At 42.6% G+C, this 72089-nt stretch overlaps 1 protein-coding gene across 1 annotated transcript; it reads right to left on the reverse strand.

Annotated features, from left to right (window-relative positions):
* Window positions 1-1033: 1033 nt before the first annotated feature.
* RFT1 (RFT1 homolog) lies at window positions 1034-39454 on the reverse strand. Its single transcript, XM_044301432.1, has 13 exons — window positions 39313-39454; window positions 38094-38179; window positions 37662-37778; window positions 35660-35849; window positions 35136-35237; window positions 25683-25817; window positions 24191-24269; window positions 23737-23787; window positions 21058-21188; window positions 20803-20947; window positions 18461-18566; window positions 13654-13903; window positions 1034-2092 (listed from the first exon to the last, which is right to left on the reverse strand). The coding sequence occupies exons 1-13, from the start codon at window positions 39376-39378 to the stop codon at window positions 1928-1930; spliced, it is 1623 nt and encodes a 540-aa protein (XP_044157367.1). The 5' UTR covers window positions 39379-39454; the 3' UTR covers window positions 1034-1927.
* Between the last annotated feature and the right edge of the window lie 32635 nt (window positions 39455-72089).

Raw genomic sequence — 72089 nt, forward strand, 5'->3', positions numbered from 1 at the left:
ATTTCCCATCAGGGGGGAGAAGTGGGGAGACATTTCTACTTTATATTGTAAGTCAATATACCAAAAAAGTTAAAGAAAAAAAGATTTTATTTCAAAAATAAAATTTATTAACCGTCTGTCACATGACAATTAATATGCATAGATTCAGTATCCCCATAACTTTAACAATCCATATTCATGATAAAAACAAACAAAAATAGTCCATGATATATAGTATATAAAATGGTAACATACAGTTACAGTTGCCCCAATAGAAAATTAAAAATCACTTTTTATGGGAGTAGTCAAAATAGCTACTTTCAGCTACTTTCCAAAGTCCAAGAGAAGTGGATGGAGAGAGATGTGCAACTCTCCATTTACACCATCATTATCGACAAAGAAGCAGGTCCCAGAGGTGAGTCCCGTGCCTATAGATTTCTACCCATGACACTGGCTGACCTGTTAGATGTGCGCTTGGCAGCTGAAGGCATCTGTGTTGGTCCCACGTTCATTTGTGCCCACAGAAAAATGATGTTTTAATATATGCAAATGAGCCTCTGGGAGCAACGGGGGCGTTACTGTTACACCTACAGACTCAGCTCTCTATGCAACTGCTGCTCTCCCCTCTCCGTGATCAAGTTCACATTGCCTGCACACATTTTTGTCTCAGCCTTAGGCCTCTTTCACACTACCATTTTTTTTTTCCGTTTTGCGGTCCGTTTTTTGCGTTCCGTATACGGTCCGTATACGGAACCATTCATTTCAATGGTTCCGCAAAAAAAACGGAATGTGTTCCGTATGCATTCCGTTTCCGTATTTCCGTTTTTCCGTTCCGTTGAAAAGATAGAACATGTCCTACATTTGGCTGCAAATCACGGTCCGTGGCTCCATTCAAGTCAATGGGTCCGCAAAAAAAACGGAACACATACGGAAATGCATCCGTATGTCTTCCGTATCCGTTCCGTTTTTTGCGGAACCATCTATTGAAAATGTTATGCTCAGCCCAATTTTTTCTATGTAATTACTGTATACTGTATATGCCATACGGAAAAACGGAACGGAACGGAACGGAACGGAAACGGAACCACAACGGAAGCAAAAAAACGGAACAACGGATCCGTGAAAAACGGAACGCAAAACACTGAATTCAACATACTGTAGTGTGAAAGAGGCCTTAAATAGCATTTAAAAAGTGTCATGCTTGTCAAGCATTTTATATATTTTTTTTTAATTTTGTACATGAGTTTTACCTGGTGTTTTGGAAGTGCAATAGAGAAGATTATGGAGAAAAAGCCCAGAGCATACTGCATTTTGCTGAAAAACGCCACTCACCCTAAAAGCACTATGACAATGGAGCCTGTTCACTATTCTGCTATAGACTTTAAAGTTGATAGACACCTTTTGCACAGAAAAAAAACCTATTTTTAAATGTGTTAGTGATTACCTTGAGTAAAAGAAAGTTGCAGGCTTCAGTCTTCATTCCTTCAATCATTTTCAGACCATCTGATAATCAGTTTACAACCTTCTCCTAGGTTCAGACATTTCTCATGTGGTCATGTCCCTCCCAGTAATACAAGCTGGATCTGTGTGTCTAGGATGCTGCTGCCTTCCCCCTGCATACTGCCTTGTGTGCGCTTTCCACCCTTAATACAGTCTGTGTGTTGGATCATACATCTTCAGCATGGATCATACATTCATACATTCTTCAGCATGCTATTTTATGTATGCATATATGTAAGGCAGAAATTTTATGTCATATATGTGCCCTATGAACAGCAGTCAGCCCTGAGGTTCAGTGACATATGACATAACACAGAGGCATTATTATTCATATATTCCACCACCTTGGGATCACCTCATTCATTGCAGGGTGGTACGCAGACAGAAGAGGGCACTTTATACCTCAGTCGTATATGGATTGTTTGGAAGCAGCTCAGTTCTGCCCCCCTTATACTTTCTTTTTTGACTTTTTGGACAGGAAGTGACTACGTATAAAGTGAGTCAGTTTTTCTTCAGACAGGACTATGGCAGCCAACGTCACAGACAGACAGAGAGCTCCAACTAGGACGTGTGCCAGACGGGATGGCAAGCCCATGTCACAGCATAAGGTTACCTGTCAAAAGAGGAATTTTCACGGATTAAAGCCAGAAGCAACATAAAACTTCTCATAGGTGAGAGCTGGTCCAAACTTACCAGGCAAAAGCTTAGAAACTGCAATATTCATTCTTAAAGGGCATCTGTCAGCAGATTTGTACCTATGACACTGGCTGACCCATTGCATGTGCACTTGGCAGCTTAAGGCATCTGTGTTGGTCCCATGTTCATATGTGCCCGCATTACTTAAAAAGATGATGTTTTATATATGCAAATGGGTCTCTTGGTGCAATGAAGGCGTTGCCATTACACCTAAAGGCTTTGCTCTCTATGGAACAGCTGTGCCCTCTGCACTCTGATAGGGCCAAGCAGGTATGATTACGCTTTTAGTGTAGATGCAAAACTGCAAAACAGATGCCTTCAGCTGCCAAACACACATGCAACAGGTCGGCCAGGTTTAGATCTACAAATCTGCTGAATGATGCCTTTTAAAGGGGTTCTCTGGCTTTTTAGGAAATCAGCCCTTTCTTCTGTCCTGTGAAAGACAGAAAGCTTAAAATTACTTACCCCTCCACCAGCTCACATAGGCTGCGGGCTCTTGACCGGATGTGTGCCCTTGTCTTACGGATCAGCTGCATTTACTATCATGCAGCTGAACAGTAAGAGAAGCGTACACATCTGGTCAAGACCCAAGCGGAAGAGCCGGTAACTTGTGCGACTGCAGCGGAGACGGCAGCGTTGGGGGCACGATGGAGTGATAAGTAATTACTAAACTTTCTTCCTACACGGCTGATTTCCTAAAAAGCCTGGTGAAACCCTTTAAAATATATCTCTGAAGATTATGTATACCATGTATAAAATGCTTGGTATAAGTGAAATACTTATCTGAATAATGTACTTTTTGAGCTTTGCTAGTTTGCTTCTTATATTCCATATTAAGCAAGCTTTTACAATGCTGCAGTAGAATACTGGCTTAAAGGGGTTGTCCAGGAATAAAAGAAAGGGCCTGCTTCTTTTTAGTGGCCCGCCAGTCCGCGAGTTGCGTCTGGTATTGAGGGCCAGGTCCGATCACTTGATTGGGGATGAGATGCAATACCAGACACAACATACATACAGATGTAGCGCAATATATAAACGAACCGCAGACCCTGTTTTTTTTTTGCATGGACAACCCCTTTAAGCCTCTGTGTTTGGCGTGCATGTTTGAACTACAGTATGTCACTGAACATATGTAACTATCTGTGCGTACAGGTGAATACATTTACTGCATATGTCTGCCAAGGACTCCCATTGAAACTACAATGTATGCTGTGGGTGGTTGTCCTTTAGGGGACCAGGTTGTATTGAATAGTGAAGCTGACCAAAAGATATGGGCAAGTGGTTTTACAGGGAGAACTTCCGGATGTATCCACCTGTCGTAAAGAAAAAAAGTACATAAAAAACCCATTATATGGGCAGTTCCTTCTGGAAGGCAACATGTTCTCTGGGCAAGCAAGTCTTCCTTTTCAGTAGGAACATGGGCAGGAAGCACAAGAGAGGCCGACTGGACGGCTGCTGAATCTGGACGAGATCTTACGTTTGCTTGCTAGAAGGATCCAACATGCTGCGTGTCCTAGCATATGACCACTCCACATTGTTGAAAAGTCAAATTTATCTATACAGGGCATGTATATGGCTGGGTAATTAATAAAACTAATTTGATTAATTTGCCCTTTTTTGTGTTTAAAAAAAAATTGTCAAATCAAATTTTTATGTTCCGAGAGGGGCATCAGTGCAGCCTGTGTAGAGTCTGTTCAGTCCCTGGTGCCCATGCCCGTAGTCCTGGTGAGGACGGCAGGGACTAAACAGACCCCCATACAGTCTGCACTGATACACCGAGCCGGATCCTAGAGTGAACTCAGCACTAACTGAAGCCGGGCTCTCTCTGTAACAGCTGGGATCAGAGATAATTCCCATCCTGGCCACTTAACCTCCCAGATGCCATGGTTAATAGTGACCACAGCGTCTAGGCCAGTGTTTTTCAACCTTTTTTGTGCAAAGGCACACTTTTTTCATGAAAAAAATCACGAGGCACACCACCATTAGAAAATGTAAAAAAAAATTAAACTCTGTGCCTATATTGACTATATATAAAGTAATTCTCTTGAATAGGAATCAAATAAACACAAAGAAAGTATTTTATAATTGTATCAGAAAAGGAAAAATAATGGAGGGCACTCAAATGGCTGGGTATATAGATAGTTGTAATTACAACTATATTAGCGATTTATTGGATAGATGTATAATCACATAAGATGCTGGATCTGTCGATTTCAGGCAGATTTGAGGTATATATAAATAACAAGTAGTTTTATTTAACTCACTAAAAATAGTCTTTTGGACTATATGTTGACCTGCTTGTACAGGTGATCAGTCTGTACAGAGGTATTCCTTAAAAATAAAATAAAATAAAATAAAATTGTGCACATTAAAACTGCTGGTGTTGTCAGTATTTTTGTTCAGTTCCAGAGTTAAGTCTCTACGGCCGTATATACTGAGAAAGAGTCTTACCCCGTCAGTAGCAAGTCTCCGGGGAGATTCTGTGTGTGTAGTGTCCCAATAAGCAGGCGATGGTCCGGTCCTGGATGGCGTTGGTGCGCACGTGGTATGATGCTCCCTCGGCGTCTCTCTCCGCTGCGGCGTCCTGGATCCCTGCTTCCGCTTCCTGTGCCTCACGTGATTCGGGGGGTGGTCTCTCACGTGATCGGAGAATCGACTTTGTTGTTCCGGTCGGCTCCGTGTGTATATAGTAAAATCCTTATGTAGGTTATCGGCTAGGAACTTTCTTTATACAGTCTTCTCAACTGACTCCGATATTCTAAGCCCGTATACTGTCTCTACCAAACGCGTTTCGGTGCTCACTTGCACCTTCATCAGTGGTGGACAGTATTGTTGGTCTCCCTCCTATTTATAAGGGAGGGGTCATTGGAATATGGTGGTAGCTGGTAAAATGTGGGCTGGATTCAATCCATATCTTTCGTGTATATGTATATATATCTATATAATATAGAGACTTATAATAAATGTCTGATTATTCAAGTCAGAGTGATAATGTTGCGACAGATATAGAATAATAAGAAATAGTAAAAATAGTAGAAAATGATGAAAATAGGAAGATAAAAATTATAAAATTGTCAACACTAAAATCGGCAATAAAGTGTACTTCATAATAGGGATTGATAGTGAATAATAATAAATAATTTATAGTGAAAATAATGATATTGTTAATCAGCAGAGGAAATGTATATTCAATGTGGTATCTCAGAATTCTTTATTTGAGTATCTCAAAATTTTCGGATTTATTATCACAGAATTTTTATCAATTTTAATATCACAGAATTTTTATATCTCAGGATTTTCATATCTCAAAATGTCTATATCTCAGGATTCTCGTATTTCAGAATTTGTATCTCAGAATTTTTGTATATCTCAGAGTTTTTATATCTCAGAGTTTTCATATTTCAAGGTTTCTATATCTCTGATTTTTTCACAATTTTTTCTAAATTTTTTATATAAATTTTTCTTCTCAATTTATTTTGTCTTTGACCTGTTCAAAAATCATAATTATATAATATTGATGTGTATGTAAGTGGGGAGGAGGGCCCGACGGGGAGAGACCGTCGAGATGCTGGTAAACAGCCTGATCTCGACTGTCCTTCCCCGGGGGGCACACCCCCCTATAGAAATCCGAACAGTTCTAACTCTGCATTCAAGCCGGCAGGAATGATGGTCTCAAACTCAAAGATCTTCCGGGATTCAGCCCTCGACATATTTGATATATGGTTACCCCCCCTCCACGGTTTCTGAATTTTTTCTAAGGCTATATAAATTAAGCCTGAGGGATCTTGGTTGTGATTATGCCACAACCAAGATTGACCTCAGATCTGTTCAAAGAACTTGAAAACTGTTACATCGTCAACTAAAACAGAAATGGGAGATCAAATCCCTAACCGATTATCTAGGGAGAGATATAATCCCGAAAGGTCTCTTAATAACTAAGGAATTAGCTAATGACCTATACAGCGACGATTTTAATATAGAATGGCAGACGTTCTTTAAGAATCAATCTAAAATACTAATACAAATGATTATACAAAGACGGATGAAAATACTGGAAGAAATTATGAGAGATATCATAAATCTTAAAGAAATAATTATTATATTGCCTAAAAATGATGATTACACTAAATGGCAAGAAAGGATATGTAGGAGTTTAGATGATTTGGAAAGGGATATAATAAAGAGAAAATCAAAGAAATTTAAATATAATAAAGATGATACAACAACAATAAAAAATACATACACTAGAGAGAAAACACCAATCGATCAACCGGACACTAGAGATAGAAATACACAGGAGAATAGAACACATAACCAATATAACATACCAACAACAAATCGATATGAAGCTTTATCTACCCCTAATTTTTTAGATCACACCCCACCACATCACAGAATAAGAACGCGACAATCACCTCCACAGTCTCAATACAGGAGACAAGAACATTTTCGTCACCAACAGCACGATTACAACTTACGACAGAGACACAACAATTATCAACAGAATGTAGATCACTACCCTCAAATGCGACAGAATCACGAACAAAGATACACGAAAGATTATCACAGGAAACGATCACCACCGAGAACACGATCTTACAAAGACACAAGAAGACACGAAGGGGACGCAGACAATATAAAAGACAGAGAATACAGGACACATGTATAGAACAGACTACAATTGTCAACCTCAGTCAGATAAATCTTTCTGACGCACAAACAAAACTGCTAAACAAAGGAATTAAATTTTCTCCTACAACTAATTTAGACAAATTCTCCACATTTATAGGCATAGAGAAGTTTGTTAGGAAATTATGCCTAAAAAGATATTACATGAAGAACCCTATGATTCAGACCAACATAGAGTCCAAATATGAACATACAAATCTGAAGTTAAAATCAAAGAAATTTCCTAGGCAAGAAGTCAGCCATGAAATCGCGGCATTTAGAAAGAACATGGAATCAGAGATTAGGAGAATAAACAATAAACCGACATATAATAATCTAACAAGATCTGAGATAAATGCCATTAAAGAACTACAAGCCACCAATAATATTATAATCAGACCAGCTGATAAGGGTGGGGCAATTGTTGTATTAGATACATCAGCATATCATTCAGAATGTCAGAAACAACTATTAGATACTAACACATATAAGAAATTAAAGTCTGATCCAACACATACTTTTTACAATGACTTGGTAAAATATTGCAATAAAGGTCACGTCAATGGCATACTACTAGAACAGGAATATAAATTTATTATCAATACCCCAAAACGGATACCAATTTTTTATTATTTACCAAAAATTCACAAAGACCCAATAACACCACCAGGCAGACCCATAATATCAGGAATAGGTTCCATAACATCTAACCTTTCACAATATTTAGACAAACTACTTCAACCCGCAGTCAAAAAGATTCCTTCATATATAAAGGACACAACGGATATCATTCAAACACTTGAACAATTGGAATTTCGAGAACATTGGCATCTAGGTACTATGGACGTGAGTTCATTATACACCGTCATAGACCATGAACAAGGTCTAGAAGCCCTCAAACACCAATTAGGAATCACCAAGACATTACAAACAGATCAGATAGAATATATAATGGAAGGAGTTAAACACATTTTAACACATAACTATTTTTATTATGAGTCCGATTTTTTCATTCAGGAGAGGGGTACAGCCATGGGCACCAGATTTGCCCCCAGCTACGCTAATCTATTCATGGCACATTGGGAACATGAGGCTATCACACCTCAGCTGGGGACAAGTCTGGTGCTCTGGCGTCGATATATCGACGATATTATTTTTATTTGGAAGGATACTGAGGAACATCTTAATGAATTTTTAACCCAAATTAATCAGAATAATAGGAATTTGAAATTTACCACAAAAATAAGTAATTCGGAAATTGAATTCCTCGATTTAAAGATCCAAATTAAAGACACTAAACTTTTATGTAGTACATATCATAAACCGGTGATGAAAAATGGATATATTTTATACACGAGTTGTCATCTTCCCCGTTGGCTATTTAATATTCCAACAAGCCAATTCAGAAGATTAAAGAGGAACTGTACTCTAGATGAAGAATTCGAAAGAGAAGCGATAAACCTAAAAGAACAATTCTTAACTAAACAATATCCAGTAGAAACTATAGATTCGGCCCTAACTAAAGTCCGGAATATGGAAAGAAAATCCTTTTTCGACAACAAAAAGAAACAAGAAACATTAGAGGACAAAATACGGATAATTCTTCCTTTCCATGGACAATACAAGAAAATTAATACCTTAATACGTAAACATTGGCACCACTTACAAAAAGACAAAATTATAGGTCCTTCCCTCCCAAATTATCCTCTAATTTCCTATACTAAAGCACCTAATTTAGGTCTGATGATTGCCCCCACTATAAAAAAACTAAAAAAAAGTACCAGCTCAAACTGGCTGAATCTAAAAGGTTTTTATAGATGCGGAAGTTGCAACAATTGCAAATTAACACAATTCCCCAAAAAAACCCTACAGGTCCAGTCTAGACAGAACTCTTTCAGCCACACAATCAAAGACAGCCTGTCTTGTAACTCCATGGACGTTATTTACATTCTGGAATGTCCGTGCCATAGACAATACGTGGGCCGTACGAAAAGACTATTTAAGAAAAGAATAGCCGAACATATTGGCAATATAAAAAAGGGTTATGAGAACCACACAGTGTCTCAACACTTTAAAACACATCACAACCAAGATCCCTCAGGCTTAATTTATATAGCCTTAGAAAAAATTCAGAAACCGTGGAGGGGGGGTAACCATATATCAAATATGTCGAGGGCTGAATCCCGGAAGATCTTTGAGTTTGAGACCATCATTCCTGCCGGCTTGAATGCAGAGTTAGAACTGTTCGGATTTCTATAGGGGGGTGTGCCCCCCGGGGAAGGACAGTCGAGATCAGGCTGTTTACCAGCATCTCGACGGTCTCTCCCCGTCGGGCCCTCCTCCCCACTTACATACACATCAATATTATATAATTATGATTTTTGAACAGGTCAAAGACAAAATAAATTGAGAAGAAAAATTTATATAAAAAATTTAGAAAAAATTGTGAAAAAATCAGAGATATAGAAACCTTGAAATATGAAAACTCTGAGATATAAAAACTCTGAGATATACAAAAATTCTGAGATACAAATTCTGAAATACGAGAATCCTGAGATATAGACATTTTGAGATATGAAAATCCTGAGATATAAAAATTCTGTGATATTAAAATTGATAAAAATTCTGTGATAATAAATCCGAAAATTTTGAGATACTCAAATAAAGAATTCTGAGATACCACATTGAATATACATTTCCTCTGCTGATTAACAATATCATTATTTTCACTATAAATTATTTATTATTATTCACTATCAATCCCTATTATGAAGTACACTTTATTGCCGATTTTAGTGTTGACAATTTTATAATTTTTATCTTCCTATTTTCATCATTTTCTACTATTTTTACTATTTCTTATTATTCTATATCTGTCGCAACATTATCACTCTGACTTGAATAATCAGACATTTATTATAAGTCTCTATATTATATAGATATATATACATATACACGAAAGATATGGATTGAATCCAGCCCACATTTTACCAGCTACCACCATATTCCAATGACCCCTCCCTTATAAATAGGAGGGAGACCAACAATACTGTCCACCACTGATGAAGGTGCAAGTGAGCACCGAAACGCGTTTGGTAGAGACAGTATACGGGCTTAGAATATCGGAGTCAGTTGAGAAGACTGTATAAAGAAAGTTCCTAGCCGATAACCTACATAAGGATTTTACTATATACACACGGAGCCGACCGGAACAACAAAGTCGATTCTCCGATCACGTGAGAGACCACCCCCCGAATCACGTGAGGCACAGGAAGCGGAAGCAGGGATCCAGGACGCCGCAGCGGAGAGAGACGCCGAGGGAGCATCATACCACGTGCGCACCAACGCCATCCAGGACCGGACCATCGCCTGCTTATTGGGACACTACACACACAGAATCTCCCCGGAGACTTGCTACTGACGGGGTAAGACTCTTTCTCAGTATATACGGCCGTAGAGACTTAACTCTGGAACTGAACAAAAATACTGACAACACCAGCAGTTTTAATGTGCACAATTTTATTTTATTTTATTTTTAAGGAATACCTCTGTACAGACTGATCACCTGTACAAGCAGGTCAACATATAGTCCAAAAGACTATTTTTAGTGAGTTAAATAAAACTACTTGTTATTTATATATACCTCAAATCTGCCTGAAATCGACAGATCCAGCATCTTATGTGATTATACATCTATCCAATAAATCGCTAATATAGTTGTAATTACAACTATCTATATACCCAGCCATTTGAGTGCCCTCCATTATTTTTCCTTTTCTGATACATATATATAACTGGCAATAGGTACTGCCATTTGGAGAGAGCACCAACCCGTGTATTGTGGACAGTCGAGCCTCTGTGACCTTTTATCTATTTTATAATTGTTCATATTTCTGTTTACTTAGTGCGAAACCTGGGCCTGTTTGGCTGAACACAAAGCTGATATTCTGGCAGGAATCGAAGAAAGACACACACGTAGCTCTTCGGCAACAGCTCTCCGTCTCTCTCTGTCTTTAGTTTTTATAGCAGTCAGGCTTGAAAAGCTCATCTCACACAGATATGTCGTGGAAAATTTCAAAATAGCTTTGTTTGCCAGAACGGGGAACTCCTTGGCAGTAGCCAACCAAAAACCGTCCAAAGGGAGATCAGCAAATCTTAGCTTGAAACCACGATTTTGTCTCAGTTCAGTTAGTTCCTCCTGCTCCTGTAAAGTCATGTCCTTTCCACCAACTGATGCCGAGCTATAAGGGTCCCTAACCCAGTCAAGGCATTCAGTGGAGACTGAAGAGAAATAAAATGACATCTTCTCCTCGAGAGTTTTTAAATGTTTAACTATTATCTCACACAGGGCAGCAGTGTGAACACCTTGCCATTGCTTGGCGAGTGTGAACATTTCAAGATTGCCACATGTTGAACGGAATCCATTTATTTTATCTGTACTTGTAAGCAGGTTTTCATTTTGGCCTTGCATTCGTGTGTTCAGTTCATTCAGATGATGAAAAATATCTGCCAGGTATGCCAGCCTGGCACACCACTCATCACTTGCAAGCAGCTTTGCGTAATCGGACCTCTCATTTGTCAGAAACACTTTACGTTCCTCCCGCAGCTCATACACACGAACCGAGACCTTGCCACGCGACAACCACCGGACCTCCGTATGAAACAGCAACGTTTTATGCTTCGCTCCCATCTCCTCACACAAAGCTGCAAATATGCGACTTTTCACGGGTCGTGACTTTACAAAGTTTACCATGCGCACAACATCATCCAACACAGGAACTAGGTCTGCTGGTAAAGTCTTGGCTACAATGGCCTCACGGTGTAAAAAACAATGCGTAACAATCACATCTGGATTCCTTTCCTTCACTCTGCTTACAAAGCCTTTGGTGCGCCCGACCATGGCTGCAGCTCCATCGGTGCAGACACTTGTGCAGTTTTCCCACTAAAGTCCTCCTTGTTCAAGGTATTCTGATGTGACCCGAAAAATTTCTTCTCCTGTTGTTTTTTCTGGCAATGCCTTGCAAAAAAAGAAGTTTTCTCTAATTGCATCACCATCCACAAAACTCACATTGGCCAAGAGTTGAGCATGTCCACTGATATCAGTAGACTCGTCAAGTTGCAATGCAAATTTCTCACTGATATGGATCTTTTCCAAAACCATACTTTCGATGTCTGCAGACATGTCATTAATACGTCTGGAAATTGTGTTGTCTGAGAGAGGGACTTTGGCTATTTCCTTAGCTGCTCCAGGTCTGAGCATCTCCTCTACAATAGCTTTGCAGGCGGGAAGTATTAATGTCTCTGCCACAGTGTGCGACTTAGCTATAAGTTCAGCAACTTGATAGCTAGCTTTAAGAGCTCTTTCATTTACCTTTGTGGGTTTTCTCATAAAAGTTGCCTGTTTCTCCGTGTTTTCAGGCAGGCGAGCAAAATAGTCTGCATTCTCGTTTTGAAGCGAAGGGTGTTTCGTTTGGAGATGGCGTTTAAGTTTACTTGGGACCATAGCACTGTTAGATAGCTTTTCACCACACACCAAGCACAGTGGAGTTGGTTTCTTTGCATCTCCGGTGAAAGTAAATCCAAATGAAATATAGCTTTCACTATATTGCCTTGTGCCAGAGAATTTTCTTGAGCTAACCGTCTTTTCTTTCTTTTGATCCCCACTCATACTTGGGCTCTCATCTGGCTCCGAATTTTGTTCAGGGTCCAGTTCTTTCCTTTTCAAAAACGTGTCCATCACTGTGCAGTATCTGCTCCTGCCTCACTGTCACTCAGTACTTACTGCGCATGTCTCCTCCAGATAGCCGCTGTCCGTCACACTCAGCGCTCTTCTGCGCATGTCTCCTCCAGATCCATCTCAGCGCTCATCTGCGCATGTCCCCTCCAGATCCATCACTCAGCGCTCTTCTGCGCTGCGTCCGCGATGTCGTCCTCCAGATCCATCGGCGCTCTTCTGCGCATCGGCGATCTACTGCGCATGTCTCCTCCTGTCAGTGTAACAGGACAGTGACACCGGAGCTATTTATAGTCCGTAACATGCAGTAATTCGGCTTCAGCTCACAAAGACCAATTATTAGATGAAATTGGATTATTTTCCACGGCACACCAGACAATATCCCACGGCACACCAGACAATATCTCATGGCACACTAGTGTGCCGCGGCACAGTGGTTGAAAAACACTGGTCTAGGCAGTTAGACAGAGAGAGCACTGCAGCCTCTTCGTACAGCTGATCGACAGGGGTCATGAAAATAGGACCCCTACCAATCTCATATTGATGACCTATCCGGATGATAGACCATCAATATGTAAGTTTTCCCCACCAATATCATATTGATAACTTATCCGGGGATAAGCCATCAGTATGTAAATCCTGGAAAACCCCTTTAAGAAGGTATGAGGGTGAGAAGGCTGCCCAGGTATGGTCACTATTGCTACCATGTGTAAAACAGCCTGAGGATAGTCATGTAACAGGTGTATGAACTGGCTGAGGCGTATGGCGTGGAATCGTCTGGTCTTGTGTTGTGACTGTGTGATGTGAGTGGTCAAAGGGACATATGGCTTTATTGTACTGTGCTATGTTTTCTGGTGTTGTGCACTGTAAATGTAGATGTTTGGTTAGAAAAAGCGAAAAAAAATAAAGCCTATACATTTTTTATCAAATACAATCAATTAAAAGAACAACTACATTGTGAGAGTCCATGATGTCTGTGTGCTCATGCTTTGACCTCTGTATTATATCAGCTCAAGTGGAAGAAAACATCCGCATTACAATACATCATATAGCAAACAATAAAAATACCTGTTGCTTACCTCTGAATACCCGGTCACTGCAGCGCTAACTGCAAGCGCACATATTACTGCTGGGCTTGGCGTAAGCCCAGAAAGTGGTCGGTAGGGGCTTCCCGTGTAATACTTCCAGATGTAATGTAGACTGTGAGCGATCCGCAAGCCCATATTAAAACAGTTTGCGAAGATGAATCCAACACTGCCGAGCCAAGTTGTCATGTAGTAGGAAAGGCATAGGAAACTTAACGAGAGACCCAACATGATGTAGTTAAACCTGATAAGGAGGAGGGGGGTGAAAAAGAAACAAAAATTTAGTACGTGCAGTATCTATATCCTTAAAGGGGTTGTCTCCCTTCAGCAAATGTAGAGAAAGTTAATACAAGGCACTTACTAATGTATTGTTATTATCCATATTGCCTCCTTTGCTGGCTGGATTCATTTCTCCATCACATTATACAAGGCTACTATCCAGGGGCTACGACCACCCTGCAATCCAGCACGCTATAGGAAAAGGCACCGGCCTATGCGCACTCCCATGGTCCCGGCCACCAGAGAGGCCAGCGCTGTTTCCTAGGGTGTGCAAGAACGACCACCCTTTTCTGGATCGAAGGGTGGTCTCAACCCCTGGATAGGAGCAGTGTATAATGTGATGGAAAAATGAATCCAGCCAGCAAAGGAAGCAATATGGACAATCACAATACATTAGCAAGTGCCCTGTATTAACTTTTTCTACATGATAAATGCCATTTGCTGAAATTAGACAACCCCTTTTAAATGTAGCAATTGTAACAATCGCCTTGAGTAAACTGCGCTTGAATATGCCATCTTCGGAGAACGTTATATCAGTATGAAGAGGCTGCGGCCACTTCTGTAGGAGAAACCAATAAGCCTCCTAGACGGCAACCAAGTACGGCTCTCCAGAACGTCTTATCCCACTACCTACTAGGAAAAACGTGTCCTAGACGGTAAAGTACTTGGTATGGAACAGTATAAACATGGTTAAAAGGGTTGTGCCATGAAACACATTCAACAATTTTAAAACCAGCACCTGGATCTGAATACTTTAGTAATTTCATGTAAAAAATTTTGGGGGTATAGCCACTGATGTATTCCATAAAATGTATCTGTATAGCGCCACCTGCTGTTTGTTCTTTTCTTTATTTCTTGTCCACCTCACTGAGCTGGTTGCACACACTCAGTTTAAATCTTAACTGTCACCAGCCATATCTGCTGTTAGAGGCTGTGACAGATACAGGGAAAGAGCTACAGCAGAAAGGACACGTCCCCTGAGAAAGGGCACAACCCCTGAGCTGCCGGCCTGAAATAAATCTAGCAGAAGACTTGGAGCAATGAAAGGGAAGATCTCTGGGCCCATATGAAGTATAGGGCTGGTTCTAAGTTTGTTAGAAAGAGGTTGTCATATACTATGTCCAATTTCCATTTTTTTATATGAATCCTGGCATAGCTGTACTATGTTTGCCTAAGGCCTGCGTCTGGTATGGCACCTTAAATGGGAATGACCGCAATACTATACGCAGCCCATGGACAGGTGCGGTGCTGCTTCTAGAAAGAAAAAAGCAGCTTCTTATCTAATCATGACAACCTCTGTACATCTTCTAAAACTAATACAGATAGAGAACACTGATGAAAGATATGGCAGAAGTATGAAATAAGGTTTATTACTTGTAGACGAGAGATGAATCTGCTGTAAGAAAGAATATTTGTGTTAGGAAAGTCAATTTCCTTCACCTATTCATCATAGTTATATCATATCTTCTGACTTATTCTGAACTAGTTCATGGGACTGATACTTTTCATTGCTGTACAAAATTTGCCCTCAGTGTAGGTAATAATAGCAGTAAAATTGCATTAAAGGGGTGGTCCCACAAAAAAATATTCTACAGTTTTCAAACCAGCACCTGGATCTGAATACTTTTATAACTGTAAAAACACAAAATGCAATCGCACTCTGCAACCAGCACTCTGCCCTGTCTCTTATGCTGGATGTTGAATAAGGCATTGGTGTACATTTTGGCCAAAGCGTAATAATCCACTCACCACGTCAAGGTCGCCTTCATGAGTGGTCCCTAACACTAGTTCCTACCTTTTATGGGCCATGACAGCCACATAAAGTCCAGGGAGCGCAGGTACAGCATGCACGCCAAGCACACTCTGCTTTTAACCCCGTCCGGTGCCATTACAGCTTTCATCGGATCCAGGGATGCAAGTACTCACATGCATGCTGAGCCCACTTTATACTTCTCCTGGAGCCTAATGGCTACTGGTAGGTGCTGTATAAGCAGACTCAGTTTTATACTGACTTTAAAACCAGCCTCCAGGGGGCAAATTAACTGGACAGGTGTGCTTGACTGCTTGGAGATTGCCACGCCTCCAATACGTACTACAAAGAGAAAAATATGGAAAATTTCAGCCCGCACAACCCCTAGCAGGTGCAGATTGCTATGGCGAAAGGCGACCTTGACGTGGTGAGTGGCTTATTACGCTTTGGCCAAAATGTACACCAATGCCTTATTCAACATCCAGCATAAAGGCAGGGCAGAGTGCTGGTTGCAGTGTGCGATTGCATTTTGTGTTTTTACATTTATATCTCTATTTCGCCATAGCAATCTGCACCTGCTAGGGGTTGTGCGGGCTGAAATTTTCCATACTTTTATAACTGTATGTATTTAAAAAATTTAGTGTAGACACTAAGTTATTCCATCAAATATATCTGTATAGCGCCACCTGCTGTTTGGTTGTTTTTTTCTTATTTCTTTGACCTGCTCACTGAGAAGGCCGCACATGCTCAGTCTTATCCTTCAACTGTCTCCTGAGCTGTGATAGGGAGAACTGAGACACGCCCCCTGAGCTGTGATAGGGAGAACTGAGACACGCCCCCTGAGCTGTGATAGGGAGAACTGAGACACGCCCCCTGAGCTGTGATAGGGAGAACTGAGACACGCCCCCTGAGCTGTGATAGGGAGAACTGAGACATGCCTCCTGAGCTGTGATAGGGAGAGCTGAGACACGCCCCCTTAGCTCCATCAGAGAAGACACTCCCCTTGAGCTGGCAGCTTGATATAAATCTAGCAGAGCAATGAATGGGGAGATCTCTGGATCCATGTGAGGTACAGGGCTGGTTCTAGCTTTGTTAGAAAGAGATTGTCATGTGTTATATGATGTCAGATTTTTTACATTAGTCATGAGATAATCCCTTTAATAGCATTGTCAGCAAAGTGTTTGCTTGCAACTATAGGTGTGGTGCCTGCACAAAGGCCCATGGGGGAAGATTTATCATCTCTACTCCGTGTACCATAACAGTGGCTTTAAAAAGTCACATGCTGTATGTTTGCGACTTTTTAAATGTGACTTAAAAAAAAAAAAAAAAATCGCAAGTGCCTTTTTTACGCCTTAACATTTTTCTAAAAGGGGTCTTGGCAAGTGTGGGAAAGGGGCCTGGCCAGCAGCCAAAACAAATTTAGGCTACTTTCACACTCACGTTATGTGCGAATCCGTCATGGACCGATCCGTTCAGATAATGCAGCCGTCTGCAGACGTTCAGAACGGATCTATTTGTATTATGTCTTCTATAGCCAAGACGGATCCATCTTGAACACCATTGAAAGTCAATGGATGACAGATCCGTTTTATATTGTGCCAGATTGTTTCAGTGAAAACGGATCCATCCCCATTAACTTACATTATGTGTCAGGACGGAATCCGTTTGGCTCAGTTTCATCAGACGGACACCAAAACGCGTCCGTCTCCAAAGCGGATTGGAGACTGAACTGATGCATTCTGAGCAGATCCTTTTCCATTCAGAATGCATTAAGCGCAAAACTGATCCGTTTTGGAGCGCTTGTGAGAGCCCTAAACGGATCTCACAAACGGAAAGCCAAAACGCGAGTGTGAAAGTAGACTTCTCTTCATCTATGCCAGTTTCCTGTTTATTCGCATGGACTGCAGGAGAACGTGCCTAATTTATGACCTGGCTCGCACCTTGTCATAAATGTGGTGCATCCTCTGGCGGTGCACAGGATATCAAGACCGATGCAGACAGCGCCTGTCTTGATAAGTCTCCTCCATGGTGTCCTTGGGGCTGGATTCTTTGGAGCCAGACACTCTGGATTCCAGGGTATGATGCCTTTGTATAGCACTATCTCCCCTGGGACCAATAAAGCCACTGCTGTAATAACCTAGAAATACTATCATCAAAGGGGTATTCCCATCTCAGCCATTCACAGCTGCGATAGTAATACCCACCACATGCAGTGGTTGGAGGTGGTCAGGATTAGGACCCATTCATTTCAAGGGGGTCCCAAAAAACGCAGACATCACACCATGTACTGTCCGCATCTGTATGTGTGTTCCGCCTCCCCCTCCAAAAAAATAAAATAAAAATATAGAACATATCCTATTCTTGTCCATTTGCGGACAGAAATAAAAATGAACAGAGCACGACATGTAGAACGGGAAAATGCGGAGCACACATGACCGGTATCCAAGCTGCGAATTGCGGACCACAAAATGGATACAGCCGTGTGCATGGTGCCTCATAGGAACAGCCAAGTGCGCTGTGCTATGTTGTAACTCCCATACAAGTGAAAAGAACCCATGGACACGGAATAGCACGGCGAGCTACACTGTATCCAAGTTACAGAAACAATGTGGCGCAGTCCGCCCTCCTGTTTCCATAATCCCGGCCACCTCTGATAGGGACCATGAATAGCTGAGATGGGAGTAGCCCTTTGTCACCAGTCTTTGTCTTAATGGGTGCTTGAATCTTGCCTTGGAATACCCATCAATTCTGAAGAGATCGGAATTCACTCACCTGTCTACCTCCTCTTTACTCATTGAAGCAAAGGTGAAACACTCGGTCACACCATTGATGGCCAGCAGGAGAACATAGAGACAGTAGACGCGCAAGAGAACAGGACCTGAAAGACACAGTACAGGACCTGAGAATGCAAGAAAGCCTAATGTGCACTTTCAATAGAAATTGGTTTTCGGGCCAATTATTTGGATTTGCTCAAGGGAAATCCACAGTGTTGTACAGTAGCAGAGAAGTGAATGAGCTTTTAAAACATGTCATCCACACGCTGCATACCATGTCTGCACCGGAGTCTGCACTTATCATGTGGTGAAGATTAGAAATCCGCAGCACGTCTACTAGTAATTAGCAGCAACACTAACTAGAGGCACTTCTGGGAATCTGTCACCATATGCCATTGTGCCATCTTAATCTGTGGCCCCTATTCAGAGAAATAACCCTTTTTTATGTTTATGCTAATGAGCCCTTTGGTGCACCCAGGGCATTGCTGTTGCACCCAGAGGCTCCGCTCCTTTTCCCAGTCGGCCATGCCCCCACCTCTTTGACGGATAGGGCCAGGCAGTGTAGATGTAATGGTGCCTGGTCCTGAAACCTTGTGGCAGTCCGCTTGGCGCAGTACAAGGCAGAATTCCGTCTGATCTCCAGCCCTGTACTGCGCGTGTGCCGAATGCACTGCTTCATAAAGTAAAAAAGGGTTATTTCTCTAAATAGGGGCCATGGATCAGGGTGGTACAGAGTCTACTGGAATCAGCGGAGAAGCACATATCTATACTGGGAGAAGGTTTAGTTGGAAGGCATGTGGTGACAGATTCCCCTTAAGAATCTTCAGACCATGTGGTAACCAGTATGACACCAACAATGTCACCTAAATCACATGGCTCCTCTACTGTATGCAAAACTAACGGATATAAAAAGTTGACCAACTTATATAAGTTGATCAATAGATGTTGCACTGCTTATCTTGTACTGACCTTGAGTTACTGTCTGCAAGTCTGGTGACTTCACAGCTGAAATCTCTGGTGATTTTTACTCCTGGGAAGCCTGGTCTTTTACGGTTGCCTTCACATCTCCATTTCAGAGATCCAGCTGCCTGATCCGGCGGAAATGCCGGCTATTGGATGGACAAATAAACGTTACATGCAACATTTTTTGTCCAGCCAAAAAACGGCATTCGTGCCAGAAATCGTCCGGATCACCGCCAGACTTAATTGCAGTCAATGGGGATCTGGCGGTGAAGTAGAGGATTTGGCAACGCTGTATCCTGTGAGATCCAACAGGCTGCTCTGTGTTGAAACAGCCTGTTGGATTTCATAATGGGGATGTGAACAAAGCCTACAGCAGATATTGTGTAATCTGCATTATAGAAGTATGGCTAAGCTTTCAGCAATTGGTCCACCTAGAAGCTTGTTGATTTCTAACAACCAGCAGAAGCATGAATGTAGCTCTGGAGTAACTGACAACTGAAATAACTCTCCCTACTAGATCTCCAAGTCTAAAGAGTGTATTAGAAAGGCATTATACACTGCTCGTATCCAGGGGTTATGGCCACAACTGATGGATACACACTATAGGAAAAAGTGCCAGCCTCTCTGGTGGCCAGGACTGTGGAAGCACACATAGGAGCGCATGCGCAGCAGCTCCCGTCTCGACCACCTCAGATTTGCATTGCAGCAGTAGCTGTAACCTCCGGATAGGAGCAGTGTATAATGTGATGGAAAAATGAATTAAGCCAGCAAAGGAAGCAATATGGACAATCACAATACATTAGTAAGTGCCTTGTATTAACTTTCTCTACATAATAATTGCCATTTGCCAAGTAGATACGTAGTTGCCAACAGAGGAATATCTTTACCAAATACTTCATATAATCGCTTTTTAATGTTGGTCCAACTCTATGGCAAGTCCACCAAATATGAAGTGTCATCCCTATTTCTTCGCACCCCCTAAATCACAATGGTGAGACAGAGACGGCCGGGTATATATTAAACAGTCTAGAAGGTACCATATTACACCCTATGCAGTATTGTCAAGGGTGACTCCATTAAAGTCACTCATTAGCTACCCTTACTAGTCCTAGTCCAGCAAAGTCTAAAGTTAATAGGTTATGCGTAACCCAAAATGGTGCCACTGAATAAACCAACTCATCATGCAAAAAAGAAGCCTTACGTAGCAATGTCAGTGAGAAAAGTTATGTCTTTTGGATGGGTGGGATGATATAAATTAAAGGACAAAACTGGCTGCAGCAGCTAGGAGTTATGTAGAAACCCATCTAAACCACAAGGGAAGTTGAAATTCAAACACCGGAGAATCATTTGATGGAGGAATTTAAATATTCCCCTTACCAGAGCCGGCACTTAGCAGGGATCCACCATAAATATCCAAGGCCAGCTGTGAATACGCATAGCCAAATGCAAGGATGACCAGCCCAATCAATGTCACCAGTTTCAGGAGTGACTCCAATACCTCAGAGGCAGCGGACATCTCCTCCTGAAATATAGAAAAAGACAAGTCAAAGCTAGTGCATCAGAGTAGTCCAATCGAAGCTAGTGCACTGGTCAGAGTAGTCCATTCCGATGTTTCACTATTACTTTACTTACCTTCCTCTGACTCTTGACATTTTTTCCTCTCTCCATCACCTTGGAAAAATAGACATAGAAGCTTTCTTCTAAAGGCAAGAAGATGAAGCGAGCCACCAGAGATCCCAGGTTATTTATGATATCATACACCCCTGCGGAAAAAAGTGAGATATCATTGCAGCTATAAAAAGTTGTATATGAAGGTTAAAGGGTTGTCCCAAAATGTAAACTTATCCCTTCCTCACAAAATACGTGATGTGTCTGATCCAGCGGCTGGAGCACCACCGATCATGAGAACAGGGGCCCAGGGTCTCCCAGAGGGTCGGTTAAGCATGCACAAGCTGCCTCTCCATTCAACTCTTTGAGACTGCCGGAGATAGCTGGGCGCTATCCTCTGCTTCCCTTTGGCTATGCCACAGACTTTGAAAGGAGCGGCAGAAGTCCTGGTGGTCAGATCCCCAGCGATCACACACTTATCACCTATTCTGTGAAAGGGGGAGAAGATTAAATCTTTGGAAAGTGCTTTAATTTGAAGGTTACGTGAAGTGTCTAGTATTCCCAAAGAATAAGAATATACCCTAAATGTATTAGCAATCAAACCATAGTACTAAGGCCATTAAAGGGGTGGTCTCGTTAGACTCTTTGGGTGCCTTCACACGCTGCAGATTATGTTGCAGGAATTTCCGCGACTAAAAATCAGTTCCATTCATTTGAATGGGACAGCAAGCACATCAACAATGGAACTGATTTTCAGTCACATAATTTGCATAACAAAATCCACAGTGTGTGAAGTCACCCTTTTCAAAATGTGGCAAACCGCCACCGATTTTGTGTGAGGAAGCCACGGCCATCAAATAATTTCCCCTGCAGCGACCACTGTAGGAAAAATGTAGTATTACAGAGCGGCCTTTCAGATGAACGGTTGTCCGCCAAGAAGGGACCCCTGTCTATGATGTCCATAGGCTCTATCAGCATATCTTCATGAGACAACCTCTTTAACATCTGGTACATGTAGATCGGTGGTTATAGAAGCCTCATGTATAACTCAAGTTAGCTACTGTAAATTTACATATGATATTATTGAGGACCACAGCTACTAGGCAAAATCTCTGTAGTCCTACCTCGTCCACATACGTGACGGGACAGAATGACTAATTTTGTAGACAGCGTAAACTTAGAAGACAGACTACAGTATCTCGACGTGCACCACATTTATCACAGTGGCGCATACTGGATGACAAATGCGGTGCAGGGATAGACACTTTATTTCTATTTCTATACCAACGATTGATTAGCTAAGTTTGCAATTTTGGTACAAAATGTTAAAAGTAAAGGTTTCGTTTCTTAACATTTATCTTTAAGCTACACCTCCTTCCTGATAAGCCATACCACCTTTGTCAGGCTAGGTACAGTCAGTTTCTCTAAAATTAGATTTTAGTGGGGGTGGAGTAGGGTTAAAGGATAACTGTCACATTTAGACCCTAATTTCAATTTTCATATATGTAGTTACTAATAACATGATATTCCAGAATCAGTTACTATTAGACTGACTTACCCCATATTTAATAAGATTCAGCCCTTAGCAACCCGTCTGCATAAAACCGCAATTTCACTATTCAGTTAAGATGGCCGCCACTGCCCTCACCCTGAGGCTAATCCTGCCTGCCCTCACTAGCCAGTAACAATAGCCCCCCAAAAAAGTCAGTAACCAGAAATCTCCCCCCTAAAGGGTTAATCTCCTGCAGCACAAAGGGGTCCTCTTACCACATGTTGCCTTCATTTATACACTGAGCAGACGGCAGATCTCCCTTCCCTGGTCTGCGCTGCACCAACTCTGCCTTCTCCAGCTCTGCTGAGTGAGGGAGCGTCTGCCAAGCGCAGGGACAGGGAGAAGTGCACACAGCCCAGGCACTGTTATCAGCTGCTGGGGAGGACCTGGCTTTAATCATTTACTTACAGTCCCTGGCTGTCAGTAATGTGACCTTGCACGCTGCGTGCTTCTGCTCCTCTGTCCTTCAACAGATAGACGGACCCTGCATAGCAACCCTATTTTAAGCACAGGTAAAAGCAGGCAGTACAGGGAACAAAAATGTGTAATTAAGGGGTAATTGAATACACAGTGAAAAGTTGAAATAGGGCCACCAAGGAGATATTAATCACCACAATCCAATACTCCCCCCCCCCCCAAAAAAAAAAAATACGACAGTTATCCTTTAAATAAGATGGGATTGATGTGATATTTTTGTCTCTTTTATGATATATTTGAAAATGGATAAACAAAGTAAAAAAAGAAAGAATATAAGCTAACAGAACATAATGTGCAAGAACTTTATGATCGTTATTAAAGGATTGGAAAATCCCTTGAAGGAACAGTTGTGGGACAATGCATGTCTACTGCAGGGTTCGAGGGTGTTCTTTTTGAATTTCTGTAACATGCAGCCCCTCATCACCCCCTGCACTAGGCATAACAAAGAATATTGATTTTGGCTGCTCCCTTTGGACAGTGAGAGGCTGGCCGTGTCCTATAGTCTTTTACATTACGCAGGGCATGCAGGAAGGTGCATGACACAAGCACCTAGCACCACAGAAAATGGCACCCAAGTCAGGCACATCATCTAAATGCATCTCTGAACGGTAAGGGCTGAGTAACTGGGTAGAGGGGAAACTTATAATATAGCAAAACTTACGTTTAAGACTTACCTTGATCTCCAAATGACAGCACATTCATAAAGGTCATGACGTAGCGCTCACCTGAGAAAAATATTACAATTTAATCAGGCTAAACCTTATTTTTTCCTTTTCCAAAAGTTCCTATACCCTGAAAACCCATAAAATGGCTAACAGTGCCCCCTCCTCAGAGGTAGACACACCATATAGCAGGGATGGCCAACCTGAGGCTCTTGAGCTGTTGCAAAACTACAACTCCCAGCATACCCAGACTGCCTACAGCAGGGCATGGTGGGAGTTTTAGTTTTACAACAGCTGGAGAGCCGCAGGTTGGCCATGCCTGCCATATAGCAACATCAAATTTCAGGGAATGCTATACAGATCTACAAATCATATCCTCAAAAAAGACTAGCAGGCACTTTCAATGACAGAGTCCTTAGCTCCTGAGGATCTCCTCAGTACTCATGTGAGGGGGGAGTACACAGACCTTCTGTCAGGATCTGTTTCAGAAATGATTGCTTGAAGAAGCTCCATGCTAGCCAGGCCTGCTTCCAATCCAAAAAGTCCTGTTAAAGAGATACAGTCAGAAAGACAAGTGATGACAACCGAGACATTAATTCTCCATCTTAAAGCCAAGCTAAGGTCTGTTTTAATATCTAGAAAAGAGTCTATAAACTATTACAGTCTCCAGAAAGAGATGGAGTTCTACCACTCCCCAGCCTTATCTGTGTGTATAGTGCTGTTATCTTGCTTTAGCTAGACCTCCTTTAGTACAATAAAGCTGACAATACTCTCTGATGATAACGAGAGGACTCTGCTGACCACGTAGCATTCTACACAGCAAAGATGAAAAGTCAACGGTGCCATTCATGTTGACATTAATAAATGTCATTATAATAGCAGAGGTAAGAAATAAATATCATAGTTTTCAGTGTTTTTCCAAGTTTTGTATTTCGAAGCTGCTAAATAAATTTAAGGGGCAGGGGCACAAAATTGCGGACACATTCATTTCTATGGGGCCGCACGATGTTCGGCCCGGCTCAGGAAATGCAGACCCGCACTTCCGGGTCCGCATATCCGTTACCGAAAAAAATAGAACATGTCCTACGGACAAGAATAGGCATATTCTATTAGTGCCGGCGGTGTGCGGTCCGCAAAATGCACATTTTACTGACGTGTGAATAGAGCCTAAGAGTAGGTGGTTTCCAGGGCTGGGCAACCTGTGGCTCTCCAGCTGTTGCAAAACTACAACTCCCAGCATGCCCAGACTGTCTACAACTATCAGCCTACAGAAGGGCATGGTGGGAATTGTAGTTTTACAACAGCTGGAGGGCCGCTGGTTGGCCAGCCCTGGTTTAGGCTGTCAACCTGACCGCTATTATGCAAAACTTCAGGGACTGATGGCAGCAGGAGACATTATGATACCACTGCCGTGGCCGCTAAGAGAGCTTACCACACCGCTGTATAAATTAGTCTAACCATTTCAATATTAAAGAAGACCTGTGACCTCTCCAGACATGTCTGTTTTAGTAACTACTTGCATCCCCCATATAATATCAATTCTGGAGCATCCATTCTTATTACTCTATGTTGCACTATTTCTCTATTATTCTAACTACTTTAGGAATTTATGAAATCATTGCCAGCAGTCTGCAATAAAAGTTCCATCAGGGCGGAGGTGTCCCTGCACAGTTTGATGCTGCCAGTGCATGTGCAGGGACACATCCCCAACTGGTAGCACCCATCTGGACCTTTATTGCAGACTGCTGGCAATTAATTCATAACTTCTATAAGGGATATGAGAGGGATGGCCCAACATAGACATAGGACAATAGATGCTCCAGAATTGTTATTAAATGGGGGAATGCAAGTAGTGACTAAAACAGACATGTCAGAGAGGCGACAGGTCCTCTTTACATTGATAATGAACTATCAAAATGACAATCATGATGTGATATACACGACATAAAATGTCCTACCTGAGATAAAGAGTACCGGGGGAAAAATTCCATCATACTGTGAAGAGGGAATGATTTCTTCTCTGCCTCCTGAGAGCCAACAAACTTTGCAAAGTAGAGAATATAACACAGAGAGAGTAGGCTGGTGTACAGGACCTACGAGAGGCAGAGCGAGAGGGAATGTATCATTACAAAATTACATATTAAATCAAGTTTTATGTTAACTATATATATTTTTTTTTTTTATTTAGAATTTTTTTCTATTTTCTATGTCCCTATCTATACTTACAAATAATCCTAAAATCATGCAATTTTCACAATGGCCACCAGGCTTAAAATATGTCAAGACTTTTTGCTTTTTGACAGCAGCCATAGACACAATGGACAGGAGCTGACCCCATTGACTAAAGAGGGAAAGTTTTCTAGGCATGCTCTGTGACCTGTGCTGCAATCAGAAGGTCGTAGATAAGCTGTGATATCAGCTATTGTGATTTAGGATTTAATTCGGCCTGTGGTGACATAGAGATGGCAACTGAAAAGCTAACTGTACATTACAGGTAGTCTCTGCATATTATCATGCCTAGCGGCCAGTGCGAAAACTGCAGGATTTTAGATATTTTTTAAATATAGATGGCAACGTGGAAAATGAAAACAAAACTCACCCAAAAAATAATTGCAATCAGCTCACATCTTTGCCAGTCCTTGGTGCACGGATCCTTAGGAGAAGCAAATCCACTGTAGAAACAAAGTAGTGGGTCCAGAACTCGGGTCTTGAATAAAACCATAAATGTTTTATTTTTAAATTTTTTTAAAGAAAGTCCAAAAAAGGCACACAGCAGGACATCTCCCCACACTAGTCAATGTGTTTCGGACACGCGGTTACTCGGTATGGTTTTATTCAAGGCCCACTACTTTGTTTCTACAGTGAATTTAAAACTCACCAAAAGTTCTATAAAATATGTTTAATATAAAAACATGATTTAAACCATAGGTCATTTTCTGATGACACAAGGACCTGTTACCTTCACTGACATGTTTGTACTTGGACTACCCACACAATAACAATTCTGAAACTTTTTATTTTTTTGTTGCTTCTGAAAATAGTCCAATCAATGCTGACAGAATCTGAATATATAGGGGCACTTCCCACTGACAAGGGGAATAGTAATCATGTATTCATACCTTTCCAGAAGTAACGAGAGGAATGGCAGAGGTCTAGGAAATGATGTTTCAGAATAGCATTTATCAAACAGACATGTCAGGAACGGTGACATACGTGTTCTTCTTTATTCCATAAGGAATAGCTGGTGTCCGAATAAACATGCCTTAGCTATTGAAGCTGTATGGCCACATTAACCCGTTAAGGATCCAGGACGTCCTAAATGGCCGATACTTTGTGCCCAGGACGAGCATTCTTGTCCTGTGGTCCTGCCCCCCTCCCTACCTGCGGTGCCGCAATCAGCGGCAGGGATCTGGTTGTTACTGACAGCCGGATCCCTGCTGCATTCACCAGCATCGATGATAACGCTGATGCCGGTGGATTAACCCTTCATATGCTGTGGTCAGCGCTGACCGTGACATAAGGGAGGTTTGCGCTCCCTCTCCTCATCCATCGGGTCCCCGCGCTGTTGTGGCGGGGACCCGAAGGTTGTCCATGGCAGCCCCAAGCCTTGGGGCCTGGCATTTACGGAGGCCTATGCTAGTCAATGCTGTACAATACAGATGTATTGTGCTGCATTGAAAAAGTGATCAGACCCTGTAATGTTGAAGTCCCATAGTGGGACAAAAATAAAAAAGTAAAAAGTGTTTTTAGCAATAAAAAATAATTAAAGTTTCCATTTAAAAAAAGCCCCTTTCTCATAAAAAAGAGAGACATATAAAATTGTAAAAAACTGAAAATAAAAAACAGACATATTAGGTATCACCGCGTGCGTAACAACCTGATCTATAAAAATATCACATGATCCACATTGTCTGGTCAACACCGTAAAAAAAAATAATATTAATAAAAACTGTGCTAAAACTTTAATATTGTGATTTTGTAGTAAAAAGATCACAGAGAGGCACGGGCATTATCAGTCATGTTAATGCTCCGTGTCTCTGCTGTCCAGTGCAGGGCTTCGCTGTCATTCACGCTGCAGATGACACGCATGGCATCCGCTTGTGTGACACAGCCCTAACTAAGACAATCGCCCAAAGAATAAAAAAAGATATGGCTTTTAGAAAATGGATACATAAAAACATCATTTTTTTGTTTCAAAAATGCTTTTATTGTTTTAAACCAAAATATATTAAAAAAAAACTGACATTTTAGGTATCACTGCATCAATAACAACCTGCTCTATAAAAATATCACATGACATAACCCGTCTGGTTAACACAATAATATTTTTTTTTATAAAAACTGTGCTAAAAAAAAGCCATTATGTGCCACCTTTCATCACAAAAAGTGTAATACCAAGTGATCAAAAATTCATATGTACCCAAAAATAATACCAAACAGTCATCTCATCCAGCAAAAAATTAGACCCTAAGACAATTGCCCCAAAAAAAAAAAAAAAAGATATGGCTTTTAGAATATAAGGACACTAAAACATGTTTAAAAAACAGACATGTTAGGTATCGCTGCATCTGTAACAACCTGCTCTATAAAAATATCACATGAGCTAATCCATTTGGTGAACACCGTAAAAAATAAAAAATAAAAACCGTGTTCCCAAAAAAAAAGAAAACACACCACAAAAAGTGTAATACCAAACAATCAAAAAGTAGTATGTACTCCAAAATAGTACCAATCAGTCACCTCATGCTGCAAAAATTGAGCCCCTACATAAGATAAATCACCCAAAAAATAGAGACACAAAAACATGATTTATTTTAAAAATGCTTTATTATGTAAAACAAACAAAATAAAACTAAAAGTAGACATATTTGGTATTGTCGTGTCCATAACAACCTGCTCTATAAAAATAGCACATGATCTAACCTGTCAGATGAACACCGTAAAAAAAAAAAAAAAAAAAAAAAAAAAAAAACTGTGCCAGAGCAGCCATCTTTTGGTTATCTTGCCTCACAAAAAGGGTAATATAGAGCAATCAAAAGTCATATATACCACAAAATAATACCAATAAAAGTGTCATCTTATCCTATAATTATCAAAATGGGGTCACTTTTTTGGAGTTTCTACTTTAGGGGTGCATCAGGGGGTCTTTAACCTGTCACTGGGATTTTGCGCATAGAGCTGAGGACATGGGTTGCTAGATGGCCGCTAGCACATCCGCAATACCCAGTCCCTATAGCTCTGTGTGCTTTTATTGTGTAAAAAAAACGATTTGATACATATGCAAATTAACCTGAGATGAGTCCTGTCCCTGACTCATCTCACCTACAGGACTCATTTCAGGTTAATTTGCATATGTATCAAATGTTTATTTTTTTTTACACAATAAAAGCACACAGAGCTATGGGGACTGGGTATTGCGGATGTACTAGCGGCCATCTAGTAACCCATGTCCTCAGCTCTATACACAAAATCCCGGCGACAGGTTCCCTTTAAATGTCATATGGCACTCCTTTCCTCCTGCGCCCTGCCGTGTGGCCATACTGCAGTTTACAACCACATGTGGGGTATTTCTGTAAACTGCAGAATCGGGGAAATAAATATTGAGTTTTATTTGGCTGCTTACCCTTGATGTGTTACAGAAAAAAAATGAATTAAAATAGAAAATCTGCCAAAAAAGTGAAATTTAAAAATTTCATCTCAATTTTCCTTTAATTCTTGTGGAACGCCTAATTCAAGTGTATCCTTCTCCTACTTACTTCTCCAGCTGCAGAAAGTATTCTCAGGTATTTTTAGAAGAGCGTGACCGTGCAGGAGTGTGATTTCCCATTATGGATACTGCTCCTGTGACATACGGTAAGCGCATAATGAAATATAATGCTGTGTGCCTCTGGCTGACCTCGGTAATGATTTATACTCACATAATGCCGTCAGTGCAGATCATTACAGCGGAGGTCGGGCAGAGACACACAGCATTATAAATCATTATACTGCCATGTCACAGGGGCAGTGTCCATAACAGGAAATGGCGCTCCCACACGGACACGCTTGTCTGAAATTAGCTTTAATGTGTTGAATCAAGGATGTGGTATATGTGCTGTTTTGTGTTAGAAACCTTTCTAACAAGTAGCGATTACCTGAAGCTGAGAAAGTTAAAGGGGTTTTCACACAAAAAAAATATTCTACTGTTTTTAAACCAGCACCTGGATCTGAATTCTTTTGTAATTTCATGTAATCAAAAATGTAGTATAACCGCTGAGTGATTCAATAAAATGTATCTGTATAACACCACCTGCTGCTTATTTCCTTGTCCTGCTCACTGAGATGGCCGCACATGCTCAGTTTTATCCTTCAACTGCCTCCTGAGCTGTGATAGGGAGAGCTGAGACACGCCTCCTGAGCTGTGATAGGGAGAGCTGAGACACGCCCCCTTAGCTGCAGCAGAAAAGACCCTCCCCTTCAGCTGTCAGCTTGATTTATTTATTTTTTTATATTGTAACAAGGATCCTGATCAGTCTGAAAAATGCCTGGTCAGAATAATGCATTGCAATAACGGATCTGTTTTTCCGGTGTCATCAGGCAAAACGGATCCGGTATTTATTTTTTTCTCATTTTTAAAAGGTCTGCACATGCGCAGGATGGAAGGACAGATCCGGCACTAAATCAGGCAAGTCTTCGTTTTTTTTTTGCCGGAGATAAAACCGTAGCATGCTGCGGTATTTTCTCCGGCCAAAAAACGTTTCGGTCCTGAACTGAAGACATCCTGATGCATCCTGAACGGATTTCTCTCCATTCAGAATGCATTAGGATATACCTGATCAGTTCTTTTCCGGTATAGAGCCCCGACGACGGAACTCTATGCTGGAAAAGAAAAACGCTAATGTGAAAGTAGCCTAAGCCTCCCAAGATCTTGGGAAGTTGCAGTTTAGCCAGTGATATTCTTTTTTTTTTTTTTTTTTTTTTTTTTCGGCCCATAGAAATCCCTAAAAGCGGTTTCTAACTTATTGATATCAGAGTGCTTGAGAAGGAGAGGGATAGTCTGCATGGAGTATAGGAGTTTTGTTATACAGATCATTTTTAGGAGTTGGGCTCTGCCCCCCCAATGACAATGGATAGTCCATCCATCTTTCTATATCTGTTAGGATCTTCTTTATTAGTGGTAAGTAGTTTAACACGTATAAGGAATCGGGTCTCTTCCCAATATGTATATCCAAATATTTTAAAGATTTAGAGGCTATTTGTATTGGCACCTCTAGGTGCTGATTACCATCGCTTATCGAGGTGCCTCTTAAAAGCAAGAGTTCAGATTTGTTTACATTAACCTTGAATCCTGACACACTACCAAATTCTTCCAAGAGTTGGAACAAATGCTTCAGGTCTCTATGGGGGTATTCTAGGAAGATCTTCACCTCATCCAAAACCGTCAGGACCCTACGAATATTTGTTACTGCCGTCCGTCCTTGTGCCGGAGATATTAGTTTTGGCAGAATGAGCGCCAGTCTATCCGCTAATATTTTAGAAGCTATTTTTTAATCTACATAGATCAGTGAAATCGGACGATATGAGGAAGCTATTGTTAGATCTTTGCCAGGCTTTGCAAAGACCTTTATATGTGCCATGTTTGTTTGAGTAGGTATACCTGATCCTTGCATATATCCTGTATATATTTGGGAGAGTATTGGCGCGATTTCCTGGGACACTATGCAGAAAAATTCTCCTGTATATCCATCAGGTCCAGGAGCTTTACCAAAAGTTAGATTTTTGATGGCCTTAGCAACTTCCTCCACGGTAACTGGGGCATTGAGTGCGTCTCTTTCTACTTCTGATATATTCGGTAATGATATATCCCCCAACCACTTTTCCATACTTTCTGATGATCGCACTGTGGCACTTTATAACTTATATCATAGAATTACTGCAGGATCTTATTTATTTCTTTTGGGTGAGAGCCTTCCACAGTCGTCTCTAAGGGTCAGTATATTATTTGAGGGTCTCTGTGACCTAGCTAACCTAGCCAGTAGGCTTCCCGCTTTATTCCCATATCTGAATAGATGTGCTTCCCACCTTGATTGAGTCAGGTTTTCCCATCTTTGAAGCCATTGCTCATATTCCCCCTTAGCCTGTTGCCATTTTTTCTGCAAGTGGGAGGATGGATTATTCTGAGAAACCGTATAAACAGTTCTCAGATTATCACTCAGTTGAATAACTTTGAGTTTGGCCGTGCGTTTCTTATTGTACATGTGGGCAATTATTCTTCCCCGGAGTACTGCCTTTCCCGCATCCCATAGTAAGTGAGGATCTGCTATCCCATCGTTATCATTTTTGTATTCTAACCACCAGCTACGTAGGAGGTCTCGAAAATCCTCATCGTTGGTCAAGTTGGAGGGAAATCTCCGAATTAAATCTTTACCTTTTGGCAGATATGTTCGCAATAAGATTGAAACTGGTGAATGATCCGAGATAAATATATCCTCGATCTTGGTCTCTAAAAGGCACCCTAAACTCCCTCTACTGGTTAGAATATAATCCATACGTGACCATAAACGATGTGCATGGGAGAAATGCGTAAATTCTCTATCCTCAGGGTTAAACACCCTCCATGAGTCAATTAAATCCGCATCCCTAATGAGATGGGGCAGTCTCATGTCTGTAGGGCCATATTTGTCCTCCCTCTTATCTTCTCTCCTTCTGTCCTCTGCATTTAGATCCCCACCTACAATTCTCAAGTCAAGAGGGTCTCGAGATATACGTTGTCCAAGCGTGGTGAAGAAGCCCGCATTTGACTCATTTGGTCCACAGATGTTATAAATACTGATATCACTATTTGGCGATGAGAGATGCAAGTGCGAGATCCTTCCCCCGTCATCATGACTATGTGATAATACTGAGTAAGGGAGACCCCGTTGGAACAGTGTGAGTACTCACGCTGTTTTCCCCACTGTTTCTGAGACTTCTCCAACCCAGAGGCGTTTCATTTGCACAAAGTCATTGTATGGTAGATTCGTCTCCTGTAGGAGGGCAATATTAGCCTTCAATCGCCTAAGGTTCCTTAGGACCATCATACGTTTATTCGGGGATCTTAGACCCTTTATATTTCAGGATATCACTTTTAAGGGGTTAGTCATTTTTTGATGTGACAAGTTAAACCTCTTTACCATAGCGACAAGAGCCCCTGTCCTTCCCCCTCCCCCTAACTTTAAACTTTAACTCTAGTGTGTTGCTAGGGTTAGAACTTTTCCCTGCAACCCTTTGAAGTAGAACAATTTCTACAGACCCTTTAAATCATATATGTCCAGATTAAATCATCTAAATATCCCCTGTAAGTAAGTAGCTCCCACAGAACCTCATATCATAAAAAGGTAACAGAACAATGATAAAAGAAAACCCTGAACATATGCTAGTGTAAGGCGCAGGACATAACGCATACACTTCACAACCTTTTCTTAACATATTAGCCATAGGCCAAAATAGCTGTGCAGCAAATAACTTTGAAATTGGATACCCATCTCCCTCGTGGACCCGTTGGTGTACAGTCAACCTGCTTCCTGGAGATCGGGAGTGCGTACTCCTTGATTTTGTGTAGACGTTTTTTGCCCCATACTTCTATTCACTCTGCCGCTTCTTAGTTGTTGCGGTGATGGGCGAGATGTGGAGGAATCTTCAGTGAAGGTAAGGGCTGAGAGTTGCTTGGATCACTGACGGGGTGGCACAGCGCACGGGATGCTTCTTCCGGATCACTGAAGGTTGATGTGGAAAATCTTCAGGATGGCGGGAAATAGCAATGAGAAGCGAACTGGCCTTTTAAATAGTGTGGAGCAAATAGGGACGTAGGCTCGCCTGCGCCGGTTTACTTCAGCGGAAAAGTCACCAAATATTACGATTTTGTGGTGTCTCACTGTTGCCAGTCCACCTCCCTGCTTGTAGGCTCGCAGTAAGGCCGCTTTATCTGAATAATCTAGGTATTTTACGATTACCTGATGCGGTCTGTTGCCTCGGGTTGGAAATGGAGGTTTATTTTGCCCATTAGTGATTGGCAGCGGTGTGCCCTGGCCCACTCTATGCGCTCGTTCTACCTTACAGTGGGTCGAGAGTCCAACCGCCTCTGGTATTTCAGATTCGCAGATGAAGATGAGATCTTTAACTGGAATATTCCCCGGGAGGCCGACAATGCGGAGATTACTTCGCCTTGAGCAGTTCTCGAGATCGTCAATTTTACCCCAAAGTCTTGTGTTTTCAGCCACGGCTTTAGTGAGATGGGCTTGGATGGTCTCATTTTCAGCTTCTGCCGCTTGCATTCTATTCTCTAGCTCCTCTAGCCTAGTGGTGTGTTGCGCCACCTCCGACTGCAGCGTCGCGAACGACTGTGTCACGGTCGAAGAAAGGGCTTCCTGGAGGTCTGGTAATATACGAGCTGCGACTTCCATGGCTAAGTGCCTGTAAGCTATATCCATCCTGTCTTTCTTCCCCTCCGGGGTAGGATTTTCTGGTTCTGAAGTGGACAGGAGTCGTGAATCTCCATCTTCCTCCGTTTGGGCTGCCATGCGGTTTTCTAGCGACACCCTGCTGGGCTTTGCAGGATTCTTTTTGGATTTGCGTCCAATAGATATTATATACCGGTCCATATACCGATGCCTTGGTTGCTTTACAAATTGTCCCGACTGCTGGTGGTATTTGGGCAGTCAGTTTGCAGGGAGAATAACGCCTGTGGTGCTACGGGGGACGGAGCTCCTAGCACATGCCGCCGTTCATGCTGGCGCCAGAATCGGAAGCCCCTGCCAGCTTGATATTAATCTAGCAGAGCAATGAATGGAGAGATCTCTGGACCCATGTGAGGTACAGGGCTGGTTCTAGCTTTAGAAAGAGTCTGTCATGTCCTATATGATGTCTGATTTTATTTTTTACATTAGTCATGGGATAACCCCTTTAAAGGGGTTGTGCAATGGCATTATATCCGCAGGATAGATAATTGATAACATATCGTCTGGGGTCCAACTCCCGGCACACCTGCTGATCAACTGTTTGAAGGGGTCGCACCTCTGGTGCAAGTGCTACGTTCCCTAACCCCTTCAATGTTTACCTGAATGGCATCTAGATTACAGAAGTGGCACAATGTAATTAGTTTCTCTCTCCCTTTCAAGTGAATGGGCAAGCATGGAGGACATACTGCTTGCATGAGTGCTGCAGTCCCTTCAATCAGAAGATTGGAGGTGGTCCTAGGAGTCGGACCCCTGCCGATCTCATATAGATGACTTATCCTGAAGATAGGTCATCAGTATTAAACACCCGGAAAACCCCTTTAATGTGCATCAATAACCTTCCATCTAAAAGACATCGCTATCACTTATTCCCTAAAAGCATGTCATTTTTAAATCTGCAAGATAAAACTGTACTTGCATGTCATAAAGATAACTTACCTGGGCGAAGGAAAAGATGAGGAGGCCCCAGTGAGGCCAGATAAGCACCAGAATGACTGTGACAGAACAACGGACAATTATTGCCAGACTCTCAGCAATCACCTAAAAGACATGTCATAACAATCAATATACCGTCCTAGGATGTACCCACGACAGATAGGTATGTACTAAAGAAATAGTGGAGTAAGGAAAACCGAGTGGTCTCCTGACTACTGGGGACACACACCACAGCTAAATTGCCATTTTATAATACTAGACATAATCCTTCAAACAATATTAACGACTGACTGATATTAAATAAGACTTATGGTCATTTTCCTTTTTATTTACTATAGAAAGTTGGTGTAAATTGCCCCTATAATGTCATAGGGCTATGCAGGAGAAGCCATGTGATGACAGTGACATATGTAGCAGAGCGGATTTTGTCAGTCAGCAGTCTATCATGCATGTTCTAAACCACCACAGTCCGCCATGTATTACTTTTACACAGATCCACAGAGAGGTATTAGAGGGGATGTACATACCTTTAGCCTGACAAAGAGATGAGCTTGTGCAAGGACCCAGAATGGTTCGGCTATGAGCTCAATAACGGCAGAAAATCCAAATGCCAGAACTCCAGGGCCATAATGTGGGATGACTGCTGGGTCTGGAACTTCCAATATATTCAGCCATATCCATCCTAATACTAAAGACCAGCAGATGCCTAGGGGTACTCTGCAAACACATGAGAACATGACATTCTTCTCTGCAGTAAAATTCTATCACACCGTATACAGACCACAAGTTATTTCTAATTGTCTATGGGACTCTTAATGGTGTCTTGGTAATCAAAGGGGTTGTCTCACTTCAGAAATGGCATTTATCATGTACAGAAAGTTAATACAAGGCACTTACTAATGTATTGTGATTGTCCATGTCGCCTCCTTTGCTGGCTTCATTAATTTTTCCATCACATTATACACTGCTCATATCCAGGGGTTTACGACCACCCTGAGGTTCAGCAGCGGTGGACGTGCTTGCACACTGTAGAAAAAAGCACTGGCCTTTCCGGTGGCCGGGACCGCACACAGGCAAACCCTTTAACATCTGCTCTCAGCTGGTGAAAACTGGCATATGTTCTCCGCACTATTGGCTGTGCAAATGGTACTTATTCATGGCACTGGAGTTTTCTATTTTGGACAACTTATCCCACTGTATAGGTCCCCCCCCCCCCCCCCCCAATTAATAGTTATTGGTAAGGAAACAACAGAGGAAATGATCATTATAATTAATCTCATCAGCCAATCGATTAGGTTTAGTGCATACATTTTGCTCTGGATGTCACTCTTGCCTCTAGCGAGGAAAATCAGTGACCCCTTACATGAGGACACCAGCTCATAATGACCCAATAGACCACCTTACGGACAAGAAACTGACTAAAGCAGGAGCTTTACTTACTGCTTCCCCGTAAATCTGGCAGTATACAATATTTTTCTAAAACCAGCATATATCCTGAGGTGCTACAGGGATTAGGGAATTATTATTCAAGCAATGGGCACCAGACATCCACTCTCAGGGAACATTTATCAACCCCTTTACAGCAGGAAACTTCAAAAAGTTTCAGAAAGTGTCAAAAAGTCACAAAGTTTGGTGACCACACCATTTGCACAAAATGTTGTGACTTTTCGGGTTTTTTAAAGGGGTATTCCAATCCCATATCGATAGGATTTGCCACAAATGTTATAAGTGCGGGTCCCTCTCCGATCTCCAGAAGTGAAGGAGAACAGACAGCGCATGTGCAGTGTCCTCTCCATTCACTGCTTGAGACTTCTGAATATAGCCATCAAGCTCGCTTGCCTATATCCGGCAGTCCCATAGTGGTAAGGGTACTTTCACACTAGCGTTTTTCTTTTCCGGCATAGAGTTCCGTCACAGGGGCATGCTACGGTTTTCTCTCCGGCGAAAAAAACTGAAGACATGCCTGAACACCGGATCCGACATTTTTTCCCATAGGAATGTATTAGCGCCGGATCCGGCATTCAGAATACCGGAATGCCGGATCCGTCGTTCCGGCATGCGCTGATCGGTAAAAAATTAGAAAAATGTACAAGACGGATCCGTCGGTCCGCATGACAAGCGGAAAGACGGATCCGTCCTTGCAATGCATTTGTGAGACGGATCCGCATCCGGATCCGTCTCACAAATGCTTTCAGTCGGCAGCAGATCGGCGGATCCGGCGGCCAGTTCCGACTACGGAACTGCCCGCCGGATCACACTGCCGCAAGTGTGAAAGTAGCCTTAACAGAGGCGGCCGTGCTTGCACAGCTTGCTCTCCATTTGCTTCTTTGGGATTTCTGACAATAGCCGAGTGCGCTTGCTGGTATACATTTTAGTTCTGGGGCACAGACCTGCACACATGCACCACAGGTAAGAGGCGAGTACTCTTAATAATTGCGGCGCATCTGATGGCAGAGGGGGCCATGTGTAAAACAAATGTCTCTACAAGACAGTAGAAGTCTCCTGATCCCTTCCGTCAGTAATACTTACGCCAGCCAGGTGAGGTGAATGGTGTGTCTCCAGCTTTGCTGTGCAGAATGGCTCAGGCATGCTTTTCGGAAAGCTTCTCGGGCCAGGAACACTATGGTGGTGTAAAGGAGGGTCAGGCTGGAAAGAAAGCGGAGATCAGTATATACGAAACATTTCATATAGAGAGCTGTGACATCTCAGTCACCATACAGCAGCCCGTCACATCCCTGTGTAAGTGACTAATGTGACCAGTGGGTCTAGAACAGGGATGGCCAACCTGAGGCTCTCCAGCTGTGGCAAAACTACAACTCCCAGCATGCCCAAACTACCTACAGCTATCAGTCTACAGTAGGGCATGATGGGAGTTGTAGTTTTACAACAGCTGGAGAGCCGCAGGTTGGCCATGCCTGGTCTAGAACATCACGTCACAATGGTGACTGTAAGGAAACTTACCGGACGTTTACAATACCAATGATCTCCTTCGAGACGTAGCGCAGCGTGAAGGCGTTAAGAGCAAACGTCAGGACACGGAAGACGACCTGTATAAACCAGAACATATAAAGGGTGGTAATAAACTCTGAGGGACCAGATATATATAAAGTGCTGGCTCTATCTAAAGTACAGATCAACCAACAGACTGGGAGTTCTGCTTGCAGAGGTTATCCAGCAGTATCGTATTTATTATATAGGGGGTTCAAAAAAATGAAAAGAAGCCTTACTCACTCTCACCAATCCCAGGTTGCTGCCTAGGCTCATCACACAGGAAATGCCAGGAAGGGCCCAGTCAGCCAATCACTGGCGGAGGCAGGACGCTGATATGGCCAGTAACGGCCGGGACCATGAAGTAGAGATCAGTGAGGAAGAGTATAGCTTCTTTTTATTTTTGACCAATTATGAGTCAAGTAAAAAAATTAAAATAAAAAAAAAGAAGAAAAATTATATATACAGCATATATATACACATACATACACACACACACACATTAGGGTTGAGCAAACTTCATATTTTGAAGTTCGTGTTCAGGTTGGGGTATGTGCTGAATTGCGTTATGGATTCAGTTATTCATTACGTCATAACAGAAGTCTATGGCCTGCATAACAGATCTGTCCCATTTCCGTTATGCTGGAGTCACTAAGGGGCACCTATCGGTGACAGAAGCCACCCAGTGTCATCTGTAGTCACTTATGTGCAGGTTTGACAGTGTGAAAACAAAGCCTGGAGATATGGCAGGTAAGCCCACCAGTTCCCAGGCTAATAACCCTGGCTCTAGATCAATGTTCTGTGTGGTGCTCCAGTTGTTGGAAAACTACAACTCCCACAGGTGTCATGGCATGCTGGGAGTTGTAGTTCAATAACAGAGACCCACAGGCGTCCAGTTGGTGCTTGTAATATAATACACAGGTGCTCCTTGCTCAGATATTAGAACAGAGGTGCTTGTCCTGCAGTATTGACACCTTGCAGATAAAGTTGTCAGGAGGGTGCAGTCCTGTGGCCCCTGAACACCACTTCTGGCCCCTTTTATTGACAGCAGCCGCACCCACTGGCCAGGTCCTGGTGTCTGATCGTCACCTGAGATGGAGCTCATCAATACTGACTCTTCCTACACAGGACGTTACAAAATACAGAAGGGATTTCCTGGAGGTGAGCAGAGGGGGCCACCACCACACTGTACCTGCAGGACCATGGTAGAAGATGCCAGCTTGGTGGTGTCCTTGAGGACATCGCGCTGAGCTGCCATCCTGCTGTCAACTATACAAGGAGGGCGGCGATCAGCTGATCTAGACCCTGAATGAATCCTGCCCGGTAAAGGACCTTTGGTGATGTCATCACCATGTGATCAGTCACGTGTGTGGGAGGAGTCAGGCTGCGCGGATGTGTGTATGGTGCTCCTGTGATTACGTGTCGTGTAGTTACTGTGCAGCAGAGCTGTGTGTGTAATGTGTGTGCTATAGAACTGTCAGTATAACAGCAGAGCTGTGTGTGTAATGTGTGTGCTGCAGAGCTGTCAGTATAACAGCAGAGCTGTGTGTGTAATGTGTGTGCTATAGAACTGTCAGTATAACAGCAGAGCTGTGTGTGTAATGTGTGTGCTATAGAGCTGTCAGAATAACAGCAGAGCTGTGTGTGTAATGTGTGTGCTATAGAGCTGTCAGTATAACAGCAGAGCTGTGTGTGTAATGTGTGTGCTATAGAACTGTCAGTATAACAGCAGAGCTGTGTGTGTAATGTGTGTGCTGCAGAGCTGTCAGTATAACAGCAGAGCTGTGTGTGTAATGTGTGTGCTATAGAACTGTCAGTATAACAGCAGAGCTGTGTGTGTAATGTGTGTGCTATAGAGCTGTCAGAATAACAGCAGAGCTGTGTGTGTAATGTGTGTGCTATAGAACTGTCAGTATAACAGCAGAGCTGTGTGTGTAATGTGTGTGCTGTAGAGCTGTCAGTATAACAGCAGAGCTGTGTGTGTAATGTGTGTGCTATAGAGCTGTCAGTATAACAGCAGAGCTGTGTGTGTAATGTGTCATATAGAGCTGTCAGTATAACAGCAGAGCTGTGTGTGTAATGTGTGTGCTATAGAACTGTCAGTATAACAGCAGAGCTGTGTGTGTAATGTGTGTGCTATAGAACTGTCAGTATAACAGCAGAGCTGTGTGTGTAATGTGTGTGCTGCAGAGCTGTCAGTATAACAGCAGAGCTGTGTGTGTAATGTGTGTGCTGTAGAGCTGTCAGTATAACAGCAGAGCTGTGTGTGTAATGTGTGTGCTATAGAGCTGTCAGTATAACAGCAGAGCTGTGTGTGTAATGTGTGTGCTGCAGAGCTGTCAGTATAACAGCAGAGCTGTGTGTGTAATGTGTGTGCTGTAGAGCTGTCAGTATAACAGCAGAGCTGTGTGTGTAATGTGTGTGCTATAGAACTGTCAGTATAACAGCAGAGCTGTGTGTGTAATGTGTGTGCTATAGAACTGTCAGTATAACAGCAGAGCTGTGTGTGTAATGTGTGTGCTATAGAGCTGTCAGAATAACAGCAGAGCTGTGTGTGTAATGTGTGTGCTGCAGAGCTGTCAGTATAACAGCAGAGCTGTGTGTGTAATGTGTGTGCTGTAGAGCTGTCAGTATAACAGCAGAGCTGTGTGTGTAATGTGTGTGCTATAGAGCTGTCAGTATAACAGCAGAGCTGTGTGTGTAATGTGTGTGCTATAGAACTGTCAGTATAACAGCAGAGCTGTGTGTGTAATGTGTGTGCTATAGAACTGTCATTAACAGCAGAGCTGTGTGTGTAATGTGTGTGCTATAGAGCTGTCAGTATAACAGCAGAGCTGTGTGTGTAATGTGTGTGCTATAGAACTGTCAGTATAACAGCAGAGCTGTGTGTGTAATGTGTGTGCTATAGAGCTGTCAGTATAACAGCAGAGCTGTGTGTGTAATGTGTGTGCTGTAGAGCTGTCAGTATAACAGCAGAGCTGTGTGTGTAATGTGTGTGCTATAGAGCTGTCAGTATAACAGCAGAGCTGTGTGTGTAATGTGTCATATAGAGCTGTCAGTATAACAGCAGAGCTGTGTGTGTAATGTGTGTGCTATAGAACTGTCAGTATAACAGCAGAGCTGTGTGTGTAATGTGTGCGCTATAGAACTGTCAGTATAACAGCAGAGCTGTGTGTGTAATGTGTGTGCTGCAGAGCTGTCAGTATAACAGCAGAGCTGTGTGTGTAATGTGTGTGCTGTAGAGCTGTCAGTATAACAGCAGAGCTGTGTGTGTAATGTGTGTGCTATAGAGCTGTCAGTATAACAGCAGAGCTGTGTGTGTAATGTGTGTGCTATAGAACTGTCAGTATAACAGCAGAGCTGTGTGTGTAATGTGTGTGCTATAGAACTGTCATTAACAGCAGAGCTGTGTGTGTAATGTGTGTGCTGCAGAGCTGTCAGTATAACAGCAGAGCTGTGTGTGTAATGTGTGTGCTGCAGAGCTGTCAGTATAACAGCAGAGCTGTGTGTGTAATGTGTGTGCTGCAGAGCTGTCAGTATAACAGCAGAGCTGTGTGTGTAATGTGTGTGCTATAGAGCTGTCAGTATAACAGCAGAGCTGTGTGTGTAATGTGTATGCTATAGAACTGTCAGTATAACAGCAGAGCTGTGTGTGTAATGTGTGTGCTGCAGAGCTGTCAGTATAACAGCAGAGCTGTGTGTGTAATGTGTGTGCTATAGAGCTGTCAGTATAACAGCAGAGCTGTGTGTGTAATGTGTGTGCTGTAGAGCTGTCAGTATAACAGCAGAGCTGTGTGTGTAATGTGTGTGCTGCAGAGCTGTCAGTATAACAGCAGAGCTGTGTGTGTAATGTGTGTGCTATAGAACTGTCAGTATAACAGCAGAGCTGTGTGTGTAATGTGTGTGCTGCAGAGCTGTCAGTATAACAGCAGAGCTGTGTGTGTAATGTGTGTGCTGCAGAGCTGTCAGTATAACAGCAGAGCTGTGTGTGTAATGTGTGTGCTATAGAACTGTCAGTATAACAGCAGAGCTGTGTGTAATGTGTGTGCTGCAGAGCTGTCAGTAACAGCAGAGCTGTGTGTGTAATGTGTGTGCTATAGAACTGTCAGTATAACAGCAGAGCTGTGTGTGTAATGTGTGTGCTATAGAGCTGTCAGTATAACAGCAGAGCTGTGTGTGTAATGTGTGTGCTGCAGAGCTGTCAGTATAACAGCAGAGCTGTGTGTGTAATGTGTGTGCTATAGAGCTGTCAGTATAACAGCAGAGCTGTGTGTGTAATGTGTGTGCTGCAGAGCTGTCAGTATAACAGCAGAGCTGTGTGTGTAATGTGTGTGCTATAGAACTGTCAGTATAACAGCAGAGCTGTGTGTGTAATGTGTGTGCTGCAGAGCTGTCAGTAACAGCAGAGCTGTGTGTGTAATGTGTGTGCTGCAGAGCTGTCAGTATAACAGCAGAGCTGTGTGTGTAATGTGTGTGCTATAGAACTGTCAGTATAACAGCAGAGCTGTGTGTGTAATGTGTGTGCTGTAGAGCTGTCAGTATAACAGCAGAGCTGTGTGTGTAATGTGTGTGCTGTAGAACTGTCAGTATAACAGCAGAGCTGTGTGTAATGTGTGTGCTGCAGAGCTGTCAGTAACAGCAGAGCTGTGTGTGTAATGTGTGTGCTATAGAACTGTCAGTATAACAGCAGAGCTGTGTGTGTAATGTGTGTGCTGCAGAGCTGTCAGTATAACAGCAGAGCGGTGTGTGTGTAATGTGTGTGCTATAGAACTGTCAGTATAACAGCAGAGCTGTGTGTGTAATGTGTGTGCTGTAGAGCTGTCAGTATAACAGCAGAGCTGTGTGTGTAATGTGTGTGCTATAGAACTGTCAGTATAACAGCAGAGCTGTGTGTGTAATGTGTATGCTATAGAACTGTCAGTATAACAGCAGGGCTGTGTGTGTAATGTGTGTGCTATAGAACTGTCAGTAACAGCAGAGCTGTGTGTGTAATGTGTGTGCTATAGAACTGTCAGTATAACAGCAGAGCTGTGTGTGTAATGTGTGTGCTATAGAGCTGTCAGTATAACAGCAGAGCTGTGTGTGTAATGTGTGTGCTGCAGAGCTGTCAGTATAACAGCAGAGCTGTGTGTGTAATGTGTGTGCTGCAGAGCTGTCAGTAACAGCAGAGCTGTGTGTGTAATGTGTGTGCTATAGAGCTGTCAGTATAACAGCAGAGCTGTGTGTGTAATGTGTGTGCTATAGAACTGTCAGTATAACAGCAGAGCTGTGTGTGTAATGTGTGTGCTGCAGAGCTGTCAGTATAACAGCAGAGCTGTGTGTGTAATGTGTGTGCTGCAGAGCTGTCAGTATAACAGCAGAGCTGTGTGTGTAATGTGTGTGCTGCAGAGCTGTCAGTATAACAGCAGAGCTGTGTGTGTAATGTGTGTGCTATAGAGCTGTCAGTATAACAGCAGAGCTGTGTGTGTAATGTGTGTGCTATAGAACTGTCAGTATAACAGCAGAGCTGTGTGTGTAATGTGTATGCTATAGAACTGTCAGTATAACAGCAGAGCTGTGTGTGTAATGTGTGTGCTGTAGAGCTGTCAGTATAACAGCAGAGCTGTGTGTGTAATGTGTGTGCTATAGAGCTGTCAGTATAACAGCAGAGCTGTGTGTGTAATGTGTGTGCTGCAGAGCTGTCAGTATAACAGCAGAGCTGTGTGTGTAATGTGTGTGCTGTAGAGCTGTCAGTATAACAGCAGAGCTGTGTGTGTAATGTGTGTGCTATAGAGCTGTCAGTATAACAGCAGAGCTGTGTGTGTAATGTGTGTGCTATAGAACTGTCAGTATAACAGCAGAGCTGTGTGTGTAATGTGTGTGCTATAGAACTGTCATTAACAGCAGAGCTGTGTGTGTAATGTGTGTGCTGTAGAGCTGTCAGTATAACAGCAGAGCTGTGTGTGTAACGTGTGTGCCGTAGAGCTGTCAGTATAACAGCAGAGCTGTGTGTGTAATGTGTGTGCTGCAGAGCTGTCAGTAACAGCAGAGCTGTGTGTGTAATGTGTGTGCTATAGAGCTGTCAGTATAACAGCAGAGCTGTGTGTGTAATGTGTGTGCTGCAGAGCTGTCAGTATAACAGCAGAGCTGTGTGTGTAATGTGTGTGCTGCAGAGCTGTCAGTATAACAGCAGAGCTGTGTGTGTAATGTGTGTGCTATAGAGCTGTCAGTATAACAGCAGAGCTGTGTGTGTAATGTGTGTGCTATAGAACTGTCAGTATAACAGCAGAGCTGTGTGTGTAATGTGTATGCTATAGAACTGTCAGTATAACAGCAGAGCTGTGTGTGTAATGTGTGTGCTGTAGAGCTGTCAGTATAACAGCAGAGCTGTGTGTGTAATGTGTGTGCTATAGAGCTGTCAGTATAACAGCAGAGCTGTGTGTGTAATGTGTGTGCTGCAGAGCTGTCAGTATAACAGCAGAGCTGTGTGTGTAATGTGTGTGCTGTAGAGCTGTCAGTATAACAGCAGAGCTGTGTGTGTAATGTGTGTGCTATAGAGCTGTCAGTATAACAGCAGAGCTGTGTGTGTAATGTGTGTGCTATAGAACTGTCAGTATAACAGCAGAGCTGTGTGTGTAATGTGTGTGCTATAGAACTGTCATTAACAGCAGAGCTGTGTGTGTAATGTGTGTGCTGTAGAGCTGTCAGTATAACAGCAGAGCTGTGTGTGTAACGTGTGTGCCGTAGAGCTGTCAGTATAACAGCAGAGCTGTGTGTGTAATGTGTGTGCTGTAAAACATGCATGCAGCAGTGCTGTGTGTGTACAGGAATAGTGCATAGTCTGTATGTTTAATGTACATGCAGCAGAGCTGTGTGTGTAAAACATCTGTACAACAAAGATGTATGTGCAGTTTGGGTGACCAGACCTGCATGTGTGCATCATGTACAGCACCGCTTTATGTATAAAAGATGCACGCAGCTCTGAGGCGTTATTCACACGGCACTGAAGAAAAAACTACCATTAACAGCAGTTAAAGGTCCATTTTTCACATCCACCTTCCTTAAAAATGGACCTTTTTTTACTTGTAAGGAGGCTTTTGGGCCATAAAATGGACAAAATAGGATTTCCTATTTTTTTACTGCCAGTATTCCCGGTCCATAAAAAAATGGAATGTGAATAAACCCCTAGCCCAGGGATCAGCAACCTTCGGCACTCCAGCTGTTGTGAAACTACAACTCCCAGCATGCTCCTTTCAATTCTGTGGGAGGTCAGAGAACAACCAAGCAAGTGTGCATGATGGGAGATGTAGTTTCACAACACCTGGAGTGCCCAGGTTGCTGATCCCTGCCCTACACTGTCACTGTTCTGAAATTGGCAATGTTGTTTTTCACTGTCATGTGAATAAGGCCTAATGGTTCACATGACCCGTTTTTAATAAAAAAATGTTTTTTTGTCGATTGCCTTTCTGATAAACTGCCTTATTGAATTTACTGGGGGCTGTCTATGAAAACGGACAAAATAGACACCCTGTTTTTTGACGGCCATTCTTTCATGTCCTGTTAAAAAACTGCCGTTTGAATGGAACCATCGGCTCCAGCAGTTAAAAAAAACAAAACCCGCTGTCACGCCACCGATTTTTCCCATGTCGTGTGAATGGGCCCTAAGGCCACTTGCAAACGTTGCGGATTACGCACAGTTTTTCCGCGTGGATTCCCATGCAGAAAAACCGCCGCGTATTGCAGGGCTGTGTGTAAGGCCTTATTCATATTTCTGTGTCCGTTTGACGTCCTTGAAAAAAATCAGTCCGTGTTTCATCCGTAAAGACGTCCCTGAAGGATCAATGTGAGGTCAGTGTGTATGTTTTTTCATCTTCGTGTGTCGTCCGTATTCCACAGACACTGATCGGGCATCTAGCAACGATCCGTGAAACAGTTGCGCAACCATCCGTGGTTTTTCATGGACCCAATGGTCGTGTTTGGTCTGCTTTGTGGACCACAGTAGTGCATGTCCACTGACCCAAATACTTATGTGTGAACAGATACCATAGTCTGAGAAGTTTCCCCCTGCGGCCGCCTTACTGGGTATCCTTTCCTTAGTTTACCCTTTTCCGCCCATTCTTTCATTCTTCATACATGTATATTTTTTTACTATATATTTTTTAAAATTTTTGTTACATTTTTCATTTCACCTTTCGTTTTCAGTTTTATTTTATTTTTCATTTCTAACCGTTTTGATTTCCATTATTCAATTCAACCTGATTCTTTATTCTCATTCTTTATTTTTTTATTCTTTATTTTTTTCATTTATTTATTTTTCATATATTTTCTTCATATATTATTTTTTTTCATATTTTTCCAAGTTTCTTCATATTTATTATATTTTGTTCTTGCTCTTACCCTTGTTCAGCTCTCTGTTATTCCCATTATTCCTTTTATATTGACTAAACCTCTGCATTTACTCTCTCTATGGTGCACTCCTGATAGATCGTGCCTCACCAATGGCTGTGCATTCCACACACAGCGGATTCCATATCGAGGCTTGGAACTCATCTTTCTGCACATGCGCAGGCCGGACACACGTCTCTGCACCCTTAGGCCCCTTTCACACGCGCGAGTAGCACCCGCACTGAATCCTGATTTATTTATTTCAATTGGTCTGTGTACATGAGCGTTTTTTTTTCATGCGTTGCGTTCTATATTCTGCGTTTTTCACGCAGCCCTGACCCCATAGGGCTGTTTCACATGAGCGGATGCCGTGCGTGGCATCCGCTCCGTGAATGACTGCCAAGACCCGCTGCGGACAGCAGAAGCACGGAGCAGTAACATGACTGATAATGCTCCGTGCCTCTCTGTGATCTCTTTACTACGAAATCACGGTGACGACTTTATCTCACTGTGATTTCGTAGTAAAGAGGTCATAGAGAGGCACGGAGCATTATCAGTCATGTTACTGCTCCGTGCTTCTGCTGTCCGCATCGGGTCTTGGCTGTCATTCACGGAGCGGATGTCACGCACGGCATCCGCTCGTGTGAAACAGCCCATAGAAGTGAATGGGGCTTCAGTGAAAAACGCATTGCATCCGGAAGCAAGTGCAGATACAATGCGTTTTTCACTGTTGGTTGCTAAGAGATGTTTGTAAACCTTCAGTTTTTTATCACGCGCATGAAAAACACATAAAAAACGCATCAACTTGCTTGCAAAATGGTGCGAGTTTCACTGAACGCATCCTGAACGCATCCGGACCTAATCCGTCACGCTCAGGTGAAAGAGGCCTTTAATAGAATGCTGCCCGTAGCCACACGTGGCTCGCGGCTACTTTCTCTTTACTGAGCCCGCATCCCTACCATCCCCTTTGGCACCAGGTAACCTCATTACCCTTGTATCCATCTTCTTCTACCCTACTTGGACGGCTCTCTCACACATTGGTCTCCTCTCACTTATATTAAGTCCTACTGGTTTTTTACATATATTATAACTGCCTGATCATTTACTTTGTTATTTGCTCTTTTATTTCATTTGACTTTGACCTTTTTTGTTCTCCATTTGATGTATGCTTGCACCTTAAAGGGAACCTGTCACCGGGATTTTGTGTATAGAGCTGAGGACATGGGTTGCTAGATCACCGCTAACACATCCGTAATACCCAGTCCCCATAGCTCTGTGTGCTTTTATTGTGTAAAAAAAAGATTTGATACATATGCAAATTAACCTGAGATGAGTCCTGTACATGAGATGAGTCAGGGACAGGACTCATCTCAGGTTAAGGCCTCTTTCACACTACCGTTTTTTTTTTCCGTTTTGCGGTCCGTTTTTTGCGTTCCGTATACGGTCCGTATACGGAACCATTCATTTCAATGGTTCCGCAAAAAAACGGAATGTGTTCCGTATGCATTCCGTTTCCGTATTTCCGTTTTTCCGTTCCGTGGAAAAGATAGAACATGTCCTATATTTGGCCGCAAATCATGGTCCGTGGCTCCATTCAAGTCAATGGGTCCGCAAAAAAAACGGAACACATACGGAAATGCATCCGTATGTCTTCCGTATCCGTTCCGTTTTTTGCGGAACCATCAATTGAAAATGTTATGCCCAGCCCAATTTTTTCTATGTAATTACTGTATACTGTATATGCCATACGGAAAAACGGAACGGAACAACGGAACGGAAACGGAACCACAACGGAAGCAAAAAACGGAACAACGGATCCGTGAAAAACGGAACGCAAAACACTGAATTCAACATACTGTAGTGTGAAAGAGGCCTAATTTGCATATGTATCAAATCGGGTTTTTTTACACAATAAAAGCACACAGAGCTATGGGGACTGGGTATTACGGATGTGTTAGCGGTGATCTAGCAACCTATGTCCTCAGCTCTATACACAAAATCCCGGTGACAGGTTCCCTTTAACGTGCAAGCATACATCAAATGGAGAACAAAAAAGGTCAAAGTCAAATGAAATAAAAGAGCAAATAACAAAGTAAATGATCAGGCAGTTATAATATATAATTCAACTGGATTAAGACAGCCTGTATTTGACAGGAATGTACCACCTATATAAATATCAACTCAGGAGAAATCAGTACAAAAATATCCCTTAAAATAAATTTTATTATTATTTAAATTACATAAAAAACGTACATACATAGAACAGTTAATTGCAGAGATTATACAGAGTGCCACACATTGCAGTCCATATCAATATCACTTATATTTACTGGTTATATATTGTATATATGATTATGCTGTTGGACGGCTGTACTAGAGCGCTCAGGTCAGCATGTAATATGAATTAGCTGGCTCTGGCGATTATCTACAGTCAACTCAGTTCACAGCACAATCAATATAGTAGTGGGAGAAATGGCGATTCTAGTGTGGCATTTTAAATGATGTCATCTGCTGTATTAGTCTAATCACAGAGGCCAATCACATTTTCTATTTGTATATCTCATTTCTTACCCTATTATTCAGCGTGGTAAAGATATGGGCTGGTCGGTGTGGCGTGCGCTCCTCGACGCGCGTTTCGCCTATTGCTTCATCAGGAGGGGCTTTTATGTAATTTAAATAATAATAAAATTTATTTTAAGAGTTATAATATATGTAAAAAACCAGTAGGACTTAATATAAGTGAGAGGAGACCAATGTGCGAGAGAGCCGTCCAAGTAGGGTAGAAGAAGATGTGCTAGCGGCCATCTAGCAGCCCATGTCCTCAGCTCTATACACAAAATCCCGGTGACAGGTTCCCTTTAACCTGTATTCAACGTGTGCAAATTCTGGCGTTTGGAGAGATCCACGTACCCTACGTGTGACAGTTAGGCCCCTTTCACACGAGCGAGTTTTCCGTGCGGGTGCAATGCGTGAGGTGAACGCATTGCACCCGCACTGAATCCGGACCCATTCATTTCTATGGGGCTGTGCATTTCTATGCAACACAGGCCCCATAGAAGTGAATGGGGCTGCGTGAAAATCGCAAGCATCTGCAAGCAAGTGTGGATGCGGTGCCATTTTCACGCACGGTTGCTAGGAGACGATCGGGATGGGGACCCGATCATTATTATTTTCCCTTATAACATGATTAATTTATCGCAGAGTGCCAACACGGCAATTTAACCTGAATACTACAGTCTGATATAGTGTATCTTTATCATTTAGCTATAATAGCTGCCTACATTCAGTGCGCTGCCTGCGCTGTTCATGGTGCGCCCTGCGCTGATGAATGGCAGGAAAAGTCTAAGGAATATTGGTACACCATAGCCTTTTTCCTGGGTGCGGGTGCCCACAGAGAGGGCTCCGAGTGCCGCCTCTGGCACCCGTGCCATAGGTTTATCAACACTGCCCTAGAATAACTCATCAATATCAGATTAGTGGGGGTCCATCTCCCGGCAGCCCACCAACTGTGCGCTTACATTTCCAGGCCGCTACAGCCATCCCTTCTTATTGTCTCCCGGTATGTGCAGAGTCTGCTTTGGCTTCTCAAATGTGGGCCGGGGAACCTTGGTTTCCTTACAGATTGGAGTTCCAGAGGTGGGTCTCCCACCTAGAAGATATGCTGCAAATTATTGAAGTAGAAGCCCCACCTTTAGGGCCCTTGCACCCGACCGTATGCCCTTCGAGACATACGGTCCGTGAGCAGGCCATGTGCCCCGGAGCAGCATACATTGTGCGCACGGGAACACACAGCATCATAGATTACAATAATGCTGTGCACCGTCGGGCCGTCTGCAAGACTATTGTCCCGCATTCATAAGATCATATGAGTGCGGGCCAATAGTCCTGCGGGCGGCCCGATGTGCACAGCATCATTGTAATCTATGATGCTGTGCGCTCCCGTGCTCATGATCAATGCCGCTCCGGGACATATGGCCCTCTCACGGACCGTATATCTCAAAGGGCATACGGTCGTGTGCAAGGGCCCTTAGGCCTCTTTCACACTACCGGGTTTATTTCCATTTTGCGGGCCGTTTTTTGCGTTCTGTATACGGTCCGTATACGGAACCATTCATTTCAATGGGTCCGCAAAAAAAATGGAATGTACTCCGTAATTACATAGAACAAATTGGGCTGGGCATAACATTTTCAGTAGCTGGTTCTGCAAAAAACGGAACTGATACGGAAGACATACGGATGCATTTCCGTATGCATTCCGTTTTTTTTTTTGCGGACCTATTGACTTTAATGGAGCCACGGAACGTGATTTGCGGCCAAATATAGGACATGTTCTATCTTTGCACGGAACGGACATACGGAAACACGGAATGTGGTAAGTGTGTGAGTGGCGCTGTGACCCCATTCATTCCTATGGCAGCCCTACTACACTGCGATACTTGGGTGCGAGACTTGATGTGCCTAAAATTGCTGTGTAGCCGTACCCTGAGGGCCATTACATGTGTTTGTTTGTTTTTTGCCACCTACGTTTTTTTGCTGTGTTTTTTGCAACTTTTTTCAGGGTTTTATTATTTTTTATTTTTTTTGCAAATAGTGTGCCTTACCAGTAGGGGTTTTTTGCACTTAATTTTTCCTCTATAGAAAAGTTGATGCATAAGTAATGTAAAAAAAAAAAAGGAACAGTTGATGCATAAGCGGCTATAAAAGTGCCATGAGCAAGACGGAGAATGACCTCCTAATTATCAAAAACGCTAGGAGCAAAAAAAAACACACTTGTCTCTCCTGTCTTTCATATTTCCCATAGACCAGGGTTCAGCAATCTAGCTGTTGTGAAACTACAACTCCCAGCATGCACACTTGCTCGGCTGTATTTGAAACTCCTGTAAAAGTGAATGCAGCCTGCTGGGAATTGTAGTTTAACAACAGCTGAAGGGCCGGAGGGTGCTGACCCAGCCATAGACCTTCAGCTAACATCTGGAGTGGGGGAGGGGGGGGGGACACGAAAAAGTTCAGAACAATAGTATCTAAAACCTAAGTGTGAAAGCCTAAAGGAATGTTTTTTGGGGGGAGTTTAATACTGATGATAGGCCTTCAGTATCTGATTGGAGGGGGTCTGACATCCCGCACCCCGCCTATCAGCTGTTTCAGAGTAGCTCTGGTGCCTGAAGTTGGCATTGGAGGAACACTTTACAAGATGTATTACATTGCACAGCAAATAGGTCAGTTAAGCCTGTCACATTGCCTTTAAACTGCTTTCCTATTCCCATCTCATCCTAAATACCATCATAAGGTCAAAGTCAGATGGATTTTTCCATTACTGAAAAAAATGTCTAGTACAGTTTTAATATTAAGTAATTCCACTTTGCGCCACTAGATGTCCCTGCAGCACACATTTTGAAATTTATAGGCCTACTTTCACACTAGCATTTTAGTTTTTCGGTATTAACCACTTAAGGACCACAGGTTTATACCCCCCTAGTGACCAGGCCCTTTTTTACAAATCGGCACTCCACAACTTTAGCGGTTTATTGCTCGGTCATGCAACTTACCACCCAAATTAATTTTACCTCCTTTTCTTCTCACTAATAGAGCTTTCATTTGGTGGTATTTCATTGCTGCTGACATTTTTACTTTTTTTGTTATTAATCGAAATTTAACGATTTTTTTGCAAAAAAATGACATTTTTCACTTTCAGTTGTAAAATTTTGCAAAAAAAACGACATCCATATATAAATTTTTCGCTAAATTTATTGTTCTACATGTCTTTGATTAAAAAAATGGTTTGGGTAAAAAAAAAATGGTTTGGGTAAAAGTTATAGCGTTTACAAACTATGGTACAAAAATGTGAATTTCCGCTTTTTGAAGCAGCTCTGACTTTCTGAGCACCTGTCATGTTTCCTGAGGTTCTACAATGCCCAAACAGTGCAAACACCCCACAAATGACCCCATTTCGGAAAGTAGACACTCTAAGGTATTCACTGATGGGCATAGTGAGTTCATAGAACTTTTTATTTTTTGTCACAAGTTAGCGGAAAATGATGATTTATTATTTATTTTATTTTTTTCTTACAAAGTCTCATATTCCACTAACTTGTGACAAAAAATAAAAACTTCCATGAACTCACTATGCCCATCACGAAATACCTTGGAGTGTCTTCTTTCCAAAATGGGGTCACTTGTGGGGTAGTTATACTGCCCTGGCATTCTAGGGGCCCATATGTGTGGTTAGTAGTTTGAAATCAAAATGTGTAAAAAATGGCCTGTGAAATCCGAAAGGTGCTCTTTGGAATGTGTGCCCCTTTGCCCACCTAGGCGGCAAAAAAGTGACACACATCTGGTATCGCCGTACTCAGGAGAAGTTGGGGAATGTGTTTTGGGGTGTCATTTTACATATACCCATGCTGGGTGAGAGAAATATCTTGGCAAAAGACAACTTTTCCCATTTTTTTATACACAGTTGGCATTTGACCAAGATATTTATATCACCCAGCATGGGTATATGTAAAATGACACCCCAAAACACATTGCCCAACTTCTCCTGAGTACGGCGATACCACATGTGTGACACTTTTTTGCAGCCTAGATGCGCAAAGCGGCCCAAATTCCTTTTATTGATTTTTTTTGTATTTTTTTTGTATTTTTTTTGTATTTTCTCACAAAGTCTCCCTTTCCGCTAACTTGGGACAAAAATTTCAATCTTTCATGGACTCAATATGCCCCTCATGGAATACCTTGGGGTGTCTTCGTTCTGGAATGGGGTCACATGTGGGGTACTTATACTGCCCTGGCATTTTAGGGGCCCTACAGCGTCAGAAGAAGTCTGGAATATAAATGTCTAAAAAAATTTACGCATTTGGATTCCGTGAGGGGTATGGTGAGTTCATGTGAGATTTTATTTTTTGACACAAGTTAGTGGAATATGAGACTTTGTAAGAAAAAACAAAAACAAACAAAAAATTTCCGCTAACTTGTGCCCAAAAAAATGTCTAAATGGAGCCTTACAGGGGGTGATCAATGACAGGGGGGTGATCAGGGAATCTATATGGGGTGATCACCCCCCTGTCATTGATCACACCCCTGTCATTGATCACCCCCCTGTAAGGCTCCATTCAGACGTCCGTATGATTTTTTACGGATCCACGGATACATGGATCGGATCCGCAAAACACATGCGGACGTCTGAATGGAGCCTTACAGGGGGGTGATCAATGACAGAGGGGTGATCACCCATATAGACTCCCTGATCACCTTCGTCATTGATCACCCCCCTGTAAGGCTCCATTCAGACGTCCGTATGATTTTTTACGGATCCACGGATACATGGATCGGATCCGCAAAACACATGCGGACGTCTGAATGGAGCCTTACAGGGGGGTGATCAATGACAGAGGGGTGATCACCCATATAGACTCCCTGATCACCTTCGTCATTGATCACCCCCCTGTAAGGCTCCATTCAGACGTCCGCATGTGTTTTGCGGATCCGATCCATGTATCCGTGGATCCGTAAAAAATCATACGGACGTCTGAATGGAGCCTTACAGGGGGGTGATCAATGACAGGGGGTGATCAGGGAGTGTATATGGGGTGATCACCCCCCTGTCACTGATCACCCCCCTGTAAGGCTCCATTCAGACGTCCGTATGTGTTTTGCGGATCCGATCCATGTATCCGTGGATCCGTAAAAATCATACGGACGTCTGAATGGAGCCTTACAGGGGGGTGATCAATGACAGGGGGGTGATCAATGACAGGGGGTGATCAGGAAGTCTATATGGGTGATCACCCTTCTGTCATTGATCACCCCCCTGTAAGGCTCCATTCAGACGTCCGTATGTGTTTTGCGGATCCGATCCATGTATCCGTGGATCTGTAAAAATCATACGGACGTCTGAATGGAGCCTTACAGAGGGGTGATCAATGACGGAGGTGATCAGGGAGTCTATATGGGTGATCACTCCTCTGTCATTGATCACCCCCCTGTAAGGCTCCATTCAGACGTCCGCATGTGTTTTGCGGATCCGATCCATGTATCAGTGGATCCGTAAAAATCATACGGACGTCTGAATGGAGCCTTACAGGGGGGTGATCAATGACAGGGGGGTGATCAATGACAGGGGGGTGATCAGGGAGTCTATATGGGCTGATCAGTGGTTTATAAAGGGTTAATAAGTGACAGGGGGGGGTGTAGTGTAGTGTAGTGGTGTTTGGTGCTACTTTAGTGAGCTGCCTGAGTCCTCTGGTGGTCGATCCTAACAAAAGGGACCACCAGAGGACCAGGTAGCAGGTATATTAGACGCTGTTATCAAAACAGCGTCTAATATACCTGTTAGGGGTTAAAAAAATCACATCTCCAGCCTGCCAGCGAGCGATCGCTGCTGGCAGGCTGGAGATCCACTCGCTTACCTTCCGTTCCTGTGAGCGCGCGCGCCTGTGTGCGCGCGTTCACAGGAAATCTCGGCTCACGTGAGATGACGCCTATTGGCGTTAGCGTAGCCTGGGAGAGCCGCCGCAATGACGCCTTTCGGCGTTAGCGTGGCGGCAAGCGGTTAAGATCCATCAGAGGGGCTCAATACCGGAAAAAAACCGCTTCAGTTTTATCCCCATTCATTGTCAATGGGGATAAAACTGAACAGAACGGATTGCTCCAAAATGCATTCCGTTCCGTTTAGTTGCGTTCCCAGACCGGAGAGCAAACCGCAACATGTTGTAGTTTTCTTTCCGTCCTGGGATGCGGAGCAAGACGGATCCGACATGACCCCCAATGCAAGTCAATGGGGACAGATCCGTTTTCTCTGCCACAAAAGAAACCGGATCCGTCCTCCGTTGACTTTCAATGAAGTTCATGACAGATCTGCCTTGGCTATGTTACAGATAATACAACCGGATCTGTTCATAACGGATGCAGATGGTTGTATTATCAGTAACGGAAGCGTTTTTGCTGAACCCTGACGGATCCAGTAAAAACGCTTGTGTGAAAGTAACCTAAGGCCTCTTTCACACGAGCGTGTCCGCGCGAGTAGGTACGCAATTGCAGTCAGTTTTGACTGCGATTGCGTTCCGTTGTTCAGTTTTTATCAAGCGGGTGAAATGCGTTTTGCACGCGAGTGATAATAAACTGAATGTGGTACCCAGACCCGACATTCTTCACAGAAGTTCAGGTTTGGGTTCAAGGTTGTGTAGATTGTATTATTTCCGAAAATAATAGCATTCTGAATACAGAATGCTTAGTACAATAGGGCTGAAGGGGTTAAAAAAATAAAATAAATAATTTAACTCACCTTAATCCACTTGTTCGCGCAGCCGGCATCTCTTCTGTCTTCTTATTTGAGGAATTGGACCTTTGATGACCCCACTGCGCTCATCACATGGTCCATCACATGATCGTTTACCAGGGTGATGGATCATATGACGGACCATGTGATGAGCGTAGTGACGTCATCAAAGGTCCTATTCCTCAAAAAAGAAGACAGAAGAGATGCCGGCTGCGCGAACAAGTGGATTAAGGTGAGTTAAATTCTTTTTTTCTTTTTTTTAACCCCTCCAGCACTATTATACTAAGCATTCTGTATTCAGAATGCTATTATTTTCCCTTATAACCATGTTATAAGGGAAAATAATAAAGATCGGGTCCCCATCTCGATCTTCTCCTAGCAACCGTGTGTAAAAATCGCACCGCATCCGCACTTGCTTGCGATTTTCACGCAGCCCTATTCACTTCTATGGGTCCTGCGTTGCATGAAAAACGCACAATATAGAACATGCTGCGATTTTCACGGAACGCACAAGTGATGCGTGAAAATCACTGCTCATGTGCACAGCCCCATAGAAATGAATAGGACCTGATTCAGTGCGGGTGCAATGCATTCACCTCACGCATTGCACCCGCGTGGAAATCTCGTCTGTGTAAATGAGGCCTTATACATTTGTATACCCAAAAACAGTATTAAAACTTCTACCACGACTGATCCATTTACTGTATAGTTGGCATCCTGCTCTAACTGTATACATTTGTATTGCAGTTCGCACTGAAAAGAAAAAGAGGATGCCAATTCTGTGGCAAAAACATGGTGTGAATCCAGCCTAAGTGTAAAACCTAAAGCAGAAGTTGCCTTAGGGTTGATTCACATCATGTTTAGACGTCTGCTGGGGTATTGGGGGTATACGCGACTACACTATTCTGTCTGACAGAAAGGACCAAAATGAACTGAAAGTTTAATCCTTTTGGATTTAGTTTGCCTCATTATAGTAAATGGATCTGTGACAGTATATGTTTGAATACCATTTTTTTTAGTGACCCAGCGGAGGGCTAACTGTAGTGTGAACCGACCCTTATAGAGAAATACACTATTAATGTAAATAGGCCTGTCATGGTAAGCTGCCTGCTAAGGGAGAGTTCACATCACCGTTGTTTTTCCATTCTTCTGATCCGTCAGAAGAACAGAAAAAAAACGGAAAAAAAAACGGATCCTCTTTGAGCCATTTCCATCACAGATCCGTTTTTTACACCGAAAAAAGTACTGCATGCATTTTTTTTTTCTGTTTTAAAATAATGGATCTCAATTCGAACTGGTTCAAATGGATTTCAAAAGTTCATGACTGATGCACAGGATTCATTTTTTTTCTTTATTTTTATGTTTTCTTGATGGATCAGAAGAACCGAAAAATAATAGTGATGTGAACTCTTCCTTAGCTGTGCGCAAGGCACAGCTCAGCAGGGAGTGTGTCAGAATGCCATTCATCCTAAGGCCTCTTTCACACAGGCGACGCGTGTGAGGGCCGGATAGGATGGGGGTACGTCGCAGAAAAATGCGTGATTTTTCCACGCGAGTGTAAAGCGTTTTCATGCGTTTTGCACGCGCGTGAGAAAAATTGGCATGTTTGGTACCCAGACCCGAACCTGGACTTCTTCACAGAAGTTCGGGGTTTGGGATCGGTGTTGTGTAGATTTTATTATTTCCCTTATAACATGGTTATAAGGGAAAATAATAGCATTCTTAATACAGAATGCTAAGTAGTTTAGGGATGGAGGGGTTAAATTTATTTTAAATTAAACTCACCTCATCCACTTGTTTGCACAGCCCGGCTCGTCTTCTGTCTTCTTCTTGGATGACCTGGGAGGAAAAGGACCTTTGGTGACGTCACTGCACTCATCACATGGTTCATCACATGGTCCATCACATGATTAGGGATGGAGGGGTTAAATTTATTTTAAATTAAACTCACCTCATCCACTTGTTTGCACAGCCCGGCTCGTCTTCTGTCTTCTTCTTGGATGACCTGGGAGGAAAAGGACCTTTGGTGACGTCACTGCACTCATCACATGGTTCATCACATGGTCCATCACATGATTGTTGCATCACATGATCTATCACCATGGTGATAGATCATGTGATGGACCATGTGATGAGCGCAGTGACGTCACCAAAGGTCCTTTTCCTCCCAGGTCATCAAAGAAGAAGACAGAAGAGAAGCCGGGCAGCGCGAACAAGTGGATGAGGTGAGTTTAATTAATTAATTTATTTTTTTAACCCCTCCATCCCTAATTTACTTAGCATTCTGTATTAAGAATGCTATTATTTTCCCTTATAACCATGTTATAAGGGAAATTAATAATGATTGGATCCCCATCCCGATCGTCTTCTAGCAACCATGTGTGAAAATCGCACCGCATCCGCACTTGTTTGCGGATGCTTGCGATTTTCACGCAGCCCCATTCACTTCTATGGGTCCTGCGTGTGGTGAAAAACGCATAATATCGAACATGCTGCGATTTTCATGCAAAGCACAAGTGATGTGTTAAAAAACCAATGCTCATGTACACAGCCCCATAGAAATGAATGGGTACGGATTCTGTGCAGGCACAATGCGTTCGCATCCGCATTGCACCCGCGCGGAATACCCACTCATGTGAAAGGGGCCTTACATGCCCATGTTTTTTGCACATTTTCTTGAGGATTTGCTGTAAAGTACACCTTATGCATTACAAAGGGTTTATTCCTTTGGAGTAAATCTGCAGAAACAATTGACTTGCTGCAGATGTCAAATCTGCAACGAATGTCAATTTATGCGTGGATATTTTTCTGTAATTTGCTCCTGTAATACGGTCTGTATTTTCCAGTCTGAAAATTAAGACGGAAAATCTGCAGCACATCTGCTACGAGTGGACCTACCCTAAGGTCTCCCTACACTGATAGCGTGCTGGTATGACGCTTACAATGTTTACTTTAGTGTTAATTGTTTTATAAGATATTACCTTTATCTGTGGCTTTTCTTTCCCTTGCTGAGTCATGTGACAGATGTCATCACCGCCATCCTGTGTTGTGACACATGTCCATATGCCTGACACCACACTTTATTACAGTTATTCTCCAAGAACGCTACCTTGCCTTGTAAATTCAGGATTCCCAAACACCCCTTCCATTTTTCTTGTCCATGTATAAAGATATCACTAGATGTTCCCGATAATTGCCTGCTCGTCAGCGGAGATGAGGTTTGGGAACAAGCGATCAATACATCGATCGCTTGTCCACATAGAGAATCAACAACATCATCTGCAGCACTGAAGACTCAGCACAGGAACATATTTTCTTCCCGTGTCCGTTCCGTATTTTTTTTGCGGATTCAATTCAATGGGCCCGCAAAAAAATAATGGAAGTCTATAACTCCATATTGCAATCCAGATACAATATCCGGATTGCAATATGGAGATACATTGTTGCCTGAACGTTTGGGCTGCAACAAGTGTGGGCACAGACGTTAATCAATATGGCCGACGAATGCAAGAATCCATCTGCGCATACTCTGAAGTTCAGTATCATCACAATGACATGGATGATACGTATGCAATCCGGGGCATGCGCAATAAGATCTGTAGTACGCCAAGGTCGCCATTGCTGACTAAACATATATATATGAGTTCATATATAGATTGCCGGTTACCTAACCTCAGCGAATAATAATTAATAGCACTTTTTGGGTTTTTAACCCATTGTAAACTAATACGCATAAGCACTTGCACTTTTCAGATGCATTTTTATGATAACGTATCTCTATACAGTATTTGATGAATTGTGTATATATGGTATGTACATTATGAATAAGTTGTAACACTTGATCAATGGCACAGAGACACTTTATTCATTTTGCTGTAATCACGATATAATATTGATGTATCAAATAGTTAAAAGTTTTATGTATTGTAATGATCATGTGACACTTTGTTAATGATGTAGGGGTATATATTTTGTTCACTGAGTCCCTTTTATTGCTTGAGAAAGGCTCAATTGTGGAGCCGAAACGTCGCTACACCATGGGTGAATAAACTTTTGTTATTTATTTTATCCTGTGTTGGAGTGCTGCTCTTTTTTGGACATTATATATTTGGGTAAGCTTTATTCCCCAGAGCGTGCACCCGGCCATTTCCAATTTTGATCTGTGCTGCCTAGCATTTTTCCTTTATTATATATATATATTCGCCTACCTGCCACTTCCCTCTACAATCCCCCTTTTGTTGAGAAGACGACAAGCTTGAGGGAAGTGTTGGGATGTATTTGCCTCTTCAACCCCACTCACTGTTGATGACAGTTCAGGAAGGACTGAAGTATAGTTCGGCCCTTAGGTACCTAGACATCGCCCATCACGACTGACATCTCCGACCTGCCCTTCAACTCTACCAAACTTCTCCATCCACAGAATACACCGTCTTCTTCTCTCTGGATCTTTTTCTGGGCATCTCTGCTGTCAGTGTCGATCTTCAGGTCTCAGCCACTACCAATGTAGTACTCTAAATGGCTTCACCCTCACCGTCTCTAGGTCGATCCACGTAGCAACTGTGGACTGGCCTTCTTTCATTTCTGATGTCTGTCAGTGCCGATCTTCAGGTGTCAGCCACTCCCAATGTAGTCTTTCTGACTCTGGAATGGCTTCACAGTCTATAGGTCGATCCACGTAGCACCTCCTTCTTTCTAGGTACGGTCAACCGTGGGCTGGCCTCTTTTCAGCATAGGCACGACTTCCATCCGACACTTCTCCTTTCATCTTGATTGAAGAATCTATCATTGAGGAGGTTCTCCCATGGACAGATACGTAGGTCTTTACAAGGCAGGTCAGAATTTTTGAAGTAAGAGGCGATGTCATAGTACCTAAATTCTAACTGCGGGAAAGAACATCGCACTTACTGACATTCAGTCCCTCCCTTACAAACTTCACCGTTCTTGGGGTTAAAGTGGCAAATAACTTTGTAAAGGAGGGGGCCTGTCCCTAGGAGATCTACTCTCTTCCCCATTCACACAAAACAGATCACATCCCTCCCCCTCGCAACACCGCCAAATAAAATGTAGTGTGTGTATCCATAGAGACTCATGCAACCAGGCATATCTCTCTACACCTCCAAAGACACAGGTAGATCACTGACCCAGGTGTCAACGGGAAACGACTATAGGATGCAAATGTGTGTACAGCCATATTGTAACTCACCGAAGTACGTTGGGCGAGTTTCCCTGAGTATAGGCTGTCACATATTTGCTCCTAGAGTGTCTATTGGTACACAATTGACAAACATACAAATAATCAATATATGTACACAGTACTATGGGGTTTCAGGATGGCATAGATTATACATCCTGAACCCTTATAGGAAACAAAGTGTGTCCATAAGATCTCTGGCTTCAGGAGTTTGTTGGAGTTACATCCTGAGCCTCCTCCTCCGGTTAGCTCTGTAAAGTTCTGTCTGGATCTGGTGTGATTGGTCAGCAAGTCCCTTGACCCTCCAAAAAACCAGAACCAAGAGAAGTAACACCAGGTGTTCCATCTCTTGAAGATCTCTGAGCAGAAGTCTAACAAGGGTTGCTTGACTGCCAAAACCTAGTGGGATCCTCTGGAGTTTCATAAGAGTGTCAGGGCGGATACCAAGTCTCTTCTGTGGCGTCATCTGGGTTTTTCCTTCTGCTCCATAGTAAACATACCTAGGACAGAAGAAAATACAAGGCACTCCTTGGGGATTTCTCCCCTCACGGTGCAATTAATTGACAAATACAAGTACCAATACCTTTCACCCATGAGTAGAGAAAGGCATTGGGCTGACCTTTATCTAACAGGACCCCTCGTTATCCTAACACTGGTGTGTGAACACCCAACTATCAGAGGATCGTGTCCTTTGCTACACATCCCTTTGCACCAACAGATAAGGATGGCCATCCTAATAGGTTAAGATATCTGAGAGGAGCTGTGAATGAAGCACAATCTTTTTCTTGATGGGACGGTATCCCTGTCTTACTCATGTGTACTCTGGCTGATTTCCCCGTCATCCTGTCTTGTGGAGGCCAGTAGAATCCATGGTATAAATCATGCCTTGACTCTTCAGGACTCCACAACACAAACACAATCCACACTCTGCTGCCAATCATACTGCGTCCAATCCCAATCAGAGCGGTGTTACCTGATTGGACTAGAAAGTAAATGCGCAGTGCAACATCACTGATGTTGTCTGTCCACCCCAGTCCCCAGTATAACACAGCCCTACCGAAAACCTTGAGCAAAACAGTGTCACCCGTATCGATCAGAGACCTTGGTTGCACATTGTGACATCCTACTAAACCGTGTTCCAATGTCACCCGTTCCGCAAACCAACAGCGTTCTCAATCCACAGTATAACACAGTTCCACTCAAAGGGGACACAAGAATAAATAAAAAACAGCAGCTACTGGACACACAGCAGGGAATGTAAACTACAAAATCAGCAGGGTGAAACACATTTGTAAACGAGGACTACCACCATCAACATAAAAAACAACATACAAACATAAAACACATGACACAGACATACACCAGGAACAAACGGTGTAACAAATATTACAGGGGTGTCAAATATTTCCTAGCCTAGATTGGCCATTCTGACCCCTCAGCGCCTGGGGAGGCGTATGCTGCTGAGAGGTAACCCCTCTATGGCCAAGCTGACTACACCCCACTGCACGAGTCGTTACTTGGATCCCATTACTGGACACATTGCAATTACTTGCACAAGGGCGATTCCTTGCAATGTGTCCATTGTTCCCACACCTGAAGAACCTGACTTGGCTTCCTGTCCTGTGTGTTTTGTGTCTTGCTGATTCGCAGTGTTTCGCTATATGACCTAAGCCAGCACATGCAAACCATCTGATGTTTGCCCTGCATGGCTTAGGTCCGTCTACACTGCAGTCGTGTTCCCTTCTCCTGAACTGTTCCATCCTTAGGGACGTACTCTTTACAATATTTATTTTTCCCAAAGTCTGGGAACATTCTCTGTTAGTCTGGACAGGCTCGGATTTTGGGAGATTTGGCCTGTCACAGACTAATCTCCCCCCTTTTTACCCTGCACAGGGCAACATTTTTGGAGATTCTGGCCCTAACTTCAAGGAAAAAGAAAGGGCCAGCACCATTTAAAAAAAAAAAATGTATGACCTGTTGCATACCAGACATTAGCTGGGATCTTACAGCAACCTCATCCTTCATTTGGCTACCGTCACGTCAGTAGAGGCAATCCGTTCCTTGAAGGCCTTGATCTCAGCATAGGACTGAGTCAACTGAGCCTCAATCTCCTCCTTCTGCCTCTGCAGCTCTACCAACTGTGACTTTATACTAGCCACCTGCGTATCTCGGTAAACGGTAGACTGTACATTCTCTGCCAGCTGTGCCCGCAATGCCGAAACCTGGTTCGAATTACTGGCACAGCACTGGCAATGAATGGTTGGAGGAATTGTCTCTGTTGACCGAGACACCAGGGCAACATGCTTTGGTTTGCAGATGCTAACCTCAAATGTATGCACAAGTTTGGCTAGCATCTGAAGCCGTTTGGTTGCCTTATCTAATACCGTTCTTTTGTTAACACATAGTTTGTCATAACTACAAGCCTGTGTTAACAAATTGGACCACAGCATTTCTGCTGACCTGTAAGTGGTGGGGAGGATGGGGTTGAATGTACTATGTTCAGCTAGGTGTTGCAGTGTTGAGAAGTCCATACTTACGTTTTGTTGAGAGGCCATTGAGAGACCATTTTCTCTGGAGCTGACTTTTCCTTGTTGCTGCGTGGAGGAGGTCCTCTAGTACCAGGAGCGCCTTCTCCCGACCAGCCCGACCTCTTCTGACAAGCTCCAACGTTGATGGTTCTCTCACAGTGACGGTATGCGACGACTTCTTCAGTGATCGAGGTTCGTAAAAGGCAACGGAAAATCGTTAAAATCCAAAAATCTAAAGATTTTAGGTTCTCTCCTGTAGAGATTGCTCTGTGTTCAGCTATGTTTGAGAAAAAAACAAAAAACGCCTTACCTGTCCGAACTATAAGGCCCTGGATGCAAAGAAAACCACTGTCCGCGTCCCTATTGCCTGACTAGTTCACAGAGTAAGCGATTTTCTTCACCAAAGCCAAGCACAGACACGAATTCTTAGCAGTGGGCCTGGCTCGCCAATGTTAAAAGAAATATGAATTATTCATATTTTGGTCATATCAATAATTAATATTCATAAATAGACGTGAGTCGTCTATTGATGACACTGCCTATTTATACTATAAATACTAACTAGACTAACTAAACTAGTTACCTAACCAGCTATCTTCCTTGGTTGCACTTACACTTTCCCTGAACTACGTGCGTTCATTATGTTATATACTACGGCGCCTACCAAAAATACTATACACTGTATTATAAATAATAAAGTAATTTATTAAAACAATAACACGTTTACAGTCTAATTATTGCTATAACTATATATATTCATATCAATGGACATATAAATATATATACTTATATACGTATATTAACAACTCTACAATACACCTAAACTACGCTACACCCAGTACAATTTAATACACAATTCAACCCCAAACTCTACCTAAAAATACACTTACACTCACCCACACGTTATATCAGCAGCAGCCCACCCAACCTGGCTATGTACTGTCCCTACGAGTCATAAAGGGGTATTATGGCCAATGCAGGGGTAAATACACCAGGGGTTAAATTGCCAGAAAAGGGTACTGTGGGCAAGGAACCTCAGGGTTACACGGAATGCAGGGGGTATAGGTTGGGGTCTGTAAACCAAGTGTACACGGCAGCAATATGGTTGGGCAGGTATATTGATCTATAGAACAGTGGGTATTGCAGGGGTTAATGCAGAATATGATTGGGGCAAGGGTTAATGGTGGTATAGGAAGGTAATGCAGGGGATCAGTGAGGGGGTTGGGGTATAGGGTTACTCAGCCAGTCCAGGAATGCTGCACGGCTCAACCCTTCTTCCTTCATGGAGCTGCTCAGTCCATCTCTTTTGCTTCCACGTGTGTCTCTGTTTGTGGTCATGAAAGCCCCCCCCCCCCCCTAGTCTCAAATGCTGGACAATTTATCTGTCATAAATAGGGGGGAAGGTCTTTGGCCATGGGGCAGAGGTGTGGATAATTCATGCTATAAAAATAGGTTTAGCATGTCTTGTTTGGGGTCTTACTAGATCTCTGGTTAGGAAGCTCCCTGCTGACAAAAGTTGCCAGATAGTCTGCAATCTCTTCTCCTGAGGTGACCAGCAAACATGCCCATCCTCGTTAGCATCTCTGTGCTAAATACCCCAGGGAGCAGTTTGGCTGTTTCCCAGGTACTAGGCAGACAGCTCGACTCTCTTTGCAGCCTTAAATCAACTAAGCCCAACATGGTTGCTGGCCTTGCAACAGCGGTTATAAACCTAACAATGCAAGCCATGGCCTACAGGCCAAACATAGGCCTGTATCAACTAGTGGGATGAAGATACATATCCCACATGGCCATTCAGGGCCAATATACAGTACAGACCAAAAGTTTGGACACACCTTCTCATTCAAAGAGTTTTCTTTATTTTCATAACTATGAAAATTGTAGATTCACACTGAAGGCATCAAAACTATGAATTAACACATGTGGAATTATATACATAACAAAAACGTGTGAAACAACTGAAAATATGTCATATTCTAGGTTCTTCAAAGTAGCCACCTTTTGCTTTGATTACTGCTTTGCACACTCTTGGCATTCTCTTGATGAGCTTCAAGAGGTAGTCACCTGAATTGGTTTTCACTTCACAGGTGTGCCCTGTCAGGTTTAATAAGTGGGATTTCTTGCCTTATAAATGGGGTTGGGACCATCAGTTGCGTTGTGGAGAAGTCAGGTGGATACACAGCTGATAGTCCTACTGAATAGACTGTTAGAATTTGTATTATGGCAAGAAAAAAGCAACTAAGTAAAGAAAAACGAGTGGCCATCATTACTTTAAGAAATAAAGGTCAGTGAGTCTGAAAAATTGGGAAAACTTTGAAAGTGTCCCCAAGTGCAGTCACAAAAACCATCAAGCGCTACAAAGAAACTGGCTCACATGCGGACCGCCCCAGGAAAGGAAGACCAAGAGTCACCTCTGCTGCGGAGGATAAGTTCATCCGAGTCACCAGACTCAGAAATCGCAGGTGAACAGCAGCTCAGATTAGAGACCAGGTCAATGCCACACAGAGTTCTAGCAGCAGACACATCTCTAGAACAACTGTTAAGAGGAGACTGTGTGAATCAGGCCTTCATGGTAGAATATCTGCTAGGAAACCACTGCTAAGGACAGGCAACAAGCAGAGGAGACTTGTTTGGGCTAAAAAACACAAGGAGTGGACATTAGACCAGTGGAAATCTGTGCTTTGGTCTGATGAGTCCAAATTTGAGATCTTTGGTTCCAACCACTGTGTCTTTGTGCGACGCAGAAAAGGTGAACAGATGGACTCTACATGCCTAGTTCCCACCGTGAAGCATGGAGGAGGAGGTGTGATGGTGTGGGGGTGCTTTGCTGGTGACACTGTTGGGGATTTATTCAAAATTGAAGGCATACTGAACCAGCATGGCTACCACAGCATCTTGCAGCGGCATGCTATTCCATCCGGTTTGCGTTTAGTTGGACCATCATTTATTTTTCAACAGGACAATGACCCCAAACACACCTCCAGGCTGTGTAAGGGCTATTTGACCATGAAGGAGAGTGATGGGGTGCTGCGCCAGATGACCTGGCCTCCACAGTCACCGGACCTGAACCCAATCGAGATGGTTTGGGGTGAGCTGGACCGCAGAGTGAAGGCAAAAGGGACAACAAGTGCTAAGCATCTCTGGGAACTCCTTCAAGACTGTTGGAAGACCATTTCAGGTGACTACCTCTTGAAGCTCATCAAGAGAATGCCAAGAGTGTGCAAAGCAGTAATCAAAGCAAAAGGTGGCTACTTTGAAGAACCTAGAATATGACATATTTTCAGTTGTTTCACACTTTTTTGTTATGTATATAAAATTCCACATGTGTTAATTCCTAGTTTTGATGCCTTCAGTGTGAATCTACAATTTTCATAGTTATGAAAATAAAGAAAACTCTTTGAATGAGAAGGTGTGTTCAAACTTTTGGTCTGTACTGTATATACATATCAAACATATACAGTTGTGTTCAAAATAATAGCTGTGTGTTTAAAAAAGTGAATAAAGCTCAAAATCCTTCTAATAGCTTTTATTTCCATACACACAAATGCATTGGGAACACTACACATTCTATTCCAAATCAAAACATAAAGAAAAATATATCAAATTTGTGTTTTCCTCTAAAAAAAGAAGAAAAGTGAATATTAGACTGTTCAAAAAAATAGCAGTGTTTGTATTCTTCTTTGCAAACTAAAACATTCACTATTACAGTCCTGATCATAAGTTAAAGACCACTTGAAAAATGGCAAAAAATATCATATTTTACATTGTTGGATCTTAACAAGGTTCCAAGTAGAGCTTCAACATGCAACAAGAAGAAATGAGAGTGAGACAAAACATTTTTTGAGCATTCAATTAATTGAAAATAACGATTAAACTGAAACAGGCTGTTTTTCCGCTGATCCAAATTTTAGGACCACATGCCTTTAAAAGGCCAAATCTGTGCAAAGATGTGGATTCATTGTCATTTTCTGTCAGGTAGTCACACGTTGTGACGGCAAAGGCAAAAAAACCTCTCCCTTTTTTGAACGTGGTCGGGTTGTTGAACTGCATAAGCAGGGTCTCTCACAGCGCGCCATCGCTGCTGAGGTGGGACGCAGTAAGACAGTCATTTGGAATTTCTTAAATGATCCTGAGGGTTATGGAACAAAAAAGTAAAGTGGAAGACCCAAAAAAATTTCATCAGCACTGAGCCGGAGGATCCAATTGGCTGTCCATCAAGACACTGGACGATCCTCGACCCAAATTAAGGCACTTACTGGTGCTGACTGCAGCCCCATAACCATCAGACGGCATCTGAGACTGAAGGGCCTCAAAAACAAAAAACGTCTTTAAAGACCTCGTCTCCTTGAACGCCACAGAACTGCTCGTTTGGACTTTACAAGAGAGCACCAAACATGGGACATTCAAAGGTGGAAGAAAGTTTTATTCTCTGATGAGAAAAAATTTAACCTTGATGGTCCTGATGGTTTCCAACGTTACTGGCATGACAAGCAGATCCCACCTGAGATGTTTTCTATGCGCCACAGTGGAGGGGACGCCATTGGTCTGGGGTGCTTTTTTCTTCAATGGAACAATGGAGCTTCAGGAAGTGCAGGGGTGTCAAATGGCCGCTGGCTATGTCCAGATGTTGCAGAGAGCATTCCTCATGACTGAGGGCCCCTCGTTTGTGTGGTAACGACTGGGTTTTTCAACAGGACAACGCTGCAGTACACAATGCCCGCAGGACAAGGGACTTCTTCCAGGAGAATAACATAACTCTTTTGGCCCATCCGGCATGTTCTCCTGATCTAAATCCAATTGAGAACCTTTGGGGATGGATGGCAAGGGAACTTTACAAAAATGGACAACAGTTCCAGACAGTAGATGGCCTTCGTGCGGCCGTCTTCACCACTTAAAGAAATGTTCCCACTCACCTCAATGCCAAAACAAATTTTGGAAGTGATAAACAATAACGGCGGAAATACTCATTACTGCGTTTATGTTTGGAAGTTGGAGTTCTGTTTTGGGGGGTTTTAGGGGTTTATTGGAGGTATGGTCCTAAACTTTTGATCAGCTGAAAAACAGCCTGTTTCAGTTTATTAGTTGTTTTCATTAAATTGAATGCTCAAAAAATGTTTTGTCTCACTCCCATTTCTTCTTGTTGCATGTTGAAGCTCTACTTGGAACCTTGTTAAGATCCAGCTATGCTATATATGATTTTTTGCCATTTTTCAAGTGGTCTAAAAAATTTTGATCAGGACTGTATAAACCGAAAAATGTTTGAAGATTTTGCTTTCTTTTGAATCACTTTACAAATATTTAGTTGTATAACCACTGTTTCTGAGAACTGCTGTACATCTGTGTTGCATGGAGTCAACCAACTTCTGGCCCCTGTGAACAGGTATTCCACCCTAGGATGATTGGACTACATTCCACAGTTCTTCTCTATCTCTTGGTTTTGCCTCAGAAACTGCATTTTTGTTGTCACCCCACAAGTTTTCTATTGGATTAAGATCCGGGGATTAGGCTGGCCACTCCATAACGTCAATTTTGTTGGTCTGGAACCAAGATGTTGCACGTTTACTGATGTGTTTGGGGTCGCTGTCTTGTTGGAACACCAATTTCAAGGGCATTTCCTCTTCAGCATAAGGCAGCATGACCTCTTCAAGTATTCTGATGTATTCAAACTGATCCATGATCCCTGGTATGCGATAAATAGGCCCAACACCTTAGTATGAGAAACATCCCCATATCATGATGCTTGCACCACCATGTTTCACTGTCTTCACAGTGTACTGTGGCTTGAATTCAGTGTTTGGGTTTAGATTTTCCCCTATTTTTTTGCCACCAAGTTTTTGGTGGTAACCTCAAACTGTCAGTACTTTTTCATAATAATATTTTCCCCTGGTGGTAGCCTCAAACTGTCCAATCTTTGCTTTTTCATAATAAGATTTTTATCTTATACTGTGTTTGAATCTCCACATAATGCTTCTCTAGAGAAGAGACATGCAAGTTAATCTTATTTCCAAAAATAAACAAAAGCAACCATAGAACAAAAAATCATGTGTGGAAACATAACTACAAGTCCAAACTACAAACACCACACGTGTAGTACAAAAATCATCTTTATTGTGTCGTATCCAAAAGGACATACAATACATAACTATAAAGAATAATAAATAAAAAGCAGTGCAGATCAATGCTGTGAGACTGATAGCCCCACCGAGCTCTAGGTCCGCATGTATTAGTCTATCTCACTTAAAAATATGTAGTTAGTAGTATTGAATATTCAATCAGTAATCCAGAGATATGAGCTAAGTCACTCACTAACACTAGTGCCATGTTAACTAAGAAGTAGTATTTAAATCCAATCCCCAACACTTTATCATATTGTTATAAATATTAATACAGTGGATATAAAAAGTCTACACACCCCTGTTAAAATGTCAGGTTTCTGTGATGTAAAAAAAATGAGACAAAGATAAATCATTTCAGAACTTGTTCCACATTTAATGTGACCTATAAACTGTACAACTCAATTGAAAAACAAACTGAAATCTTTTAGGTGGAAGGAAGAAAAAATATAAAAATAAAATAATATGGTTGCATAAGTGTGCACACCCTTAAACTAATACTTTGTTGAAGCACCTTTTGATTTTTTTTTACAGCACTCAGTCTTTTTGGGGTATGAGTCTATCAGCATGGCACATTTTGACTTTGCAGGATTTGCCCACTCTTCTTTGCAAAAACACTCCAAATCTGTCAGATTGCGAGGGCATCTCCTGTGCACAGCCCTCTTCAGATCACCCCACAGATTTTTAATCGGATTCAGGTCTGGGCCATTCCAAAACTTTCATCTTCTTCTGGTGAAGCCATTCCTTTGTTGATTTGGATGTATGCTTTGGGTCGTTGTCATGCTGAAAGATGAAGTTCCTCTTCATGTTCAGGTTTCTAGCAGAAGCCTGAAGGTTTTGTGCCAATATTGACTGGTATTTGGAACTGTTCATAAATTCCTCTAGCTTAACTAAGGCCCCAGTTCCAGCTGAAGAAAAACAGCCCCAAAGCACGATGCTGCCACCACCATGCTTCACTGTGGGTATGGTGTTCTTTTGGTGATGTGCAGTGTTGCTTTTGCTCCAAACATATCTTTTGGAATTATGGCCAAAAAGTTCAACCTTGGTTTCATCAGACCATAACACCTTTTCCCACATCCTTTTGGGAGACTTCAGATGTGTTTTTGCAAAATGTAGCCTGGCTTGAATGTTTTTCTTCGTAAGAAAAGGCTTTCGTCTTGCCACTCTACCCCATAGCCCAGACATATGAAGAATACGGGAGATTGTTGTCACATGTACTACACAGCCAGTACTTGCCATATATTCCTGTAGCTCCTTTAATGTTGCTGTAGGCCTCTTGGTAGCCTCCCAGACTAGTTTTCTTCTCGTCTTTTCATCAATTTTGGAGGGACGTCCAGTTCTTGGTAATGTTTTCTCCACTTGATGATGACTGTCTTCACTGTGTTCCATTGTATATCTAATGCCTTGGAAATTCTTTTGTACCCTTCTCCTGACTGATACCTTTTAACAATGAGATCCCTCTGATGCTTTGGAAGCTCTCTGTGGACCATGGCTTTTGCTGTGGGATGCGACTAAGAAAAATTCTGAAAAGACCAACTAGAGCAGCTGAACTTTATTTGGGGTTAATCAGAGGCACTTTAAATGATGACAGGTGTATGCTGACTCCTAGTTAACATGATTTTGAATGTGATTGCTTAATTCTGAACACAGCTACATTCCCAGTTGCAACCACATTTTTTTTTCTTCCCTCCACCTAAAAGATTTCAGTTTGTTTTTCAATTGAGTTTTACAGTTTATAGGTCACATCAAAGGTGGAAAAAGTTCTGAAATGATTTATCTTTGTCTCATTTTTTTACAGCACAGAAAGCTGTGAAAGGGGTGTGTAGACTTTTCATATCCACTGTATATAATAGGGAAATAATCAGACCAAACTACTACCATAATAATCCAATGATCTGGATGGCCTCCCTAGTTAAATAAAACCAGAGGGCATGAAAAACGAAAAGTTAAGGAACACTTAAATAAATGAGACCTACAGACTAGGAGACGGGGGGGCAGAAAAGCCTGACATACGTTTCGCCCTCACTTCCTCCCCCAGAGCACTGAAATAAATAAGACCTACAGATTAGAAGCCGGGGGGGGGGGGGGGGGCAGAAAAACTCTGATGTACTGTACGTTTTGCCTCCCTTCCTCCCTCAGAGGAAGCGAGTGGAAACATACGTCGGGGTTTTTCTGAATATACCCTGGTTGTCCCTGTTATAAACATATAACAAAACACATACCCAGTGATAACCTTAATGTTTACTAGTGTCCCCACTAGGTTAATCGTCTATCATGGGGGCTGTCTAGTGCATATAAGTGACACCTCGACTCGTTTCTCTGTATAATACAGGTTCCTCAGGAGGTAATTCTTATGGGTCACTATTGTGTAAATGTAAAGTCAGAAAAGAAATTGATATTAGATGCAGCAGTGGCAACCATGTGTGTTAATCATGTCTTCCAGCAGATGCGCCAAAATACAATTCCATACAATGTCGGATGATAAGACACAGTGATAATCTG

The sequence above is a fragment of the Bufo gargarizans genome, chromosome 7 (assembly GCF_014858855.1).
Source record: "Bufo gargarizans isolate SCDJY-AF-19 chromosome 7, ASM1485885v1, whole genome shotgun sequence".
In the NCBI taxonomy this organism is placed as follows: Eukaryota; Metazoa; Chordata; class Amphibia; order Anura; family Bufonidae; genus Bufo; species Bufo gargarizans.

Bases quoted from the DNA above. Each gene is read 5' to 3' on its own strand.
- RFT1 (XM_044301432.1), bottom strand. From the start codon at position 39,378: ATGGCAGCTCAGCGCGATGTCCTCAAGGACACCACCAAGCTGGCATCT. The intron at 35,238-35,659 runs GTATGTACATCC...CATGTCTTTTAG, and splicing joins ATCTCTTTGTCAGGCTAAAG to GTGATTGCTGAGAGTCTGGC. The intron at 20,948-21,057 runs GTAAGTAAAGTA...TCTATATTTCAG, and splicing joins ATGTCAAGAGTCAGAGGAAG to GAGGAGATGTCCGCTGCCTC.